Source organism: Glycine soja, chromosome 1 (assembly GCF_004193775.1).
Source record: "Glycine soja cultivar W05 chromosome 1, ASM419377v2, whole genome shotgun sequence".
Taxonomy (NCBI): domain Eukaryota; kingdom Viridiplantae; phylum Streptophyta; class Magnoliopsida; order Fabales; family Fabaceae; genus Glycine; species Glycine soja.
In genome coordinates, this window is record NC_041002.1 from 53,605,862 (window position 1) to 53,666,809 (window position 60,948).

General features: G+C 34.2%; 7 protein-coding genes across 7 annotated transcripts; 1 reads left to right on the plus strand and 6 right to left on the minus strand.

The window, feature by feature from the left end:
• Positions 1–13,825: 13,825 nt before the first annotated feature.
• LOC114422650 (probable xyloglucan endotransglucosylase/hydrolase protein 6) lies at positions 13,826–15,935 on the minus strand. The gene is made up of 4 exons (XM_028389124.1): positions 15,523–15,935; positions 15,306–15,406; positions 14,971–15,167; positions 13,826–14,711 (listed from the first exon to the last, which is right to left on the minus strand). Exons 1-4 carry the CDS (start codon positions 15,722–15,724, stop codon positions 14,321–14,323), a joined length of 891 nt encoding a protein of 296 aa, XP_028244925.1. The 5' UTR covers positions 15,725–15,935; the 3' UTR covers positions 13,826–14,320.
• Positions 15,936–25,177: 9,242 nt separating this feature from the next.
• Positions 25,178–26,350, plus strand: LOC114405820 (EPIDERMAL PATTERNING FACTOR-like protein 2). Its single transcript, XM_028368324.1, has 3 exons — positions 25,178–25,693; positions 25,780–25,814; positions 25,916–26,350. Exons 1-3 carry the CDS (start codon positions 25,582–25,584, stop codon positions 26,159–26,161), a joined length of 393 nt encoding a protein of 130 aa, XP_028224125.1. The 5' UTR covers positions 25,178–25,581; the 3' UTR covers positions 26,162–26,350.
• An 8,620-nt stretch (positions 26,351–34,970) lies between these two features.
• Positions 34,971–37,066, minus strand: LOC114422658 (cysteine desulfurase, mitochondrial-like). The gene is made up of 2 exons (XM_028389138.1): positions 35,396–37,066; positions 34,971–35,290 (listed from the first exon to the last, which is right to left on the minus strand). The coding sequence occupies exon 1, from the start codon at positions 36,848–36,850 to the stop codon at positions 35,480–35,482; it is 1,371 nt and encodes a 456-aa protein (XP_028244939.1). The 5' UTR covers positions 36,851–37,066; the 3' UTR covers positions 34,971–35,290; positions 35,396–35,479.
• A 5,975-nt stretch (positions 37,067–43,041) lies between these two features.
• On the minus strand, positions 43,042–43,947 carry LOC114396586. The gene has a single exon (XM_028358689.1). The coding sequence runs from the start codon at positions 43,945–43,947 to the stop codon at positions 43,042–43,044; it is 906 nt and encodes a 301-aa protein (XP_028214490.1).
• A 2,573-nt stretch (positions 43,948–46,520) lies between these two features.
• LOC114422666 lies at positions 46,521–49,866 on the minus strand. The gene is made up of 3 exons (XM_028389145.1): positions 48,678–49,866; positions 47,841–48,046; positions 46,521–47,747 (listed from the first exon to the last, which is right to left on the minus strand). The coding sequence occupies exons 1-3, from the start codon at positions 48,913–48,915 to the stop codon at positions 46,824–46,826; spliced, it is 1,368 nt and encodes a 455-aa protein (XP_028244946.1). The 5' UTR covers positions 48,916–49,866; the 3' UTR covers positions 46,521–46,823.
• Positions 49,867–50,982: 1,116 nt separating this feature from the next.
• Positions 50,983–53,503, minus strand: LOC114422676 (tubulin alpha-2 chain-like). The gene is made up of 4 exons (XM_028389156.1): positions 53,341–53,503; positions 52,694–52,928; positions 52,214–52,584; positions 50,983–51,879 (listed from the first exon to the last, which is right to left on the minus strand). Exons 1-4 carry the CDS (start codon positions 53,431–53,433, stop codon positions 51,223–51,225), a joined length of 1,356 nt encoding a protein of 451 aa, XP_028244957.1. The 5' UTR covers positions 53,434–53,503; the 3' UTR covers positions 50,983–51,222.
• Positions 53,504–56,276: 2,773 nt separating this feature from the next.
• LOC114422684 (LRR receptor-like serine/threonine-protein kinase HSL2) lies at positions 56,277–60,574 on the minus strand. The gene is made up of 2 exons (XM_028389168.1): positions 57,330–60,574; positions 56,277–56,952 (listed from the first exon to the last, which is right to left on the minus strand). Exons 1-2 carry the CDS (start codon positions 59,899–59,901, stop codon positions 56,588–56,590), a joined length of 2,937 nt encoding a protein of 978 aa, XP_028244969.1. The 5' UTR covers positions 59,902–60,574; the 3' UTR covers positions 56,277–56,587.
• Positions 60,575–60,948: the final 374 nt, after the last annotated feature.

The window sequence follows — 60,948 nt, forward strand, 5'->3', positions numbered from 1 at the left end:
GATCGGTGCCTTTTGTCCTAGATTTATTATTCTATATGAAATCAAAGTTAGATAAAAAAAAAAAAACATGTGGTGCAGCCGTTGTCTCCGAATGTATGTAAGATTTTCTGAAAAAAATGAGTTCTCCTAGGTGAACTTGGGCATATTACAATCCATCAAGAGTTATTGTTTGTCTTGGTTGTTACCACTGATGCTAAGGACAAATAGAATCAAATTCAATTTGAGGCAATTTTAGTCCAAGAAATATATCAAATATGCCAATGTTTCTGATTCTGAGGATATTATGACTCTGGTCTGCCACGAAAAATCGGATAGGATAATATTTTTTGGTGAAAGGTTTTTCTTAAGATGCTTGCTCGTTATTTAGTCCTTAAGATTCTTTCTAATCTTAATTAGGAAAATTATCTTTGAGGACTGATCAAGTGAACTATTTATATTCAAGGATTAATAATTTAACTTTAATACAGATATTTTTCCAATAAACAAAATTTTAAAATAAAAAGCCAATCCTTTATCATTTCATTTTCTGTTCTAAACAGTAAGTTTCATCCTCCATTAATAGCAGTAGTTTTTTTCCTTTGCATAATTTCATCGAGCAATGGAGAAGAATTAAGTGACATGGATTAGACGTGAAGAAAAGAAGGACGGAAAGGTACGTGCCAACCTCCTACTTCAAAACAAGAACTGAAGAAAACAGCCTCGTCAAGAGCTATTACGTCTAGAGAGTTCACATCATGTTAATGCATAGCAGACCTAAATTCATTTTGGTGATTGCAACTAGTTTGAGTTTCGTGGTTCCGGAAGAGCATGTTCTTGCTCTTCTCATCACGTCACAAATCACAAGTGTTTCAGTATAGTCCTCTCTTGGCGACCAGAGTGTCGCCACTAAATTGACAAAAAAATAGAAACTAAGGTGACCTTTGTTAGAAAAGTTGGAATTTAATTTCTATTTGTTAATTTGAATAATTTGATTTTTTTGTTTTGAAAAAGTCAAGTTCTATTTATTTAGGACTTGTTATTGTAGGCCACCTCTTTAATAGTGCATTTGTTGCTGTCGGCTATTTCTTTTAAGAGTCCTAGAACTTAAAGTTATTTAGTGGATAGGTTAGTTACTGTTTTATCTTCTTGTTTAGGTGTATTTGTAACTGAAATCATAAGCATCTCTTTTATGTATACACTGTGCACATGTCCGGTATATTGTTCTTCGTGGATAGGTTATTTCGTGGATAGGTTATTTTGTGGATATGGTTTTTGTAAACTTAATCGGGTGTATATACTTTGCACAAGCCATATATTCAAGAGTTAACACCTTTACTGGTATATTTGTGTATATTTAGTAAAGTTTCTTCTTAAAAATATGAGAAAACCCATTTATATTTCACTCTTGTTTGTAGGCTTACTTGGAGACTAATTGGGAATGAATTGAAGAGATTTTTACTGGGTTTAATTTGGAGCATGAGTGTTAGAGTTTGTGGTTTTAGTTTCTTTGTCCCACATCGCTTGGTCTGTAAAACTTGTGTGGGCTTAGTCCCACATCGCTTGGTTTGTAAAAACTTGTGTCTCACTAGTGTTATATATAGAGACACCTTGTAAGCTTTTATGTGCAAGTAATAAAAAGTTCTCCTAGTGTAGCCGTGGACGTAGGCACATACATTGTGTGCTGAACCACGTTAAACTGTGTGTCTTTTTCTTTCTTTCCTTTATTTCTTTATCTTCTTTTATTGCTCTATACTAACAACTGGTATCAAGAGCTTTTGGTTACTCCACGGGATTTCCTTAGTTTAAAGGAATTAGTGGGAGTCTTCTCAGTTTAGAGGAGGCAGTGGGAGCAATGACATTAGAAGAGGGGAAGGTGAAGATCGAGAAGTTCGATGGCAGAGATTTCAGCTTTTGGAAGATGCAGATAGAGGATTATCTATATCAGAAGAAGCTGTATCAGCCCTTATCAGGGGTTAAGCCAGAAGACATGAAGCAAGAAGAATGGAACTTGCTAGATCGACAGGCTCTTGGCGTGATCAGATTGACATTAGCCAAGAACGTCGCGTTCAACATCGTGAACGAGAAGACTACTGCAGGCTTAATGAAGGCATTATCAGATATGTACGAGAAGCCGTCAGCAACCAACAAAGTATACTTGATGCGCCGATTGTTCAACCTCAAGATGGGAGAAGGTATCTCTGTAACTGATCATATTAATGAGTTTAATACTATTCTTGCCCAATTGGAATCTGTGCAGATTAAATTTGAGGATGAGGTGAAGGCATTGATTCTATTGTCATCACTACCGGATAGTTGGGCTGCAACTGTTACTGCAGTTAGTAGTTCTACAAGGGAGAACACATTAAAGCTTAGTGACATCCGTGACTTGATCTTGAGCGAAGATGTTCGCAAGAGAGATTCAGGAGAATCTTCCAGTCATGTTTCCAATTCAGCATTGAATACTGAAGGCAGGGGAAGGACTACCCAGAAGGGTCAGAATGGTCAAGGCAGATCAAAGTCAAGAGGGAAAGGTCAGAGAAAATTTCAAAGTGACGTTACTTGTTGGAATTGTGACAAGAGAGGTCACTTTAGCAATCAGTGCAAGGCACCAAAGAAGAACAAGTCGCACAAAAACAAGAAGCGCGATGATGATGAATCCGCAAATGCAGCAACTGATGAACTTGATGATGCATTAATTTGCAGTTTGGATAGTCCTGTTGATTCATGGATCATGGACTCAGGTGCGTCGTTCCACACTACTCCCTCTAAAGATTTATTGTCTAACTATGTTTCTGGAAGATTTGGAAAAGTTTACCTTGCAGATGGAAAATCTATTGACATTGTCGGAAGAGGTGATATCAACATCAAGACCTCCAGTGGATCCCTATGGACATTGCACAATGTCAGACATATTCCTGCCTTAAAGAGAAATTTAATATCTATAGGGCAGTTGGATGATGAGGGACATCACACCACTTTTGGAGATGGAGCTTGGAAGGTAACAAAAGGCAATCTCATTGTGGCTCGTGGAAAGAAGCGAGGATCTCTTTACATGATTGCAGATGAGGATATGGTAGCAGTTACTGAGGCTGTCAATAATTCAACCATGTGGCATCAAAGACTTGGACATATGAGTGAAAAAGGAATGAAGCTTATGGCGGCAAAGGGTAAGCTATCAAGCCTCAAGCATGTTGATGTTGGTGCTTGTGAACATTGTATCCTTGGAAAGCAGAAAAAGGTCAGTTTCTCAAGGGCAGGGAAGACTCTGAAAGCTGAAAAGCTAGAATTGGTGCACACAGATGTTTGGGGGCCAGCCCCAGTGAAATCTGTTGGAAACTCACGCTATTATGTCACCTTTATCGACGACTCTACCAGAAAGGTATGGTATTATTTTCTTAAAAATAAATCTGATGTGTTTTTTGTGTTTAAAAGGTGGAAAACAGAAGTTGAAAATCAAACAGGTCTAAAGGTTAAAAGTCTGAAATCTGACAATGGTGAGGAGTATGATAGTCAGGAGTTTAAAGACTTCTGTTCAGAACATGGGATCAGAATGATCAAGACAATACCAGGAACACCTGAGCAAAACGGTGTTGCAGAAAGGATGAATAGAACCTTGAATGAGAGAGCAAGGTGTATGCGGATCCAATCTGGCTTGCCTAAAGCATTCTGGGCAGAAGCAATAAACACAGCAGCATATCTCATCAATAGAGGACCATCAGTTCCTTTGAATTATCAGTTGCTTGAAGAAGTATGGTCTGGAAAGGAGGTAAAACTTTCACATTTGAGAATTTTTTGTTGTGTTTCATATATACTGACAGACTCTAATAGTAGAGATAAATTGGATCCGAAGGCAAGGAAGTGTTATTTTATTGGTTATGGATCTGACATGTATGGCTACAGGTTTTGGGATGACCAAACCAAGAAAGTTATCAGAAGCAGAAATGTTACTTTTAATGAGAACTTATTTTATAAGGACAAATTTTCTGCAGAATCTACATGTGCAGGTAAACTGTCAGAAATTTCTGAGAAAGCAACACTTGAAGAAATCTCAGAAAGTGATGTAGCCAACAGAAACCAGAGTACAGGCGTAGAGGTTGAGTCAGAACCAGAACCATCAACTCCTCCAAGAAAATCTAGCAGAATTTCAGTACCACCAGATAGGTATTCCCCTTCATTGCATTATTTGTTGTTAACTGATGCTGGTGAGCCAGAATGTTTCAATGAGGCTACACAGGGGAATGACACTATTGAGTGGGAGCTAGCGATGAAAGATGAGATGACATCCCTTCAGAAGAATAAGACGTGGTCTTTAACTAAATTGCCAGAAGGAAAGAAGGCATTACAGAATAGGTGGGTCTATAGGCTAAAGGAAGAATCTGACGGTAGAAGAAGATACAAGGCGAGACTTGTGGTGAAAGGGTTTTAGCAGAAACAAGGAATTGATTTCACAGAGATCTTCTCTCCAGTTGTAAAGATGACTACCATCAGAGTTATTCTGAGCATAGTAGCTGCAAAGAATCTTCACTTGGAGCAGTTAGATGTTAAAACTGCATTCTTGCATGGGGATTTAGAGGAAAACATCTATATGACCCAACCAGAAGGTTTTGAAGTGCCAGGCAAGGAGAATCTTGTATGCAAGCTTCACAAAAGTTTGTATGGCTTGAAACAAGCACCGAGGCAGTGGTACAAGAAGTTTAATGAGTTTATGAGCAACTCAGGATTCAAAAGATGTGACATGGACCATTGCTGCTATGTTAAAAAATATACTAATAGTTATGTTATCCTTGTTGTGTATGTTGATGACATGTTGATTGCAGGATCTAGTATGGCAGAAATTAACAGGTTGAAGCAGCAGTTGGCAGAAAACTTTGAAATGAAGGATCTTGGTCCAGCTAAACAAATCCTTGGTATGAGAATTCTTAGAAACAGATCAGAAGGAATTTTGAAGCTGTCTCAGGAGAAATATATACACAAGTTGCTTGACAGGTTTTACCTTGGAGATTCTAAGACCAGGAATACCCCTTTGGGATCTCATTTGAAGTTTTCAAAGAAGCAATCTTTGCAGACAGATGAAGAAAAATGTTACATGTCAAGAGTACCATATGCATCAGCAGTTGGGAGTTTGATGTATGCTATGGTGTGTACCAGACCTGACATAGCACATGCAGTGGGAGTTGTCAGTAGGTTCCTATCAAATCCAGCAAAGGAGCATTGGGAAGGAGTAAAGTGGATACTCAGATATTTGAAGGGTACTTCAGAGATGTGTTTGTGCTTCAGAAAAGACAATCTCACCTTACAGGGATTTTCAGATGCAGACTTGGGAGGAGATTTTGATACCAAGAAGAGCACCACAGGCTACATTTTTACCTTGGGAGGTACTGCTGTGAGTTGGAAGTCTAAACTTCAAGATAGAGTTGCTCTCTCAACCACGGAAGCCGAGTACATAGCTATCTCAGAAGCAGCTAAGGAGATGATTTGGCTAAAGAATTTTCTCAATGAATTGGGGAAAGAACAAGATGATGCTCCAATGTTTAGTGACAGTCAAAGTGCTATAAGTCTTGCTAAGAATCCAGTCTTCCATTCTAGATGCAAGCATATTCAATTAAGATACCATTTTATCAGGGAGTTGATAAATGATGGAAACTTATCTTTATTGAAGATCTTAGGATCAGAGAATCCAGCAGATATGTTGACTAAAGCTGTTACAACTGACAAACTGAGGCTTTGCATTGCCTCAGTTGGCCTTCAAGGATAATTGAAGATGAAGGCGCTACACTAGGTAAAGAGTCGATGAACTCGTTGCTTACAAGGAGCTGCTAGAGTTTGGAACTTAGACCCCAAGTGGGAGAATTGTTAGAGTTTGTGGTCTTAGTTCCTTTGTCCCACATCGCTTGGTCTGTAAAACTTGTGTGGGCTTAGTCCCACATCGCTTGGTTTGTAAAAACTTGTGTCTCACTAGTGTTATATATAGAGACACATTGTAAGTTTTTATGTGCAAGTAATAAAAAGTTCTCCTAGTGTAGCCGTGGACGTAGGCACATACATTGTGTGCTGAACCACGTTAAACTGTGTGTCTTTTTCTTTCTTCCCTTTATTTCTTTCTCTTCTTTTATTGCTCTATACTAACACATGAGTGCACAAGGTTTAGAAACCATTTATGATAAAAAGGAAGACGGTTGAAGATAGGCTTACTGACAATTGCATGTTTAAACATTTTGTAGTATGTTTAAACATTGAAGCTACGGTGATAAGATGTAGCCATTGACTTGTGCACTTTTAAATGCTCAATAGTGCATTTAAACATACTCAATTCAATTGAATTAATATAAATAGCTTTTCTTAAGTTAGTTACGAGACTTTTAAGGCAGATGGGAAACACTTCGTAATAATATACAAAACTCTCCTTCTCTCTTATGTAGTTGGAGATCAAACTTAGAGGGTGTTAACGGTTTGGCAAGTACACCAAATGTTTAAGTAGTAAAATTTGAGAATTCGAATGTCGAATTTCACAAGAATTTTATGTTGTACTTTTATTGTATAGTTTTCAATTTATAAGAGAATAAATAATTAAAGAGAGGTGTTGAAGAAAGAACAATAAACAATAACAAGAAATTATAAATAGTAGAGAGCAAATGAATTAATTAGAGAATTCGATAGAATGCGAATATTAGGACCTAACATGTCTTGTTTGCTTAGGATGTATGATTTTTGGATTTTTTTTATCAATTTAGGTCAATTTATCCTACCCACATCTATTTAATTACTTATTCCTGATACCTCACGATGGCAAGCCTATTTTACCTACCTATCTCCTAAATGTCTTTGAAAAGATTCAATAGATAAAATGCATGAAGCCTTGATTCTAGATATGTGCTTGAATGCATGGGCATAAAGTTATCATCCTATGTCAAGCAATGATTTCCTTATGATATCTTTTCTTTTTGTTTTATTAGAAGTTATCCTCTGCGAGCGTCTAACCCCTAAAACTGATACATGCATATCTTCTTTATATTTTTATTAAGAGTTACCCTCTGTCGAGCACCTAACCCCTAAAATAATGTAAAGATGAATAATGCATGGAATATCAATAGAAAATACAATAGGATAGAAAATACCTGTTGCATTGATAAATAGGGAGTACATCATTCATCACTTTGGTTTTTTAGGCTTGCCAGACTTTAACTAGGGATTTAGCCTCTCATGGCTATTGAGGGCCTTACACTAAAATAAGGGTATAAGAATTGGTGGAAGAGGAGGGACGGAAGAAGGGAATAGAGAAAATGGTGAAAGAGAGAAGAGAATTCCTTGAGGAAGAGTTCTCAGACTTTGGGTATCAATGGGAATGCTCTGAGACTCGGTGTGTCATTTTTCCTTGGTTTGACTCTCTTTTTATAGCTGCTGAAGTGGACTTGGGCCTTCGTACGCGCGCTTAGTGCACTCTTCTTGCTCAGTGCAGGTGCTCGTTCTCACGCTTAGCGCGTGCTGCGCACTTAGCGCTGAGCGAGCCTTTAGGCTGGGCCTGATGCTGAGTTCTCCATTTTTTCTCGTAATGCCTGTAACTTTTTGCTTTTAGTCCCTCCAGTTTTTATATTTGTAGCCAAGATTTGAAAACACATCAATTCTTAACAATTAGGCACAAATAACTGCTAAATAATTATTTTTAAAGACAATTTTGTTTTATTTTTCATTATCAACAACACAATTATTTAGCAGTTGCCAGAGGGCTTAATTGATCTATGATTTATGTTTTTGTTTTTTGTTTCCTTTTCATTTGTTTCAAGAGATATATTCATCAATTTGGAGAAAAAGGATTACTCTCATCAATTTGTTGAAGGATATCATTTCTTTCTATACTCTCTTTGTTTTTTATTCTTTTTAGAGTAAATAGTCATTTATGTCTCTATGGTTTATACTCTGTGATAATTTCATCTTTGAACTATGAAAATAATTAATTTAGTCCACAAAAATATAAATGTACTGATAATTTAATCTAGCCGTTAAGTCATCTCGGTCTTTGTTAATGTTTTAGGTGACCGTTAACTGATTGGTAAGTATACCAAGTGTCTAAGCAATAAAGAATCGGAAGTACGAGTATCGATTTCCACAAAGACTTTGTTTTTTACTTATGTTGGATAATTTTCAATTTATAAGAGAAAAAGATAAGATGAGGTATAAAAGATAAATTTAAAAGAACAAAGTATAAAATAATAACTATTAATAGAAAACAAAAGAAATAATAGGGAATTCAATGGGATGAGAATGTTAGGACCTACTATGCCTTATTTGTCTAAGATGTATTATTTGTGATTTTTCTCTATCAATCAGGTGAATTTATCCTACCCACATCTGTTAGAATACTTGTCCCTGATGTCTCACGATGACAAGCCTATTTAACCTATCTATCTCTCAAATGTCTTTGCAAAGAGTCAATAAATAAAATGCATAAAGTTTTAATTCTAGATGTTTGTTTTGATGCATGGGCATAATGCAATCACTCTATGTCTAGCAATGATTTTATTAAGATACTCCTTCCTTTTAGTTATATTAAAAATTATCCTTTGTCGAGCGATTAATTTCTAAAACAGATGCATGCAAAACCTTCCTTGTTTTTCTATTAAGGATTACCCTCTCTCGAGCACCTAACCCCCAAAGATGATGCAAGGATGAATAATGCATAAAATTAAAAGTAAGAAAGGATAATAGGAAAGAAAACACCTGTTTGCATTGATAAATATGAAGTGTACAATACATCTTTTGGCTTTTTAGGCCTGTCAGACCCTAATTAAGGGTTTAGCCTTTCATAGTCATAAGGGGCCTTACAAAAAAAAGAGGGTATAAGAACTAATGGAGAAGAAGGAATCGGAAAAGGGAATAGAAAATGATGAAAGAGAAGAAAGAATTTCCTAAGGAAGAGTTCTCATGCTTTAGGTGTGTATTAGAGAGTGCTCTGAGATTCAGTGTGTCTTTTTTCCTTGGCTTGACTCTCTTTTTATAGCTGTTGGAGTGGACTTGGGCTTCACTCCCTTTTTATAGTTATTAGAGTGGACTTGAGCCTGATGCTAAAAAATCTTTCTTATTTATATTTTTGATATCTTCTGGATTTTTGTTGTTTTTAATCTCTCAATTTCATATCTGCAAGCCATAAATAAGAAAAATATCAATTCCTATCATTTAAGCAAAAAATAACTGCTAAATAAATATTTTTAAAGATATTTTCAATATATTTTTATCATAAAAATAACTCATATTTAGCAGTTATCATTGACGTGGCATGTGAACATTGATGTGGCACATCCATGTGTGCGAAAGTGAAAAGCATGTGCTAGGCTAAGCAATTAGGGACCAATTTGTCAATTTACTTTTTTTTGTTTTTGTTTTTACATCTAAAAGTCACCACACAACCACACAAAGTTACCATTCAGGTTTTTCTTCATTTTACCATTGCGAGAAAGAGAAGAACCAAAACCTAAACATTCTTGACTGTTCTCCTTCTCATTATTTGCATTATCGGTGGCCAATGACGACGATGCAACGTCAAACGATGGTGCTTCATTTGTGGCCGCTATTTGAACACGATATCTCCCTGTGCGTTTAAGACGAAAGCTCATCTTGTAAGGTAAGGTCACATTTCATTACTCCTTTGCACCACAAATGCGTGAATGAGGATGCTTTGTTTGAACCCTTTATTTCCCAACCACAATTTGAACGAATGTATGTTTGTCTTGATGCATGTAAGAAGGGATTCAAAGTTGGTTGCAGACCATTTATTGGTCTTGATGGATTTTTTAAGGCATATTATGGGGTCAATTACTGTGTGTTGTTGGACAATATGCTAACAATGGAATTTTTTACTTTGTTGCATCCAAATCTAGGTGATAAAAAATAATTTGGTTGGAACTTTATGTTTGACATTCAAAAGGTAACTGACTCATTTATTTTTTGCATTCATTCATGAATAAATGTCATTTGTGCATGATTCGTGAGCTAATCTGTCAATATATACTATAGTATAAGGACCACTTTGACATTAAGTGTCATAAATTAGGGACCAACTTGTCAGAATGTTTCAATTATAATTTATTTATTCTGACTATTACTTATGTTTATATGCAATCACGTAGGGTTTGGTCCCAATAATGATAGATTTTTCCTAATGCTCCTCATAGGTTATGTCTTATGCATTTGTGGATGAATTTTTCCAAAAAATGGAAAGATAAGGAGCTTAGGGGATAGTTTAGCAATGTGCAAGGGCATTATTGATAACTACTAATTATGAGTATACTGGGGTTAAATTATAGATAAATTTGTAATTTTTCTCTTCTAATTTTTCTTTTTTGAGCAAATAATTGTTAAATTAACATCGTTTAAATTTTTGTGCAGAGAATATTAAAAGTGATGAATTTATGAAGCTTAGTAAGTAAAATAAAGCCCATAAAAATAAGAACAATTAAGGAAAACAAGTTAATTAAGAAAATAAGACTAATTGAGAAAAGAAGGACTAATTAAGGAAAGAAGACTAATTGAGGAAAACAAGGCTAATTAAGGAAAACAAAATAATTAAGGAAAAAGGCTAATTAAGAAAAGAATGACTAATTGAGGAGATCAGACTAATTCACAAGCCCGCTAATTTGTACCTATAAAAGAAGAAGATAGAAGAAAGAGAAGACACACAAAAATTTCAACAAAATACAATTCAATTTCTTATAGAAGGCAAAAACTAAAAGAAGGAGAAGCAAGCAATGAGAGTCATTCCTTCCCTCCATTTCCTTTCTTATCTTTTCCTCCTTTACTAAATATTCCCTTCTTGCAATTGCAAAGTCTCCATGACAATGAGAGACTAAACCCTCTTTATTGGGAACTTGGTAGCCAACTACTCTCGATGTAATTTTTCTTCCTATCTATTTATAATATTACATTTGCATTATCTTTTCTTGTGCTTAATATTATTGTTTGTGGCTTGATCACCCATTTGCATGGTAAGTTTTAAGGGTAATGTTGGGAAACGTTATTTTCTAATAGAACTGGAAAAGTATATCTAAATAAAGTCATCACTAGGGATATGTTGATATTTATTTAGTCTACTATATATCTTTATTCTTAATGTAATTTATCATTTTAGCTCTGTAAATGGATTTGAGAGAGAAAATAGATAAATTAGGTTCTTTCATGCGGAGGACCAAAGTTAGAATATATTAGTAGATGCAGGTGTAAATTGGAATAATTATAAATAGAAAAAAAAACATTAACAGTACATCAAGGAGTAACTATGGTAGGCTAATTTTCCAACATTTTCATCTTCTGAATCTCCTTTTGTAATATTATTGGATTTTTTCATCTTTTTTGTCTTTAATTAATTAATTTAAATTCATGTTTAATTCTTTTTCTTGTTTGATTTAATTTTCAGCAATTTAATTTATTGTTTTCTACAACCTTTCCAAATATTTTTGTTAATTAAATATTCATCTACCTAAGTACAAACCAAGTCCATGTGAATTCGACACTCAGACTTCCATTTTAACTTTACTATTTGGGACGAATTGATGCACTTGTCAATCCATCAACAATCATCAACTGTATTAGAATTTGACAAATGCATGAAAGTTGTGAAAAGGAATAATGATTAGGTTGTGATAAATAAATTGCAACTTCCTCTATTATGTTATTTTAAAGAATATATTACTTTCTTAAATTTTTCTTTTTTGAAATTTCTGCTGTGACAATATTAGGTTCTATGTGCGGGTAGAATCATGGATTTGGTGTCTTTTTTTGTTTGTTTTGGGTACTATCATGCTACAAATTTTACTACTATTTTGGCTATGTTATGAACAAAATTTTAAGTTTAATGACAATATATTTAGAATTTGGTCTGCAACCAGTTATGAATTCCTTCTTAACCACTTTAAAATTTGGTCTGGAACATCTTCCTCATCTCAAGTTGGCTATGCTATGAATAAAGTTTTTAGTATAATGATGCATACACGTTTAAATTCACATAAGTGTCATTAACCATTTTGTCATTAAGTTATATTTGTTGGGAACCAAAATGTCATTGAGTAACAACGTGTTACCATGAAATTGGACAGAATAAGCTCATTCTCAAAATAGCCCTTAGGTTCGTAAAATAAAAATTAATATCTTTGCAGTTTTTTATCAGCTGTCATTGAGTAACAACGTGTTACCATGTAATTTCTTTACTTTACTGTTGTTTTTAATGAAATAATAAAAAAATTAATATCTTTGCAGTTTTTTATCAGCTGAATTTAAAAGAAGAAGATTTCAAGTGCTTTTGAAAATTGATACAAAAATTTGAAGAAAAAGTTAAAAATTAGGACAGCTTATTTAGCGCGCAAGACAGGCCCACGCGTCTCCTCGCTTAGTGGCCAACTCATGCTTAACGCGAAGAAGGCCTACGAAGAAGCCCAAAGGCACGCTTAACGCGAAAGCCCGCACTAAGCGCGAAGTCAACATGAAATGTAAGTTATCTTAGTCCTATAAAAGGAGTAGGAAGCAGAAGGAAAAGACACAACCTACACATCGGGACAACACTACCCCAGAGACTCAGAGCTCTCTAATGAATACATTATAAGCCTGAGTATCTCTAATAGGGGAAATCTTCTTTCTATGTCCATTATCCCCTTTTCCTCCTCTATCCATCTCTCTTCTTCTATCCACATCAACCCCTAAAGTGTAAAGTCTCTCATGACAATGAGAGGCTAAACTCTCATTGTTGGGAACCTAGCAGCCAAATGTCCTTGTAATGTAATCTTTCCTTATTATCTATTTAATGCAATGACAATTTTTATTGTTTCTTTCATGTACTTTATTGTTATTGTATGGCCTGATCATCCATGCATCTGTTTTTAGGGATACACTAGGAAATGGTAATGTCTAAAGAACTGGAAAATGACATCTCAACATTGCATTACTAAGGATAAAGTGACTTTGTTATGTCTCTGCATATATCTTCATACTTAATGTTGTTTATGATTCAATCTTTACAAAGGGATTTGAGATAGAGAATACATAAATTAAGCTCTTCATAATAAGGGATCAGAGTTGAGCATATTAGTAGACGTTGGTGAAAATTGGGAAAACAGTTAATAGAGAAAAATATTAATATTGCATCAAGGGTAGTAAGACATGCTAAACTCCAACATAATTGCATTTTGAAATCATCTTTTATTCTCTTCTTGTTTATTTTATTATTTTTGCCTTTTTTAAATTCAATTTCTTTCTTTATTCTTCTTTCTATTCTACTCCTTCTTCTATTGCTTACAAATTGAATATTTATCAATGCAAGTACAAATAAAGTTCACGTAGACTCGACACTCGATCTTCCGTTTAAATCTTTACTACTTGTGATAAAATTGGTACACTTGTCAATCTATTAACATAAGTGTTAAAGAATTCTTCCATAATTATTGAGATCTCACATAAAAGACTTAATAAATAAGAGGTACGATAGAAGTCTCATGTTTAAGGCTTGTTTTGGTTAGGAACACTCAAGGAATTAGGATTTATGGCTAAAACAAAAGTGTTAACATTAAGGAATTGAGTTTATCCTAAATTAATGAATCTAGTCTTCAATTGACTGATAAATGATAACTAATTAAGTAGAGACCTTAACAGAATGGCTTCAAACAATAACAGAGAAAAATCTAACTTTAAGCACGGTTAATTTATATTGTTACTGTAATTGTAATGATTGTAACTTGTATAGTGTTATGTATTTTTGTTTTTATGACGGTTGACAGGTCATGTTAATGTTCTTGACCAATCATATGTTTTCCTTAGCTTGTACAGAAATAGATGTAGTCATTGCACAAATAATGAGATTTACTACATCACAAGCCCAAAAATATCCTTCATGAATCATCACAATAATGCGCAAGCTTTATTACACCACAAACAATGCGCACTTAAATACATAGGCACAGTAAACCCAGAGATAGCTTTTGACTTATTCTCTTCTGGTCGAACATAGCCCTCGCCCCACATACACCAGAATCATTTGCCCTCTCCCCCAAAACAAAACAAGTGTTAATTTCAATTTATCCATGTGGTATGGTATGGGGACATAATAATTTACCCCTAGTTTTATTGATGTACATTTTATTTCACGTGTTTATATGAAAGACTTGAAATAATTGAAGAGACGTACCACATGGGATAAATTGAAATTAACTCAGCAGAAGCAAATAGATTACTCTAGTATATATAGTATGATGTTTTTTTTTCCCGATAAAATATAGTATGATATGTTTTTGAACAGTGGACAATGTAAATTATATATAGGGGTATTCCTGTACTTGAATAATTGAAGTGACATGAAATTTAGGGTTTAAATGCCGGCAAGGCACTCTGGTGGGATCACTGGAAACCTTGACTTATCTTGGCAGTAATCATAGATGATATGGTTGAGCCGAACCCACCTGTACCTTCGGGCTTCAATGGCATTAAGAGCTTGGTATGCAGCCCCTTCCCACCAATTACTTTGGTTAGAGGCACAGTTGGCAGGTCCTGGCACTGGGCACCCTTCAATGTCAAAGTCCTTGTAATATGCATAAAAAGGTGCTTTACTCCAATCAATTTTCTCCAACCCCCCTCTTGTTGCCCAATTATCAGCTTCCCACAATGTCGAATACACTCCCATTGGTTGCATTGTTGGGTATGGGATTCCCTTTCCCTCACTGTTCTTGTACACTCTAATGGGAAAATCATCAACGTAGAATCTGCATTGCACGCACATAAATACCACCATACATTATTAACTAGCAATTTGGCAATTGGGCAACACCTTGATACATTTTTTTAAAATTAGAGTTACACCTAAGTAAATATCAACATAAAATACTTAAAACTTACAATTTTAATTGGGAAACATCACCAACCATACAAATTTTAATTCAATTCTAATTGGTAAGTAAATGATTCTAAATTCATTATTATTAATGGTAACACTAATATATAGTAGTATTTGTACTATCTTACACAATATGATGATGATTCCACATAATAGTATAAGTGTGAAAATCCGCAGAAGGGTCAAACCAGAGGTTGACCCTTTGTTCTCTATCTCCTTTTCCGTGAGCATAGATGTTTGTCTGAACTGTGTAAGGCTGACCACTACGGTTCCCCAAGAACTCAAAATCCAGCTCATCACGTACAGTGTCGGTGTCAGAGTTCATCTACCATAATCCACAAACCACAAACCAAGTGTGTTTATAAAATTGATTCTAATTATTCATGTCTAGATGCTTTTATTCAAAAAAACAAGTAAACAGTAATGAAACTAGTAAATAGATGTGATAGAGATTTAGACTCACATAAAATGCAGTGACAGTGCCAGCAGAGTCTCCGGGTATGAGCTTGATCTTCATGCTAACACGGCCAAACATGTACTTACTCTTGGAAGCAAAGCCACAACCTGTAGTAAATGATGCAGAGAGTGTGTGTGGTAAATGGTAATTAATTGGTTCTTGTTTCTTTGGCAAAGGGAATAATAAAGAGAAGAGTTAGGGACAAGTTAATATTATGGCTTACCAGAGTTTTGATCTAGAATGAGTTGGATGGCTCTGCCTTGATCAATTTGCCTGATATGAGTCTTTGACCACGTGATTTCAAAGTCTTGCAGAAAAGTGGCGGGTCGTCCCCAAACACACACAGCAGATACGAGAAACCATGATGATAATAATAGAATATAGACATCAACGTTTCCAAAAGTGTTAATGATGGCCATGGACATGTTTTAACTAAAATATTATTGGTTAATTTGGGATGCAAGTGGAGGGGAGGGAAGTGTGTTATTTATATAAGGAGTTTTGAGAATTGGAACAACAATGCACTCAAAGATTGAAATTGAAAGCGTCACAACAGCATTGCTTTCCATACAGCTTTTGGCGAACAATCACTAGGGCCTACGCTATTCATGCTTGGCACCCCTTTTGTCCTCTGCGGCTGATTTTTCTGAGCGTGTGCACTGTATGTTTTGTAACCCCATATAAATGAATAATATGTGGACATCACAAAGGTCTATTTGACACCTAATAAAAGAAACAAATAAAAGAGATCGAGAGCAGCGTAAATATGATAAATGCTTCTTCGGAACAGCTACGTTCAGCTAAATTTGTGTTTATTCTCAAGTTCAAAGTAAAGCAACACATAGTCATTTGTATTTTCTTCATCATCAATTTATAATAGAAAAACTAATGATAAATATATACTATTGAGGTGTTTAGAGTGAATTAGTGTTAATGCATCATTACCTTTCTTTTTTCTGTTGCATTCAAGTGTCCGAGAATCTTTTCATGGCTACAAGAAATTAAAATTTTGATCCAAAAGGCCTAGGTTGTGCAAAATTACATAATGCTAAATGCAAAAAAAAAAAAAAGGCCAATAAAAGTTACTAGTATATTATTTAAACTCTTTTTAAAAAAGGATAACATCGTCTCATTCTTTCTAAATAAGAAGGATAAGAAAAAAAGGAAAATTAAATAAATACATACGTTTTATTTTAAACATCTCAAATAATAGAATAAAATATCACTATTTTATTTTACTCTATTGTATTATTTTTTCATCAGTTCGGATTTATAGCTTAAGGATAGAGGTGTTTTAGACTTTAGTCCTTGTTTAGACTGTTGATAAGAAATAGAAAAAGAAAAGTGAATGCTTTAGCTAGAGAAAAATAGAGAATAAATTTGAATAGCAATGAATGTGAAATTATTTGAGATTTAAATAAACATAGCATATTTGTTGGTATAGCATTTAGGAAAATACTAATAAGTATCTAAGGTCATTAATTAAAGAATTTAAAGTAAACATATTTTTATTAGAATACAAAAAATTATAATGTTGATGATTTTTTTAACGTTCTTTTTATGATTTACACAATAAATAATGTTATTTTTTAGTTTTTTAATCAATGTTTTAAAGATATTGGTTAGCAAGATTTTATTTATTGCAAAGAAAACTTTTGAAGAAAGGAAGTTAATATTTTTTTTAATAAAGATTAAATAGGAAACATACACTCTCAAATCATGGTGAGAAAATCATGTGTAGTGGATTTTTTTTTGTTATTTATCGGTATAAAATATCAATTAATTTTAATAATTAATTTTCATTAGAAATCATTTTAGTGGAGTTTTTTTTTTTTTACTTTTAATCACAGCTTTTTAATCCACAAGATTTAAATCTAAAACCTTACTTAATTTGGAAATATCAAGTTGAGTATCACTCACATCAATAACTAACTTTTTAGTAACCATGTGTAATAGATAAGTTAAAAAAAAGATGCGATAAAGTTAGAAATAAATAAATTAGATGTGTTCTAAACTACTTCATTCCTTCACTTTCCCACCTTTTCATATTCGGATATAAGGAATGGAAAGGTATATTGTCATTAACCTTGAGAATTAGTAAATTGGAGGACAAATTCGAAGAGTACATGTGCATTTTTCCTTTAGTTAAATAAATAAAATAATATAATCAAATTGTTCAGTGTAAATTTTTTAGTAGTATCACAAGTCCACTGGTAGGAGTGAACTCTCCCAACTCCATTTTTTAAAATCTGTTGGTATTTATACTAGCCATATAATATCTAATCATATTAGATGAATTTATGATTAGTCATGGTAATGGATAATACTTTTGTAATGCCCGAAAACAACACAAATAAATGGTTATTGCAGTTAATACTTCCTCAAATCCATTAGATTGATTCTTGTGCATATAGTAGTATATCATAGAGAGAAACAGCCATGCAATGAGTGTTTGTATCACTAGGTTGCTTATTGAAAACCACTTCTGATCGATCAAGGGAGGTTTGGTGATATATATTGTGATAATAGGCAGTGCAAAAAGTCCATTAAACTCTAACTACACCTTAACCTAACTAATCCACTTCACTGTAAAGTCCATTCTAGCAAAACCGGTTCATCAACCCAACCATTATCAATATTTAATCATATCAGTTTGGTTTTGGAAAACTATTTGGTAGGAGGTGGCATGTGAGTGCCCTGTACGTACCACACCTTCTATTCTATTGCATGAGAAGAAAAACGTGGCATAGCCAAAGATAAGATTTTTCTGGTGGGATGATGCATTGCTGATGGAAGCTAGCCCCTCCCCCTTATATTTACTTAGGGTTAAAAGTGAATTGAAAATTTAGAACCTATTTTCTTCTCTTTTCAAAAACATTTTTCAGTTTTTTTAATTAAAAAACTAAAAAAAAGTGTTTGGTTGGTGAAATTTGTTTTAACTCTGAAATAACACCCACAGTAAAATACCTTTTTTGCAGTAGAGTAAGTCTTATTTTTTAGCTTTTAAAATTAAGTTTGGAAATATTGTTGAACATTTTATGAGAAAACAATCATGTAACTAGCTAATACATGTATAAGTTAATTATTGAATCATATAAAATTATTTTACATCATATCACATCACCAAAATTTATTAAACATTTAATAGAAGATTGGCGGAAAAATTAAAATAATACAAGTGTAATACTCAAATGTTCTCAATTTTCACAATTGTAATGAGGAGATCAAAATCACACAATTATAATATATGATGGACTAAAAGTGTAAATAAATCATAATAATAAAAAACTAAATGTTGAATATGTAGAATATTATGATAAGATACATGATTCAATAAGGGTGGCAGAATTATTAAAAATGCTCTCATCTAGATCTCGAAAATGATTTTATTTAAGAATAACTCCTAAATTCAGATTTATAAAATAAGAATAAATTTTCTGACATGTTTTTGTTTTTTTTTAAAAAAAAAAGCTAAAAATATTTCCACTAAACAAAAATATATTTATCCTTTTCAAGTAGATAGTAATTTTTTTTTTTTGAAAGGCAATAATTTTTTGAAAAAAATTAAACGACAGGCTGCCGGTTTCCACTTTCCTTAATTTTGCACAATGCACCTATAGCCACCTATGTTGCAACTTTAATTATTTTCTATCATGTGATTTAGTGAATAACAAAATATTTCGCTCGGCACTTAAATCTTAATCTATTTAAAAAAAGATTTTTTTTTTAATTTCTACCCTTAATTTTAAAGAAATCATACGAACACCAGAAGGGAAATGATTGGGACATTAATTATTGTAGAGAAATGCTGGTGTATAGAAATAGCACGTGTGCAACTATGTTTCTTTTTCCTTCTCCTTTTGTGTGTATGGGATAAGCAATCATGCATGCATTTAGCAGCACAGCAAGTCCACGCGAGACCGAAGCTCGCGATATTGACTGCTTTAATGGCACAACAATATAGAAAGGACGCAACACCAACATATATAGTTTTACTTGAATATTTTTAAATCTTCTTATAATTATTATTTAGAAATTGGTCATAGTAACAAGGAAAAGACAATAATTACAAGTTTAATTATATATTACTGTTCTAAATTCACATATATGTATGATTCAATGATGATATTTAACTTCTCCAACGTGATATGACCATTCTAGTAATGAAAATTGTAACACCGTAGTATTACTCATTACTCAACAATTGGGAGAATATTTAAAATTATAATCCTTTAAACATGTTAATTTCCTGCTTATGTTAAAGTTCAATAAATTATTGGGTCTACTTGCATAACAATGGAAGAGATAATTGTCTAGACCGTGCATCGCAAGGAAGCTGAGTGCGACTCTGTCCAATAGCGGACAGAACAGTACTGAATTGTCGGCAGCAGGGTGCAACAGTGAACAGCATGCCATATACTAATATTATGTTTGGATAACGTAGGGATACAATGGGGCTGGCAAGCAAGCTTAGCAATCTTCTCATGTTCATATTATACGAGTATCTATCTATATTTACATATTTTAATAAAGTGAGTGCAAGAAAGATAGGTTAAAGAAAATGTGGTTAATTAGCATTCTTTTTTAGGGTATCCACTAGTATTAGTTGATATTTGTTTAAGTATAACATCTTTTTAAAAGTAAAAAGTAAAATAAAACTAAAACTCAATAAGTTTAATATATATATACTAAAAAACAAAATAGAACAATTTATTTATATATACTTAAAAATATTTAAATAATTCTATGAGTGTCATGGAATAACTTTTTTCTTTCCTATTTTTCTCTCCTTCATATTTCATTTCTCCCAATACATAACAAATTAATTCGGTTACTTTTCTCGATTAAATAAAAAATATTTTTATACATTTTTATCATTTTAACAATTTAACAAATAATTTGACTAAACACTACTCATAATTCGGTTACTTTTCTCTATCAAATATAGCTTTTGTGAGACAATGACTTATCAAACTTGAAAATGAAATCACGACTTAGCAGGGAAAAAGTGAAGAAAACAGTATGACCAAGCAGTATGTTAGCCATTACTCATTCCAGCTGTTCACAGATAATTAAATCTCTTTGAAAAAATGAGACAGGTGATAGACTGAAAAAACTATATATTTAGAAAAAAAATATTAGCTATATAGTGGGAGTGACTTGATTTGATTTTTAACGGTATAATATAGAAGTGTATTTGAAAGTGACGAATGTACGCACATATTGTATTATTATTTGAGATTTTCTTAATTTTTACTTTCATTTTATATATAGTTGGAGTGACTTGATAATTGAGTTAGCTATATAGTGATTCGTTCACTCATATTATCCAAACCGGGTCAATTATATATGGGTCTGGATATTAAAACTACGAATGCATTTTTCCGAGATAAAATATGGTCAGCATTTATGTGTATTGTTGTAGTTGTTGGAATCCGCTGGACTTCACTTGCTAACAATTTTTTTGTTTGTCCATTCTAGTAGACTTCCACACAACCACAAGTATCGCATCAGATTTTTCGAAATGCTTAACTTATGGGAAAATGATCAATCATTGACAACACATATCCCACGAAATGCAATTCATGCCCATTATTATAATTATATATAATATATAATACAAGTAAAGCCGAAGTTTGGATATTGGTTCTTAATCACTAGCTCCAATCATTTTTAAATAGCAATCTTAACCTTTTTGGAATTATTCTCGTCCTTTCAAATTGATTTTCATATTAATATTAACCTTTTTTGTTTCAGACTTCATTAATTATTTCATTTTATTGTGAAGTGATGTTACCAACTAAGCACCATTTAATAGTTTTCTACCCCTTTAGGAAGAGAATAAAGAACTACGCCATTGATTTGGAGCCGGTGGTTGTTTCTTTTTAACACAGTGAGCTAGCTGTTTCACCGTTACTCTCAATCGAGCTAGTTCCCAATCAATTAGCAGGCCAACCTGAACTTTTTTTTATGGCTGTAAATTTTACCTTGCTTTCTCATATATGGGAAGTAAATTCACTCTGTCATGGGTTAAATCTACTGATTTATCAAGCAAAAGTAGCGTATGCATGTGGTCATTAATTTGTTGAATTGTGGCACTTCAAATTCAAGTTTTTGTAGAACAGTATAATACATTACTAAATTTGCGCATACAGAAAAGAGCAGTTCAGGAATTGGTGCTGTGTCAATATCAGTCAGATAGAATAGCATGAATATGATGCATAGAGTGTGGTTGGAAATTTTGTGTAGGCAGCTTGAAATGCACAGATCACTTTCAGTACAGAGGCTGTGCCAGTCAGCATTGATGGAATTTGAAACAGATTCGGATTCCCTCCTCTCCCTTTCTCTTCATGCACCGAACTAACACACAGACCCCACTTGATCGAATTAATAATTAACTTGGTTGGCTCTTCAAGCGACACTAATATATTACTAGAACAAAAAATAATTGACGGTCCTAAATTAGTTACAGCTCTTATTAATTTCTTGTGACTGGTGAATATTTTTTTTATTAACAAATGTTAATCATTAGAATGTTAGTTTTATTAGAAGAAAAAAAACCCCTATGATATTTCTTGTTTTTATTCTCCATTAATCATCCAATTTATCTTATATCAACTTGATGAACACTTTCTATTAGTATCTAGACTTGCAGACATGAAATTGTCACACATATATATTAATTACTGTTTAGATGTTATCATGAAGTGGCTGGATAATAAAAAAGTTTTTTGATAGTAATTCACTATATATACAGAAAATAGATGCAGCATAGAATAACGAAATATGGTTGAGTGCTCTCTTAATTAGACGTGCTTCCATTTCTTGTTATGGGACAAACTACACTATTCGGACAGATTTATGTTACATCCAAAGGATGATTATATCTCTCTGCATTGTACCGACTACTTAATCTCTGAATTTCCAGAAACTATGGTCCATAAACCGACCGGCTAATTAAGATAAGGGTTCTTGCTAAGGAGTCAAGAGTTCCATACTTGTTCTTGTTTATGATACTCGGAGCATTTTTATTGGCGGAACGGTTACTCCTATCCCTCCTTTGAAAAAATTATTACAAGATCTTAGATAATGTGATTATGACAAATTTCATGTAATATTTAATGACATTTTTTTTAGGTAGTAATCACATTTTTGAAGAATAATAATATATCAACAATGTATATATATATTTTTTTGGTAAGACACTCTATATCATTAATACTTATTTGACATTTTTTTTATTTGTTTTTTCTTATCAAATTATATTACCTATTATTTCTATATTTCTCTCTCCTCTTTTTTCTCTATCAAAATGTCAAATAATATTAGATATCCATGAATCTTTATCCCATTTTCAATTTGAAAAAAAAAAAGTTAATAACGTGTCATGTAAACATTAGTCAGTTGGAATTACATAAATTCTAAATTATATAATAATTTAGAATACTTCATACCTTAAAAAATGAAATAAAATATAAAGTAAGATCCATTTTTTGTAAAGTGAGCAATATTTGTAGAAAACAATTGTTGAATATATACAGACTCAACTTTTTTCATGGAGGTGTCAAAATAGCTTACCCACGTCACTTAGTCCTTATCCACGTAATCAAAGGCCAAAAATTCCACAAATTTTTTTTTTAAAAAAAAACATGCAGCAGGGCTAAAAAGCCCATAAGTGCATGCGTATTAATTTTGTAAGAAATTATTGTTATTGGAAGTGATTTAATAGAGTGAAAAATTATAAAACGAAGGACAATTCCGGACACAAATGCTAAATCTTGAGTGTGTTTTTTTTAATAAATTGAGAAAAGACAAAAAAAATAGACTACAAAATCAAAGGGAAGGATTATATTGAACATCAGCTAGCATTCAGTAGATGAATAGCCGCAGCAGGGGACCTCCCAAACAATGAAGCTTTGTCTGCTTAATTTCTGTCTGCAAATTTAGCTAATTATATGATTAACATTTGAAACAGGTGGGATTCCCACTCTCTTTTGAGTGCATAATTCCTCCATGCAATTTGTGATAGGTATGAATTTCCAGTTGACAGTAAACGAGAGATTTCCATTCCATGCATGCCATTTGTTTCACAAACTACCCTTTGCGTCCTGTATTAATTCCATGCATGCAATAGTCCATCTCATAACCTAAACTAACGTTTTTGATCAATTTTTTTTTACCTTTTCGTGATAATTGAAAAATTATTATGCGAGTTTCATTGATCACGCCCCAAAACATTGTTTGTGCACGTCCAAGACCCCCTGTACGCCTGTAGTATTGATTTTTTTAGAAAAGAAGGAAACAGTTTTAAAATGCTTTTTTATTCTTACAGTTGTTTTATATTTTTGTGAACTTTATATTTTTGTCAGTTATTTCTTGCAGTTTTCATGTTGTACTTATTGTTTTATATTTTTGTCAACTTTTTTTCCCAATCATAATGAAGTGGTTGCTTCGTATCTTTGCTCAGAAAATGGGTTGGTTCAGCCTTAAACATCTGATTGAACTACACATACATTATGAACAGATAATCCTTTGTAGTACAAATTGGGCCGTGTCATCTTTTCACAAATGACAAAAAAAAAATAGTTTAAAACTTTACAAGGCCCAAATTGTCAATCATGAATTGCACAAGAGCCTTCCGTTCCATTAATGCAGAGTGAAATAAAGAATTTTAATTGTTTGATATGAAAATAAAAATAATAAATTTATCATGTACTATGTACATGTGTTAATATTAATTGTTGATTTTTTTAATAATTATTGAAAATTCTTAGTTTTTCATCTAAATAAGATGTGACTTTAAATAACCAAACCTAACATAGTAAATTAACAGCTTAGTTTATACAATTATTTTTCCCTAACAAGCTATTAAGTTCATGTTTGGGTAGTTTGAAACGCATATTCACATTCTCTTCCTATGTCCAAAGACTAAAAAATGTGAAAGCTACTTAAGGTTACTTCTAGTTCTAGTGGATATGATTTTTAGAATGAGTTTCTAAACACAAATCTATCCTCAGTTTTAAACTAATCTGCTTGTGAAAATAATTTATTCAATAAATTACTAAGTGCAGTGTGAAGGCCAATGAGTTTAGAATAGATAAATTAATTTAGCATGGTTAAAACTAGCCTATGAGCAGAATCCAAGTTACCTCTTATTCCAAGGTTTTTACTATTCTCTTTGTTCTGCCACAGTTATAGACTGCAAATGTGATTAAACGTACACAAAGTTCAGTTTATGGCGTCTTAAACGAGATTTAAAGTGGTTTGGAGTTTCAATTATTGCACAAAAAATGGACAACACAACAAGAGGAGCGAGCGTGGGCAAGATGTTGTTATGTAAGCATTCATTGGTATGCGGCAGAGGCTCGTTATTTAGTCGCTAGCTTAGCAGTGTGACTATGATACACACAGCAGAAGGAATGCATGTTCATGTTCTGAAGTCTGAACCATTCCATCATATTTACCAAAACCCAACCAGAAAAAAAAAAGAAGAATGATTGCCAGGATCTCATGTGATTGCATAATCATAGAGTGAAAAGATAATACCATAATGTTGAAGCGAGAGATTATGTTCTTTCTCTTTCCCACACTCAGACTGAAAGAGAAGGATAGAGGGGAATGTAGCGTACTAGCGTTGTTATATGGTGGGACTACTCTGCTGACATTTTTTACTGCAAAAATAAGACTACACCTCATTACAAGGCTCCCACTATATTAAAACCAAAGCCAAAATAATAAAAGTAAGGAACGAAAGTGTGTAAAATGAATGGAAAAACCAAAAATCTACAGCTGTAAATGCATGTCCTTTAGTGGGAGATTTCCCCTCATATCTGGTGAAATTGGTGGCTTTTTGCTGTTTCAATATTCTACTTGTCTTATTTATCATCTATTTGTGGTTCTAACTTCTCAGGTTGTAAATTGTAATGCCTATGCTTCTCCCTTGCATTGCAGCAAGCAATTATTATATAATCTTTGGTTTCTTGTTTTTTGACAGAGGCTCGTCGACCGAAGGAGAGGTGTTTCCCTTTTCGGGGCTCCTCCTTTTCTTGCCCCTCTGCATTTTTCTCATTTGTCCTTCTATGTTCCATCACTTCAACATGAAAAGGTCTTTTTAGCATATATATATTCAATTCCTTCCTTCTAACTTTATGCTCTTTGCTTCATCCTATTATATTATCCGTCCTTTCAGCTCTCAAATTCTCTTTCTTGATCACCTCTCTTAACTACTCCATCTACTTTCACTTTTCCTCCTTCCTTACGGTAGTGTTAAATTCTCTCTGAAATGGGGCGTGATCATCACCTTGTTGTTTGTGGCCAAAGACTCAGTTTTCTTAGCATTTCTCTTTGCTTTCTGATAATTTCAAGTTGGACCCAGATGGGACTTGTTACTGAAGGTACATACATTAGAGATTTTCAAAGCTTCCAAATAGACACCAATATCATCTCCATCTAACATTGTCTTCTCTTTTGTTCTTAACAGGTAGAAAGACTCCCAAACAGAATGGTTTCTATCAGGTACAATTAAGCTTACCTTATTAAATGTTCTCTAGTCTCTGCTGATTAGCATGAATGATAAACCACTTAAACTTGATTTGGCATTGTGGTGATTTGTGTAGGCAGTACATGATGATAAGGCAATGGTGAGGGCACAAATAGGGTCAAGGCCACCAAAATGTGAGAGAAGGTGCCGGTCTTGTGGACACTGTGAGGCCATTCAGGTACCTACAAATCCTCAAGCGCAGAACGGGAAGATCAACTCTTCAACTGTGTCTACTATTGCTTTTACAATGGGAGAAGGTGGCTCTAACTACAAGCCTATGAGTTGGAAGTGCAAATGTGGGAACCGGATTTTCAACCCCTAATTCCAATTGTACCATAACTTAGTTGTTAGATATTCAAGGATAGCAACTAATTTACCAATTTTGTATATGAATATACATTTCTAAGTAATGTAATTCTTTTGTTTTTGTCTCTTTGGTTCTTACCTCTCAATGTCCTGTGTCTGAGGAAAAGCGTTTATTATGCTATAATTACATTGTTCCTCCATTTCTTTCCTGGCAATGTTTATTTGTACCATTTGCGGCTGCTAATCATTGTCCAAGACATAACTTGCAGTGTGCTAGTTGATTTAGTGCTTCTGCTTCTCTTAAGTAGATTCTGCCAGTTTAAAACTTAAAATGAAAACTAGCTTTTTTGTCATTAAAATCTCTACTTTCATAAAGCAGCATGGCTGCTTTCTTATGTTCACATATTTAATATCTTGGGGTGCTAGTAAAAATAAAATGGACGTGGAGATTGGAGTGACAATTCCTCTGTTTTTATTTCTATATTAGCATGGCCAACATATTGAAAAATTTCCCAACTAAGAAGAGATGAGAAGACACTATTAGAAATATACAAATGAGAAAGGTGATTTTACAAGAGTATAATGGAGTTTATAAAGACAGTGAGAGTAACTAACTTCCTAATTGATGTAATTGATTTGTATCCAATGTAATAGACGAAAAAGGAAAATTTGCTCACAATTTAAAAGGGATTTCACCAAACATGATCCCCATTGTTTTCCTCGAGGATAATCCACTAATGAGGTTAAAGAATACAATCAAACTTTTAATTTTTGAAAATCCCATACATTGATACAATGCAGTTAGAGCTGATTTCTACTTTTTCTTGTTTTTATTGAGACGTCCTGTAGTAATCTCAAGCCGGAGCTAAACCCTGCTATCTACATGAAATCAGAGAAAGCAACAAAAATAAATTGACAAGTAAACCTCTATAGTTTCATTGTACTCTTAAATTTTCTTTTTATTTTATTTTATAATATACGTCTAAAAAATAAACAGAGATTGATTGCGGACTATTTGTCCTAAGCGAGTATTAAGTTGCTTTCAAGTAGATTTTGCATATGATTTGTCCTGTTTCCCGTGCCCCTATATTGGAGTGATCAATCTACTCTACAAAATTTTTGGAACAAAACCTTACAAATGAAATCAAGCAGTTTCTGATATAATGGTTGAGTTTTATTCACTTGAATGAACTAAAACAAAAACAAACAAATAAAAAAATAAATAAATACGAAAACCCCACTTAGTCTGTCATCTTACCATATCTGAGTTGATTTTGTAGACGCTAGACATTGGAGTCTAAATAGTAGTAAATACCCGTCAGAAAAATCTAATTTTGCTGAATATATCTATAACTACTGAAAAAACCCGTGATGTAACATGTTTAGAGTCGCACTTTGGTTACCAATTTGATATATTATGAATGCAACGCCACTGTTTGACTCTACAGTGAGTTGTACAAAACGAGAATCATTATTATATATTGTGTGGTCAAATGACAATAGGCACTGATAACTAGCCACCGAAAGGAAGCAGTGGGATGCATGATATCTACGGCCAAAAATTCTAAAGTATCAATAAGAAATTGGCAGCAGTTTTTCCAATAACGTGCTTGGGAACTGCTGTGTCCGTGAATGGAGGGAGATCGTTAGTTGGAAAGAAACCCATGTTTGTGATTTCTATTCAAAATGACAATACAATAACGAGTCACATGATGTAACACCTTTCCCATCATGAACCTGTTGATTGGTATATCAATAGTAAGAAGGCAGGAGATCAGATGCTGTTTTGAGTAAGCAAACTTAGTGGAGTGTTTCACAGGATTTCCACTTCTCATTTTAGGAATTGAATAGATGGAAGAGAACAGGCTTCTTTAGTGTAAAGAATGCCGAAGTTAAAAAGAATATTTACAAAGATTTTTTTTACAGATCAATGGTATTTCTGCAGGAGATAATCTTACTCAAACTAACCAGAATTACTGTAAATAGTATAGTTCTCTTTGAATATTTAACGTAGTAGTATACTGAAAACCTGAATTTGATACAACTGTTGGAACAAATTGTTACTTTTGTTTCTGTTCTTTCGAAAATGTCATTGAAATAGTTCTATTATTTAAACGTCAAATGACTAATAGCGTATTATATATACTTGTTTCTATCTATTGGGTGTTTTGTATCCTTTTCATATGTCTCTAAAATATTCTTCTAAAATCCAGGAAAACAACAAGAATCATCTCCCTTTAGTTATACAATAAACAGTTTCCTTTTCTGCATTGAAGATTAAATTGAAGTTTTAAAATTAACCTACTAAATTGACAAAAAAGTATCATACACCAAGATTTAAATATTTGATCCAAACTGCGGCAAACTTGAATTTTTTTCTTCACAGCAAAAAAGAACTTGCATGTGATCTGTTACGTTCCACGGTTGGACAATTCATCTTATTTTACGAATATCCACTACGATAATGGTTTCCATACTGTGGATTGATTTCATGATTGATGGATTTGCGTGACAGCCTTTGCATAAAAATAAGCTGCAACAGTAGTACCCTTTGGAAACCCATTTGTCGTGAAGCAAATTAGAACCTCAATGAGCATAGTTTCTATTCCATGAGCATACCTTGTTGAAAACGAGAACAAGCTTTTTGACCTGCTGTAAATTTAAATGGTTACGCAATTTTCCAAAGTTATGCGGAGTATAACCATAAATGGGTCTGTGTTAGAAACACACAACATGAAAGAAGCTATTTTATTAACGGAAATTATTTTTAGTACGAATTTCATCCGTACCAATAGTAAGAAGTGAAATGTTATTAACTTCTATAGTTTTATTTAGCTTCCTGTGTATTTCTAGCCATCACGTGTACCATCTCTCATTCAGTGGTTGATTGCCAAACTTCGGTACCAAAAAGATAATTAATTAAGAGAAAAATAAAGATACTCGTATAGATATGTTAATTTTTTTTTTATGTTTAAATACTTGAACCGTTGCATGTAACCAAAAGAGGCGTTATAAAATGCTGTGAGACGGAGGAAAATGACTAGAGAAAGAACATAAGATTTACGTTAAAAGTGAATGCAGATCGAAAGAACCTTTTCTGTTATTTTTTACATGGACACTTGGAAGGGATTACCATAATAATATAGATGAAGCTAATTAAAGGGCAAGAGAAGAAGAAAATATGATAGGAGTACAGAGGGTGGCAGCAGTCACGTGAGGGAGAAGTAGAATTAAGAAAGGAGCTCCACCATGAACATGAACACATGGTATGAAAAACTCGAAAAGATAAAAGAGAATGTTGGTGCAAAGGTCAAGACGGAGACAAGTGAAAAACTAGCTTCGGGACCACCGGGAGAAAAGGAATTGTGATTTCATACACAGCTTTTTCCTCTCAAGTTTTTTGTGCTGTAAATATCAGCAACACGGTTTTGAAGTTGCCCCATCCCTGTGGCGTGGACAAAATGTACTACGCTGAACTACATACCATTCAGTCATACTTTAGTTCCCATCTGATGCTGATGGACCAGTAAGTCATATTATTCTATTCTATAACGCCTTTGCCAGCATATTTTCACCACTATCGTTTTTGGCATTAACCTAAATGCATTCTCAAGAATGACATGACTTGGCTCTAATTATTTTCGCCACCTTACAAAAACACCGGGTGGGGGGCTAGTTTGATTACCGTGTAGGTAAACTACTGTCTCCAGAGATTTTACATTTAAGGGCTTTAGTCCATTGTTGTTTATTAAGGTTTGGTATCAAAGTCACCTCATCTAACTCAACCCTAAAAGCTAGTTCATAGAGTAAGGGTTGTCCTCACCTTATATGCTCTATCTTGATACTATCTCTAGTCAATGTGAAACTTGAGTTTTTTTTCTAATTCTATTAACATGATTAATTGCACATAACAAATATCACATACAATACACAATTATAGATTATATAAATAAATATTTATTTTTCTGAAGAAACACATGGCAGTCACCAAAATTTTTTCTTAAAGTAGCAACCTATAGTATGTAATTAAACCAAATACATAAAAAAAAGTCTCTCTTCAATAACAAATTACATAAAAAAAACACTTCCTAAGCAAAGTTTTCTAACTTGATAATTAGCAAACATATTCACTGCTAATGTATCTTGAAATCTAGTCCACTCTTCAATAGTTGAATAGTTGTGACATCATTTGTCACATTATTTTGAACTCTTTTTGTTGGTCGAGTTAACTCTTGATCAACAACAGAAAAAGCTCTCAATCTCGAGCCTCTGAAAGTTGAATAGTTTGTTGCTCATCTCTTATAAAATTGTATAACAAAAAAAAAACATTTATAATTTTTATTTATATCTTTATATCAAAAAATGAAGGAGTTCTTAATATAATTCATCTTTTTTTTTTCAATATCCCGAACGACCTTTCTACTGCATTTCGTGCACTTGTATGATGAAGATTAAATAATTCATTATAATTTTGAGGGGTGTTTCCAATTCACTCATTGAGATGATGTCTAATCCCTCAATATGGCACTAAAAATTCAGGACCATTAGTATATCTTGCATCCACAAGAAAGAACTTACTTACAATTGTTTAAAAAAATCATAGGCTTGAACTACATAAGTTACATAAAAATTTATTTACAAGAGATATTACCGGTTGAAATTTCAAGTTTATTTTGACGACGTAAAACATCTCATAATACTCGAGAATCTCCGGTAGACCCTTCCCACCCAGGCAACACATAACTAAACCTTAAATTTGGACCACAAGTTGCAAACACATTTACAGAGACATTAGCTTTTCTGTTATGATATCTAGGCCTATCTGTAGGGGAAATTAACATCGAAATATGTGTCTCATCAAGTGTTTCAACACAATCCTACAAACAACACAACTTTATTAATATATTTAGTTTCTGAAAAATGTTTATAGTTAGTTAATCTAGCCTAAATATTGATAAACTTACCTTAAACCAACTTCATTTAATTGACTCTGAACCTTATAGGTTATATATATAAAACTTCAAATAGTATTTGCTCAGTTTCATTACATCTCTTAAGACATTATTGAATTGTCTACTAATTATTTCTTTAGATCTGCAATAATCTAAATGTGCAACCCTATACTTAAGGTTGTGAGCAAGGATATGTAAAAACATCGTCATCGCTTCAGTTATTGAAACATTTCTTATTCTTACTAATCCATTGCCTTCTTGTAAAATTCTACAAAGCTTGAAAAATGCATTCTTATTAACCCTTAATGAGACGATTAAGGTGACTGTGACATTCCAATTCCCAATTGCGGGTTGGTTCCTTAACAAAATGATTGTTATGATATCATGCTACTACACCCATAATCATATAAACGGCACAAGCAGAAACAATTTTAATTATCTTCTTAACTTCCTCTCTTTTACATTTTCTTGAAGTAATTACGATGTCAACTATGTTAGCATTCATTTCTTCCCACTCCAAACTCCTATAAAATTGTCAAATATGTAGTTTCTAAAAGATTAGTAATTACAAGCCAAGGATCATTTCCTAATTAAAAGAATGCAATCCAAAGTCCAAACTAGCAGGATCCAAAGAAAATCAAACTTCATAACACAGAACAATAAAAAATCCTTCAATATTAAACCATTCCTCAAGCCTAATGAAGCAAACCCAAACAAAGTTATACTAAATAAGATTAAAAATAAAGTTATATTAAAGAAGATTAAAAATAATAATAAGTTATACGAAACAGAATATAAAATTACTATAAAGATATAGTTTTTAAAAGAATATAAAATTTATTGGTGTTAACACATAATTTATTATGTGTCAGGTTATTGGTGGAATTGTCATAGTCATAATGTTACCTCTGGTAGCAATAGCTACAAAATCTGCTTCATTTGTATTCACACACTCAGAATTAGCCCCTAAATCAGCAGGAGTATCAAGCAAACCAAATGCAGTCATTCTAACATTTCTTGGCAGCCAGTATTCTCTCTATGGCTATGATGTTGCAGTACATTTAACTGAAGAAACCAAAGGTGCAGACAAGAACGGACCTATTGTCATTAGAATAGGAAAATTCAACTTCTTTGAATACTAAATTATGTGATTGAATTCTATGCAGTTTTTTGTCATTAGAATAGGAATTTCCTCTACCTCAGTCATTTCGCACTCCTCCCTCATAACTAAAAAAAAAAAAAAAAGAAGCCTGGCAAAACAGAGCAAATGTCTATTGCCATTACACTCTTATTTAATTAAATTTTATATACATTTTTTAAATTACTAGTTTCATTAACAAAGGGGAGTGACAATGGACACAAGGGAATGGCAACACTCATTCCCATTAACAGAATATCAACCACAACATATATTTTATCTTTTACCCCTAATCAACAACAGGCTTTGTACTCTATGTTCGATTGTTTCAAATAATAATAATGAATACCAGAGCACGTTTGTAGCCTTTGCAAAATGAAATTGAACCAAACTGGAAAACGGTTCTCCCTTAATTTAACTAAACTAGAATTTGCAAAAACTGAACAGAATCGTTTCTTTCATTCAGTACACTGTTAAAAATGGTCCAGTTTTTAAACTCCCAATTCAGTTTAGTTCATAATTTGATCAGCTTATTGAATTCCAACTCCTGCCCCAAGCAGAAACCAGATTAATTACTTGACTAATTTGTTTAATAATTAGTACCAAAAGGGTAGGAAATTTCTATACACAAGTGGACTGTTGAGAACAGATTTTCAACTTTCAATGTTTAGAGTCAGAAAACTTTCCCATGAAAAGGTTTTTGCTAGAAAAAGAAAAAAAAAATGTAAAGTTAATACAAAGAACCTGGAAATTGCACAAAAAAAAAATTAATTTTCAGGGGAAAGGACATTTGGAGTTTTGACAAAGATTAATCTTATAGACAAGGGTACTGACGCAGCTGAGGTAAGCATTCACTTGCTGCAAGGTTTTCCTTTTCCTTGGGAAAAGTCTTTCCTTCATGTTGTCCTTTGACCAAGAACTTAGCACGGGAAAAGTTATTTTGTAGTTTCAGAAAATTAAGCAATGCAGACATCTTGCTTCCAGAATGGGCTTTGTGCATCTAGGAAAGGTGCTATCTAAGGTATGCAGAATTGTGGTCCTAGTAGAAGGTGTTACTTGAAAATTGAAATTCAATGGATGCATTGACTCTTGGGATGCAACCGATTGTTTCCAAATTGCTGAGTTGATTATCGTCCTTATTTTTTTTATTTTTTTTTTTTTGTTAAATATATGTTTAAATTTTCAACATTTGGAATCTGACATCAAGGCTCGGATCCCAGGCCTACAATCACTCATTAACAATACTATCATTGACTGGAGATAGAATTAAACCGTATTGGAAACCCTATTGCTACTGATACTGGTGTAAGCCACATCATTTACCCCACCCCTAACAACTGATATAATTTTTTTAAATTGTAACCTTCTCATAAGTACTACTCTTCATGATTAGGTTATCAACTAGTGGTGCTTTTGTAGATCAAAAGTTAGCAATCATCCGAGACAAGTGCACAAATGCAGAGATATACAGAGATGAAAAGAAAGAGACAAACAAATCATCAAAAGCCAAACCCTAGATAAAAAAACAAAATCAACAAAATTAAATAACAAAACACATTAACAAAAATCAGAGACACAATACGAACATATGAACTCACCATGAGAGTGAAAGCATAAACCACCATGAGAGAGTGAGAGCGTGAACCACTGTGCGAGAGAAAGTGAGAACACACTTTGAACCACCACGCAAGAGTGTGAACCACCATGAGAGAGTGAGAGGGGTGAATTGTTGCACGAGAGAGTGAGAACACAATTTGAATCACCACACAAGAGTAGAGCGAGTTCCAAGCATGGAGTTGAGAGACGATGAGAGTGAAAGAGTGAGTTGAGCGTGGAGTCACGAGGCGATGAGAGTGAGTTAGGGGCGTGGAATTTCAAATTTTCTATTTTTTGGTAGTATTTTAAATTCCATTGATTTAGTACAATTAATTGCCCCATAAAAATACCAGCATTTTAATTTCCTTTTAAATAATTTTTACAAACAAGTCATTTCAACCAAGAGAATTTTAATTGTCCAATTAAAATGAATCACCCGGTTGAATTGACATATCCAAAAGCATGGTAAGGGTTCAGAGAATACTTTCGGGAAAGCAAAAATAATATCTATGGACAAGAACTTAGGTAGAATGCCACCACAAAAACTAGTATTTTTTTTAACACACAAAAGTTACTGTACTTGGAACTTGGAAGTCTAAGACCTTATAGATCTCACAGTAGAATCTCGTCCTTTCAATATGAAATATGAAACTCAAGTCACGCCCACACGGGTTGGCTATATGCACAATCCCGATGACTAGTCCCAAGCAAACATTGGAATGTAGATGTCACCACCCACACTGCTCATTCGTAGCTAAGAAATATGGTAAAATACTCTAATACCAATTAATAAGAATCTTGAAATAACCACTCCACAAAAGTTCATTGTTGTAATTAGAAGCCCAAAGTCTGATAACTCCCATACTAGAATCTTATAATGTTGGACGTGTCCTTACCTTGCAATGGGATCCTAACACTATTCCATCAACATAGTAATTATGTTGCTTTCCATGTATTCCTTGGAATGATAATAACGAAATCACACCTTACCTAGCGCGCACAGTACAGAAAATTGAATGAAAATATTTTATATGATTGATAGAATTGAATATAAAATTGCAACACAATAATATTAAAAGTAAAATTCTAATCTCTTTCACAGAGAAAACAGGGAAAGGAAAGAAATAATGCAAAAAAAGTTTAGAGAATAATACTAGTAGACATTTTTTTTTACTGCAGACATAAGTTACAGAGAATTGGGTTTATATCTTTTTATTATGTTTAGTATAACAAGTAGCAATTTCCAGAGCAAAGCTAGAAATGGCGAAAGAGGCCTGTGCCTCAATGCTGGACGAGTTCAATACCATAGTACAAACGACCAAAAATGCAAAACAAAACCAAGGTACCTGCACCAGCTCCCCCTCTCCCCGATCCAAGAACAGAGATAGAGCAAAACTTGAAATCGCTATTCCTTAAGCCGAGGAAGGGGAAACTAGGAAGAAGTGTGGGAGAGGTTCATCTGAAACCATAATAACACCAACATTGGTTAGCCCATAAAGTACCAAAGCATGTCTTTCCTCAGACAAAAGTAAAACTACCAATCATTTAAATAAAAGGTGTATACCTAATAAATAACTCTACCAGGGTAAATTCTTAATTGTAATGTAACATCAAGGATACAATATAACTAAATAATAAAGCTTGATAATCAGTGTTGTGCCCATTGAATATCCTTGATGTTGATCCCTTCCTTGACCATTTCATAAAGCGGACTCATTTCCCTCAACTTCTCCACCTGCTGAACGGTAAGCTCAACCGCCCTATCAATCTCGGCCTCTGTAGTGAACCTCCCAATTCCAAACCTAATAGAAGTGTGAGCCATGTCCTCCTCAACTCCCAACGCCCTCAACACATACGAAGGCTCCAAACTAGCACTAGTGCAGGCACTGCCACTGGACACAGCCACCTCCTTCAAACCCATGAGCAAGCTCTCCCCTTCAACATAAGCAAATGACAAATTCAAATTCCCCACATAGCGCCTCTCCAAGCTCCCATTCACCACCACCCCATCAAGCTTCTCTCTAATCCCATTAAGCAGCCTCTGCTGCAAAGCAGAAATCCTCTTCTCATCATACTCCATCTCGTTCTTCGCCACCTCACACGCGGAACCCATCCCCACAACCAAAGGAGTGGGAACAGTCCCACTCCTAATTCCCCTCTCTTGCCCACCCCCATTCATCTGAGGCTCAACCCTAATCCTGGGCCTCCTACGCATATACAAAGCCCCAACCCCCTTAGGGCCATAAATCTTATGCCCACTCAATGACATCAAACTCACATTCCACTTCTCCACATCAATGGGAATCTTCCCCAAAGCCTGAGCTGCATCAGTGTGGAAAGGCACATTAAACTCCTTGCAAATCCTCCCAATTCTCTCCATCGGTTGAACCACTCCAATTTCATTGTTCACCGCCATAACCGAAACGAGACCGGTATCAGGCCTAATCGCAGCCCTAAGCTTATCCAAATCAATCAACCCGTCAGATTCAACGGGAAGATAGGTAACATCGAAACCCTCCTGCTGAAGGTGGCGGCAGGAGTCGAGGACGCACTTGTGCTCCGTTTGCGTGGTTATGACGTGGCGCTTCTTGTCCTTGTAGAAGTGCATGACGCCCTTGACGGAGATGTTGTTGGACTCGGTGGCGCCGGAGGTGAAGACTATCTCCTTGGGGGAAGCGCCGATGAGGGAAGCGACCTGAGCGCGCGCGTGCTCCACGGCCTCGTCGGATTCCCAGCCGTAGAAGTGGGTGCGAGAGTGAGGGTTTCCGTAGCGAGAGATGTAGAAAGGGAGCATCGCGTCAAGTACGCGCGGGTCCACCGGAGATGTTGCCTGCACGTCCAGGTAAAGGGGTCTTCCGGAGATTCGAACGCCCTTCATCGTCATTACCAAAGAGTTGGAGTTGTTCCCATCGTGTTCCGGCACTGCCGCCGCCGCCGTGGATAGGAGCTGGCGGCGGAGGTTTTGGGCTGATTTTGTGATTTGGTGACGGAGATTGGAAGCAATTAGCTTAGAGGTCATTGAATCGGTGAGGTTTGTGCGATGGATTAGTCTCACTAGCTATTTCCTGCTTATCGGTTTGGTGAAGAATAAGAAAATGAAAGACGAAGAGAAAAACCTAATTATTATTCGGATTTGATTTGGGGCTTTTGAAGATAAAGACGAACAGAGGGAATCTGACGGTGGAGAATTAGTTGAGTGTAACCGACTTAACTTATCTATTATATGATCGCGGATGGGGTTTGACAGTGGACCTAACTCTTCCATTGGACGACGTCGTTTTGCCTTTTTTCCAATCTATAAATATGACTTTCTCACTCAGATGCCATTGCCATTTGCAGTTTTGGCATAAAAAGTTATTTTCCTCTAACTTCTGGTTGCTTGCTTCTTGGTAGGAAGTGAGGACGCCATCACATCCAAAATCGTTCAAGTCCCAGAACCCAGTTTCTTCCTGGTATGTGCTTTGTTAGTATTATTACTCGTAATATTCACCAATTTTTTATTTATTTCACTTTTGATATAAAGTTGTAATATAATTTATCTTTGACGTATATGTGTAAAGTACTATTAAATGTAAAAATTAACATAATATTTTCTTAAGAAATGAAATGCCTTTAGTTAAAAATTATAATGTTTTTAAAGTTTTTTTTTAAAAAATTCTTATATGATTTAACAGTCCATGCATTGGCTATCGGTGTAAAAAGTTCTATCATAAACTATTAAATATAATAAATTTATTAATTTTTATAATAATTATCTTAAAATTATAATAATAATTTCTAATTTTTTGACAATATAAAATTTTCTAAACAGTCAATACATAAAAATAAAACTATTTGATAAAAATGGTTTGTTTAAAACTTTTCAAATTTTTTTTTTCTATTTTTGTAGACTGAAAAAAAAGAAGCAAAATAAATTAATTCCAAAAACTTATGAATATAGTAATATAGAAACAAAAATAGATGAAAGGTATATACACTAAAGTTTAAAAAAAAAACAAAAAGTTGTGCTAAAAAATAAAGAGTTATCAAGTGAGGAGATGATTCGGGTAAAAATAATCTGAAAATTAAACACATTGCAATTAGTTTAATTCAATTTTAGAGCAAATAAAGTAATTAATTGAATTAGTCTCACCTAAACTTTTTTTTGTACCAAAAAAAAACAATTGATTTGGATTATATATTTAAATTTCAATTTAATATTTCAGTTTGGTTAAAGAACGCCTTTTTTTATTTTTCAATGTAATTGCACTTTTGTTATCTTTTTTTTTATTTTTCAATGTAAATGCACTCTCAGCAATTATTTATTCTTGGTCATACATGCTTGTAATGTTATTCTCTCCAACTGTTTTGGCTTCAGAATACGAATACGTTTTTGCTCTTTCCATTGTTGCCTGCTGATAATTTGAATTAGAAATTTATAACATTGATAGATATAGCCAAATTTCATGATGAGTACACTTAACAGTTGTGGTCTAGATTTTTGTAAACTATGATCCGTGGACCGTGTGGATTACACAGTACTGTTAAAAATATTTGTTCTCGTAAGTGCTTTTCTTAGAGTGGGTCTGAGTAATATATTTGAATCTTGAATTAGCAGTTGTTTGACGAAATTTGCCGGAGAATTTTTTTTAACTCTTTTTCTGTGTCCAAGAGCATCTTTAATGATGTTTATATAAGCAATCTAATTATGTCACCTCAATCTTAAACAACTTAATTAAATTTCTTTACATTGGGTATGTTTATTAATAAGCTACTTACAAATATTATATTTTCTCTATTATATTTAATATAAAGTTAAACATCAATAATGATTTTTTATATAAACAATTTTTTCTAATTTTAAACAATGACATACAATAAGTTATAATTTTTTTTGTTAAACAAGTCTCATTGTAGATGCTCTAATAACTATCAACGTTTTGGGCAGGTATATAGGAAAAATGGCAAAATTTTGAGGCTCAACTGAGGAATTCGACATGCAAAGACTTCAAGGTGAATCTCTTCAAATATGTGTTCTACTTGGCGTTTGTATCTGGATGGTTTAACTAGTTCAACATTCTCGTGAGAAAAAAAGATCCTATGGTGAAGCGACAACAGCTGACAATGAGGTTGTGAAGTTAGGGAGGAAAGACCCCCATCCTAACGTGGAGCAATCATCTATCTTAGATGCAACAAGGGACAAGGAGGAAACGGATGAAGAACAAAACGAGCATGAAAAGCAAAAGAAGACCGATAATGTTACTGGTATGGAAAATGAGATCCTAAAGCAAAAGAATGAGCAGAATAACAACGAAGAAAAATCTGAGCATAGAAAGGATCCAGTAGATCAAGACACTGAAGAGAATTCAGTGACCAACAAGGAGGAAAGTCAGACAATGAGCATAAGGCAATCAAGGAGAGTGATAGTGTAACAAAGGAGAATGAAGACGACAAAAATAAGGTGGAAGAGGACAATCAAAGTAAAGAGATTAGTGAGGATAAAAACGAGACAGGAAAAGAAGAGACGAGAGAAACAAAGACAGATAATGAGGAGGATGAAGAGATCAATCAAAACAAAATAGAAGCAAAGGAACATATGGAGGAATCACAAGCAAGAAGATAAAGAGGAGAGTATTACAACACAAAATGATCAGATTCGGGAAGTGGATTCATTCGAAGATCGAGTTCAGGATAAAAACAGTGAAAGGAACAATGAGGAGGCTGAGGAGGAAAATTATGCCTCCAATGAAGGTTTGAACAAGACAAAAAAATCTGACAGAAGAGAAAACAATGAATTTGAGTTGGAGTCTCAAACAAATGGTACCGAACTAGTTCATGTTCATCTAAAGGAGAGGGTCTGAAATGCAACACAACCAAAAACTACACAAATGACTAATTCTGTTGTCACAATAACCAACCAAGGAAATGGTAGCTAGTGAGAATCAAGCTGAGAAAAAGAATGATTCACAAAAAAGTTCCATTACTGACTCAGATAAGCGGGAGCAAGAGCCTAATAAGCCTCCGAGTGATCATGTAGAAGCTCTTCACTTGCATAATGGTACTAACACAACATCAAATAGAACTGAAAAACAGCTTGAAACATCTGAAAATTCCAAGGTAAAGGACTCAATTTTCCACAATAAAACGTTGTCAGATGCTGCAGTGGAACAAGTTGATTCCATCTTAACAAATTCATCAGGAGCTCATGAGAGAAATGTGACTAATGGAGAATATAGTGGCAAAGCAAATGCTAATTAATGACAATGGTCATGATGAACCAGGCAGTGCTTCTGATTCTTCTATTGTTGAAGGAAAAGATGCGTCTTCGAGGAATAATCATGACGTCGGGCAGGTTGAGAATGAGAACATTGATTCAGGTAAAAATGAATATAGAGCTCATAATGAACCAGTTGAATCACAGAAAGAGAAAGAAGAATTAACACATTGATCAGAGATGATCATAACAATCCAAAATGGAATTATCAAGGCAGTTTTTAATTCTACAAATGATTAGGATGAGGTCATGTGAAATAGTATGTTGATCTTCGTCAGGAACAAATACAACAAACATTCACAATGATATTGTTCCCACGAAGTGATACTGATAATTCAAATAAATCAATTGTATCATGCTTCTTCTTCTTTAAATCTTACTCTCTCTTTTTTTTTGTTTTGGTTAAGAGATGTATTGTTATTTGGCCAACATGAAGAACAATACATCTTCATGTGGCCAATACGTATCAAATTTATAGTAGAATAGTGTAATGCTACATATTGACCATATTCTATTATGAATTTCACCTATTATTTTATAAATATATTTAATATCTAGGAAATTAAAAAAAAAACATTTTCAATACTTACTATATAGAGAAAATAAGACGTTGTAAGATTTAAATTATTCATACTACTTTCTTTCTATGATTATTGATTTTTAGCCTTTTTTTCTCCAAAACAATTGATGTCTAGAAATTCAAAACTTAATTAATTTGTTCCTCAACTTCTATTTTAACCATCGTAAAAAAAATTATATTTTGGCATATACATACACAAAATTAATATTTATTTTATACATTAAAATTTATAATAAATAAATATTTTTAATACCTAAATTATAATTTAAATATAAATAAATTTAACATAGAAATAATGTTATATTTGTGATAAATAATTTATGTTGGGATATATTTTTAATTGTTGATAACTTAAAAAAAAGATCAAGTTAGAACTAAGGATTTTGATATTGATTGATTGAAATAAACATGTTAAATTGTTCGATTGACATTAAAAACACTAGAAAATATATCTTATACATATTAGGAGTTTATTTGAATTTTAGAGATAAAATATGTATTTGAAATTTACTTTTGATATATATCTTATTAAATCATTTAGTTGATATTAAAAGTATAAAAAGTATAAGAAGATATTAGATGCTGTTCAGTTAGAAGAATAAAGTCAACAACCTTATGAGACGAGAAAATTCAAATCAAGATACATGTGATAGACACAGTCAACAATAACCGTTAATACTCCCTCCTCACAAATTGATTGATGTTATTTAAGATTTCTTCTCACGTATTAAGAAAAAAAATATCTCAAGAAAATTGTGTTTACTAAATTATTCTTATTCTTTTTCAATAAATATATTATTATCTCTTTTAAGATAATAATATTTATTAGAAGAATAAATAGAATAAATATTTGAGTATTTAATTGAAAAGTGAAAATATCAGTGAATTTAATTTTTTTAAAGACGAAAACTAAAATTATTTTGGGAGAAAAAGAATAATTATTATAATAATTATTTTTAAATAATAATAAAAGGATAAATTAAATAGTAGTGTATTTTTTATAAGAACGGGAATACACAATCTAAAGATTAATTACATCTCCTTTTTAAAAAAATAATTACACCTAATAACTTTAAAGATCACATCAAGTATGATATCTTTTGGAAATCACACTATTAAATAATGACATATAAGTTGAATCTTTTTTTTTGCCTCATTATAATTATTATTTTAGATTATTTTATATTGACCTAGAAAAATCGATCAATCAATATTATATAAAACACAAATTTAACTTAAGGATGTCCTTTTTTTTCATTCCAAATTTAACTCACATTAATTATGTAATTAAATTTTTTAATATATAATATATTTTTTTTCATGAATATTGAAAGTTTAAAATGAAAATAATTACTGTCAATTACAAAAATAATTGATTCGTTGCCTTTATATAAAAATACCTGAATAATTGCTGATAATTGTTAAACTACCTGAAATTTTAAAAAGTTAAAACTGTTACTCAAGTGCTATCATCTTGTCATTAAACGAAAATCGAAAGCGACAAACAAGAAAACTGAGCAAAATATGTATAGTTTATTGAGCAATGCTGAAGTTGTTCTAACTTGTAATTAAGGATTCAAATTCTGTAGACTATAGTAACTCCAAAAGGGTGGGTTGTCATTTGCATCAAAACACGGATTATTTTTCTTTGGCCGGTCGTAATGCTCTGCTTGGCGTCACTGCAATCACCCAAGTCATTTCTAGAAACAACTAGAGACGGGACTTTTCCCCGAATGTGCCCAATTGTCCTAAATACACGGCTACACCCGTGACAATTTTATAGTATATATTCTTCATTTTATGAAACATAAAAATAAAAATAAAAATATCATGACCACCTAAGTAAAGGAATAAAAATTAAACCACCAGAATTGAGAAATGCGTAACGTTTTTGCCTTCACAGGAAAAAAAATAAAAATACTGGATATTATGCAAGGCCTGATTGTGGTCCAGGAATGAAGCTTGAAACAGAAGCACATCTACCGTATAGGGCGAATCAATTCAATTGTCATGTTCCATGCAAATTCGCGTGATTCGGTTCCTTTCTGATGGCGGAAAACGAGGGATTAGTTAGTTCCTTCAATAATAAATCAACTTATTTTTAGGTGGAAACTGAGAAATTAAACTATGTTTAATCGCCCTTAAAATTTTGTTTACAAAAAATAGTACTATTATTTATCTTGTCCTGTATGTATTCTATATTTCTAAATTATTGTATTCTTAATCATAATTTTAAATTACGATCTATGATCATTAGGGCAAATTAATAAGATGGTAATCGCAATTTAAAATGATGATCCTAACGGAGTGGTGAAATGAATGCAATAGTAGAGGATGGGAAAAGGTAGAAAGAAAAAAGAGATGAGAAGTGACAAGGTTAGAAGGCGTTGAGTTGATCTTGATGAGCAACGACACCCAGGGAATAGACCACATCCTCCCTGTTCCATCCCCCACGCAGCAAAACCAAGGACAACACTCTGACGTGCCACGCCATTGCCTCTTTGTCATTGAATTTCAACTTGTTCTCTTCTTCCACCGTCATCATCTCCCCTATCTCCTCTTCCGTCCACCCTCCCTCGCGTAATTTCCACACCAATCTCTCCAGACACCCTCCCAGCTCCCCCTTCTCGCCGCCCCACCACCACCACCCCCCGCACCGCCCGTTCGCCACCTCCGACCAGAACCTCACCCTCCTCGCCTCCGTTGCCGCCCACACCGGCTCCTCCGGCCCCCGCGCCAGAAACTCCCGGAAAAACCCCGCCACATCAAAGCTCAGCAAGCGAACATCACCTTCGTTGTCGACGTAAAAAACAGGGTTCCCGGCCGCGTCGGGGGAGGAGGGAATGTAACAATGGCGGTAAATCGGAACGAGCGGCGGTGCATCATGCAACAATCGGGCAATGAGTCGGGTCGGGTCGGGCGGTGCTGGACCCCACGAAGGTGGCCAGAAGGGCCCGTTGGAGACGCGACGCAGAATCGATGAGGCGGGGAGGTTGAGGAGAATTTGGAGTTGCTGTGTCGATGAGGAACGCCAATTGGGGAAGCCTTGGGAAACGGGAAGGCCTTGTTGGAGGATCGCGCGTAGGTCCGGTGGGAAGGAGAATTTCAATTTGGATTCGATGTTTGAGAATTCTGCGTCGGAGAGTCCTTCGTCGATTACCACCTTCGAGGCTTTGAGGCAATTAAGGAGGTCGCTGGCGTACGCTGCGAATGAAAAACATATTCGCTTCTTCGGCCTTGGAGGTTTCGATTTCGCTTTGTGGTCAAGGGTGCCCGTGGCCATGGCCATTCTCTCTCAATTGTATCTAGAGGAAGAGAGTTGCATCAGAAATACCCCCCTGTTATTTGTCTTTTAGGTAAGAGTGCTAATAGAGAAAGGATTACAAACCATACCATATAATATAATATAATGCCCATTCGTGGCATTTTAATATTAAATTATAAATGATTCTCCTCCCTCTTCCTCTTATATAGATCGAGAACCCTCTGATAGGAGAGAGAAAGATCCATACCGGAGGGCTTTAGTGACTAAAGAAGATTTTTACCCTTTTATATAGAATGGCCTTACTATAAATCAATTGTATTCTATAGTTGGATTAATTGGAAGATTCGGATGTACTTGTGTATCCTTGCTAAAATGGATGGTATTGAATATGTAATTTCCATGTTGGCTTAATTAATTTGATTATGACCCGGGATCCCCACTCTCTACTCACTGCTTCATAAAGTCAAACTATAAAAGTCATGAATTTCAATTCAATACTTCCCATATTCCACCAAAAAGTCCGGATCACAAATTTTATGCACTAAATGTACACAATTTTTTTTATTAAACTAAGCCTTTAAATATGCTTCTGAAAATGACATTAATTACAAAACTATTCAATTAATATAATAATATAATCTAAGATGTTCATATACGTCTTAAATCAACATCTAGTTTCTTCTTCTTTTGAGAGTCTATTTTAAAAACTTTTAGAATGTGAAATTATTTTTGATTTTTTTTTTTCATTTGAACCCCGCGTCAAAAAAAAAAAAAAATAGGATAAATTTAAAGAATATTTAATTAATATTAAAAAGATTAAGTTTTAATGAGAGTTAATCTTCTATCGATGATCATAATTTTGTTCCATAATTAATAAAGGTATTTAGTGAAATGTTAACATAAGATATCAATGTCTTGCTAAAACTATCAATCGTATTTGGTTTATCATTTAAAAGTTAACATTCCAAAAAATATCGTTAATGTTTTTTGGGAATTTTTTATCCAATTTTCAAAAAATATCCCATTACTATCAGTATATCATTTATTCTGACTTTAAAAAAAATCATTTATTGTGATAAATAACTAAAGCTTATCGAAATATTTTATTAAAAAAATGAAAATATTTGATTTTTAAGATATATGAGTTATCGTTTATGGAGTTATGTTTGAATTGTGTAATTTTTTAGTATCCCTCTTAACAATGAAAATATATTTTCTTTTTGTTAAATATAAGTTACCTTTTAAACTGCAATAGAATTAATTTTGGTATAATTAATTTTTTATTTCAATTTGAATTAATGATGACCCAAGTTATCATATTTAATTCGAATCAAATTAATCATGATATAAATTAGTATCATAATTAATTCAATTACTTTTATAAATGATAACTTCTATCTAATTAATTCAATTTTAATTAAAACAGATAATCTATATTATGATATTGACTACCTTAAAAATACTAAATTGTATGTTAATTAATTTAATATCAATTTAAATAGGATATCTATCTCACAAATAATTTAATCACTTTGAAACAAATAACTTGTATCTCGAATTAATTAAAAAATTGTAAAACAATATACAACAGAAACATGTTTTTATATAAGTGGAAATGCAAAAAAATTATACAACCAAAATATGATTTTATTGATAAAATCCATTATGAAATTTTCCTTTTGGTCAATAGAATCATGAGTATGTGAGAATGATATTTTTGGAACAAACAAAAATGTCACCCGCATGGGTGGTAAAAGTAGCAATTGTGAGAGTGAGGATCATAGGTCCCACGATGAATCAATATCACTCTTTTTTATCTTTCTCAGTGTTTTTTAACATTTTAATTAAGTTTTTTATATCTAAAACATGATTTTTTTTTAAAAAAAAAACTTAATATTCATTTTTTTCTTCCTAAGTACTTGAATTTTTTTTGCGTATATATCATTAATATGCATCCGTTAAGTGATAATGTAACATACGTCATCACACTTGGTCACTAAACATGTAGGCACATGCTTCTTTATGTCATTAATTTTTGTTTTTTTTTTATTTTAAAAAATGAAAAAAAAGAAGAGAAACAATTGTTCGTGGTGGTGCGGGAGGCAACGGTCATCACGTCTAGGACAATCTCTGGAACAAGGTATCAAAAATACAATTAATGACATGAAACGACATGTATTAAAATAAAACGTAAAAAATTTCTAAGTAGTTGGGGGAAAAAATGAATGTTAAGTAATTTTTTAAAAATAAATTATATTTTAAGTATGAAAAACTTAATTAAATCTTTTTGAAACTACATATTGGGCATATTTTTTATATTAAATTTAAAATATAATGTAATTTTTTTATTCTAAATTTATTGGATAGCGTTCTTAATTCTCTTTTAAAAACATTACAAAATACGTACAATATTCATATCGGCATCTGCGTGCGAGTGGTTCTTCCTTCCCGTAGTCCTATGTAGCTAAAACAATTTTAAATAAAAGTCATTATTTGATATTAATGGGTATTTCAGTTCTGGTGCTGTATTAATTTATTTTCAAATATACTACTTTTCAATCAATTTTTATTATAATATAACCGCTTTTTTTTTTTTTGTAATAAATAGCCTATACAAGTGACTCAAAAGGACCAACCGCATGAATTTCCTGAATGATATGACAAATATTAACAAAAATCTACATACTGCTCTATAGTCTATACCAAAAATCCTGGGCAAGTTGGTGACTGGTGACCCTTCACCTGGCTAGAAGATTATCCCAGTTGAGCAAAGTGATCCCATTATACTAAAAATCTATTGTTAGGGAACTAGATGTATGAGACATTTCTTGTAAAAATACTACCAGTTGTTAAGGGGAGACATAGCTTTGGCTTTTGGAATAGTTGCCATAGCATCATTCATGGGGCAACCAACCACCACCTAGGTCTTTTGGTACACCAATTTCTTCAGCAGCGGAGCTAGAGTCATCCCCCATTACTTCATTTTCACCTTTAGCTGATTCTTCCATAGCATCTTCCATATCTTCTGAAGCATCCTCTTCATTTGCAAAACTCAAACTCCATCCAGGAGTTATGTTTCCTCCTTGTTGGATGAAACTGCCATTATGGAAGAAACTTCGACGAGCAACATCTAGCATATCCTTTGCAGTGTCTTGAGAAGGTGCGCAAGAAGTCAACCCAACATTCCCATTACCAGTATTTCCAACAGACTTAGCTGAAACACCCATGCTACTATTTTTCAAAACTTTATCTGGTTGTGATGGTTCAGAGTAGACTACTTTCAAGTCATGATCCTTTCCAAAATTAACATTTACTCCATTTCCACATGGAACTTGGCCTTGACATGCAGACATAATTGGGTTGCTTTGATTAATTTGGGTATTGCAGCTCACATCTTTAACAGCATTTAAGATGTTTACATTGCTTTCGTGCTGCACCATTGTAGTAGTGGAACGAGTAGTTATTTCTTTATTTTCCACTTTTTTAAGGATAACTTTTTCAAAAATGGGTGATTTAACTGCTCCAAAGGGTGATTTACTCTGATACAGATAGTTACTTAGTGCAGGCTTTTTACCGCCAGCTGGGAGGTGAGACAAATATGATGGATCCACTGAAGCCAATGATCTCTTAGGCCCTCCTCTCTTTTTTGGTTGCACTGTTAATACAGGAATTGTCCCAATAACTTTGTTAGTGGGCACTTCTGCTTTCTTTTTGAACGAGGATACTTCTTCTTCAAGCTTCTTCAGCCGATCATTGTAATCAGAAACTTCAGCTTGCAATTTATTTATCACACTCCACAGCTTAACATTCTCCGCTGACTGCAAGAAATATTTGTTCATATCTGTAGTCAAGACTCAAGACAACAGAAATCATAATGATCATAATTTGAGTGTGAGCTGAGAAGTATTCACCTGAGCTTCCCAAAGTTGTTGATGCTTCTGAGAAAGTTTTGAAGGTGGTCTCATAATTCCATTTTGGGAAGAATGCTCTACAGAAGCTAAGCGATCAGGCACCTTAGGAGTTGCTGAAGAAAAGTTAGGTGCACCAGGAAAACTGAAAACATAAGGATGCTGCATTTGGTACAACTGAGCCATGTAAGAAGGTGGATCCCAAGAATCTGTAAACAAGGTATCAAACTTTATGTTATAGCCTAAATTATATGTTGACTGCACTCAACCAGTAGCTGACATTGACAACAAAGGAAGCGCATACACTTCAAAGATCAAAATATTGGTCATGTTTGGGACTCATATCCGTGTTGAACACTTTAATACTTGCACATTACAATTTTCTTACTTTTATTTGTTAATTTTTTATGCCAAAACAAATGACAATACCACAATAATTATACAAATTATAGTATTTATAATGTCTAGTTGTCTACAATGCCTCACGCTCTTCGTAATATTTTTGTTTTATGTTAATTTTATACTAATTTTGTATGTCATATTATAGCCCTGTTGTCACGTCCCTTAACTTATGTTTGTCATATATCTGCGTTCTATGTCATATTTGTGCTTGCCAGATGACAATAATATAAAACATGATGTATTAGCTAGTAAAATTCACTATGCTCAATTACAGATACATTCATTTCAAATATACTCTAGTAATAGAAAGAAACGCAGGGAAAAACACTCCTACTCCCATAGTATTCTATTTGGTAAAATAACTATCAAATTCAACTCTAAAATAACTGCAGTATAAAGTATTGTGTGCTATATGAAGAGTAAAAGTTGCATAATTACGTGGAAAGCCAGGAAATGTGTAATGGCAAGACATATTGGGAAGTAGTGTCTGTATTGTTGAGGAAGGTCCTCCTTGAAAGCCAGTATCAGTAAAGGGCTGAAAGAATGAAGGGACATTTGCTCCTGGCGGTTGCGGTTGCCAAAAGGATGATGCTGTCTGTGCAAATACCTGCTGATATTGAAACTGCTGCCATTGATTTAAGGCACCAGGTGGTGATGCTTGGGTGGGGAAGTGCATTGTCAAGAACTGTTCTGTGGCATTTTGAGGAGTACAAGGTCATTGAACAATTGGAGGTTGTTGTTGCTGATTTGAGTTGGGCATGCTGTCATGTGAAGGTGAGGGACTACTAATTTTGGCAATAGGACCAACAGTCACATTTGGCTGTGCATTCTCTTGGTTGTGCTGTTAATCATCATATTCATCTAAATAAACTCAAAAGGACTATTTAAACAACTGAAATTGGTTTTTATGATTCTTCATATTTGAGGTATTCATGCTACTCCTTTACATATGATTCCAATTAAAAAGATGAGAACCCTAAGATAGAAGAAAAGTAGTAGATATCATAATGTGTGTTTTTGAAGCCAAAGAGGGAAAAAAATGAATTTTTAAAAGTAAAAATTTATTCAATCTTTACTTTCTTTTCATTTTCTTTTTAGTTCAAATTGCATTCCTACTTTTCTTTCCACCGTTCCTAAGACTGATATTCATATCTAGCCTCTGTTATTCTGTGATTGTATTAACAAAGAACTAAGCCAGAAAAAAACAGGGAAAAAAAGAAAGGGGGAACAAAAATAAAATAGAAAAAGGCTTCACAAGAAGCTGAATTTGTAAAGCCGCAAAAGATTGATCAGAAAAACGAGAGTTCCATACCTGAGGTTCATTATTTGTCTGAGATTCTTGATTACAAACGAAACCGGATTCATGTTCCTTGTTTTTATCTTCCATAGGTTGCAATTAAAAAAAATAAAATGAAAACGATTATTTTGCCTGAAACCTTCCTTACAGTGAGGGATATAAGTCCGTGTTACTGCTAGAACCTACAATGCAAGGATACGCTAAGCGGGAAGCAGCAACTATGCTTCCGAGATTAAAACCCTGAGAATCCGCATGAGCATTCACAGCTTTTTTCTTTCTCTTTATTTCTCAGTTCCTGTGTTTCTTTCTATTTACCAAACATACACTAATTTTAAATATTTCATTAATATCTCTTATTTTTCTTTATCATACTTTTTACATCATTGTAAACAAACATTTTTCTTTACCAAACCACGTATTCAAGGCTTTCAGGCCTGCAAAAGTTCCATTTGCACTTGTAATTATATATATTGAGTATATAATATATTAGGTAATAATTCAATTCAATCAAATTAAATTGGGCCGCTTATTGTCATATGACAAATTATGCAGGTTCGGCTTTGCATTTTACACATCTCCCTAGAATTATGTACTATGCGTCTGTGCAGTTGGCAGAATAGTTTCCTCCAATATCTTGAAATTCTACATTTAAAAATTTACTACTCTAGACTAGACGCACCCTCTCCAGGGAAACCCTAGAATTTCGTAATACAGTAGTTTTTAATAGACACATGCAATATGCATGAATTCCATCAAGGCTAAATAATCAACACTATAAAAAGAACATCGACGCTTTTGGCAAAGCTAACATTTCTTCTCTTTATATACTATTTTTGATGAATAATAGTATTTCTTACTTGGTGTGCCTAAACAAATGAATCCCTTTTCTAATGCCTTCTCTACTTATGTACCGGCACGTGATGTGCAACCCATGATTTCATTAAAAATGACAAAACTTATGTAACAATTATTAGGTCATTAGAATCGGTACTATTACATTTCAATAACTTGCATAATCTTTTTTATTTATTTATTCAATATATGACAAAACTTATATAACATTTAGGTCCTTAGAACTGGAACTACGTCTCAATAACTAACATAATGTAAGCTTTTATTATACTTAAATTAAACTCCAATTCTAATTGAAAAACAACTTAAACAATACTTAATAGAATTATATTTATGTTTAGTTCTTTTTTTAAAATGCATTTTCTTAGGTATTATTTATATTATTCTTTGTGTTTAATCTAAGTAACTTAGTCCTTGAAATTTGAATACAAACTTCTATTACTCATTATTGAGATCAAACTCTAGGAGAATCCTTTCAAAAAAGAAAAATCTTTAGAAGAATAGTACAAACAATAGCTATAAAACTATAGATTTCAAATGCAATCCATGCATGATGTAAGTTTTTATAATTTTTTCAAACGCAATCACGCATAATTAAGCTCCGCAATCACAAAGACAATCAAATTACTGCGCATAAACATTCCAATTTTAACTAAAAGAGCCACAATCATATCATTGAAGTTGCTTAGTGCTGGAACAGAGCAAGCTCCACCAAATGACAAACCATTCATGCAAATAACAGCAGCATATGGCAACAACTTAGAAAATAAAGCCAAGGAAACTACATAAAAGAAACCCATCACGAAAACGTAACTAAAAATGCAAAGTCCTTAATCAATACTCATCTCCATCCTCGCCTTCATCACCTTCCGTAGCCTCTGCTCCGACCTCCTCATAATCCTTCTCAAGGGCAGCGAGATCTTCACGAGCCTCAGAAAACTCACCCTCTTCCATGCCCTCACCAACATACCAGTGCACAAACGCCCTCTTGGCATACATAAGGTCAAATTTGTGGTCAATGCGTGAGAAAACCTCAGCAACACTTGTGGAGTTGGAGATCATGCACACTGCCCTCTGCACCTTGGCAAGATCTCCCCCTGGAACAACAGTTGGAGGCTGATAATTGATACCGCACTTGAACCCTGTGGGGCACCAATCAACAAATTGGATAGTGCGCTTGGTCTTGATAATGGCTACGGCTGCATTAACATCTTTAGGGACCACATCGCCTCTGTACATCAGACAGCAAGCCATGTACTTGCCGTGGCGAGGGTCGCACTTGGCCATCATAGAGGACGGCTCAAACGCGCTGTTTGTGATCTCTGCAACTGAAAGCTGTTCATGGTATGCCTTCTCTGCTGAAATCACGGGAGCATAGGATGAAAGCATGAAGTGAATCCTCGGATATGGTACCAGGTTAGTCTGGAACTCAGTAACATCCACATTCAAGGCACCATCAAATCTCAGAGATGCAGTCAGTGATGATATCACCTGAAAAATATGATGATAAGAAAGTCAGATCACATGTCATAAAACCCGATAATGAACCATCAATTTCATCACTAAAGTTCTACTCTTTTCTCTTAAATAGTCTCCCAAGTCTTAAAAAATCCTTCAAATTGATCCCTAGATGTTAGTAAAATGTATCATATTGTCAACATAGGGACTAAATTGATAGATATTCAATACTTTGGGAACTACATAATTTCATTAATTTAAGGACTATTTGACAAAGAGGGTAATACTTGAAAGACTAAATTGATGGTTTACTCATAAAATGATATTGCAGAGTTTGTTTCAATTTATGTGTTGAAGAAACATAAACCTGAGAAACTAAGCGATTAAGGTTTGTGTAAGTGGGTCTATCAATGTCAAGGGAACGCCTGCAAATATCATATATGGCTTCATTGTCAAGTAGCACGGCAACATCAGTGTGTTCCAGAAGGGAATGGGTGGAAAGGACACTGTTGTAAGGCTCAACCACAGAGGTTGAAACTTGGGGTGAAGGATAGACGGTGAAACCCAGCTTGGATTTCTTGCCATAATCCACTGAAAGCCGTTCCAAGAGAAGGGATCCTAGACCTGAACCAGTGCCACCACCTACAGCATTGAAAACCAGAAAACCTTGGAGACCAGTGCAGTTGTCCGCAAGCTTTCTGATACGGTCCAAGCACAGATTAACTATCTCTTTCCCAACTGAATTAAGAGATCACCATAAGAAAAAAAAAATTGTTAATTTCTTATTACACAATCAAAGAAAAGGCACAATTTTTGAAATGGGTGCAAATGGGGAAAGAAACAGTACTAGTATAGTGGCCACGAGCGAAGTTGTTTGCAGCATCTTCCTTTCCGCTGATGAGCTGCTCAGGATGGAAGAGTTGGCGGTATGTGCCAGTTCTGACTTCATCAATGACAGTGGGCTCAAGATCTACGAAAACTGCACGAGGCACGTGCTTTCCTGCACCGGTCTCGCTGAAGAAGGTGTTGAAAGCATCGTCACCTCCACCAATGGTCTTATCACTTGGCATCTGCCCATCAGCCTAAAAAAACAACACAGTAACGCTCAGCATCCACTCCAACCAAAGAAACTTTTTAAATTTCCAACTAGTACGCTCAACAAATGCAACATTGGTTACAAAGAATGCACGTAGATGGTTACGAAGGTATAGCTGTAGATTGTGCATGGGAGGACGTTAGATCAAAGTGGATTAACGCTGAGTTGACCATAAACAACACAGAATTCGAATTATAAACAAATTATTTAAAAAAGAAAAAAAAAAGAACTAACGTCATATTATGTGTAGTTTGATGAGTAATATCCGAAACAGATCTAGATTTTATGGTGAAATGATGAGCAATTGTGATATATTGAATGTGAAATTCGGAGTGACAGAGAATGGTTCAAGATTTGAATATTAGTATCTAGTAAGGGCAATGTGAAAGATTTATTACCTGAATGGCATGCTCGAGGCAATAGAGCTCCCAGCAAGCATTTCCGACCTGAATTCCGGCCTGGCCAATGTGGATGGAAATGCACTCTCTCATTTTAGCGAAGGGTACAGAGGTTAGCGTTTATTAAGACGCTTCTCTGGTCGAATCTTCCGTTTCTCTGCTTGCTTTCGTTCTTTTATAGTGCGGATTAATATTGGAGACTGGGTCACTCACTCAATGATGTTTAAAATTAACCGCGGTTAACTTGCACTCTTTCTTTTTACGTCAAATGAAACTTTATTGCCGTCCAATTTTACCCAACTTTCCTCCACTTTTCTCGCGCCCAATGTGACTCTTCCACCTCCACCTGGATAGTCCTAACGTGTACCCTTCTAAATTAAGATTCGCACATACTGTTACACCTATTTATTTGGGTTTTATTATTTGAATTTCTATTACCATTTATTTTCCTATGAGTTTATTATTTACATATTTTGGTCTAAATTATTTTAAAATTAATTAATTTATCATATATTATAAATTATGATTGAATAATTAGATAATTTTTTTTACACCATGATTGAATAATTGGATAAAAAATTTATGCCTTTAATGTTTGATTATTTTTTATTTAAATTTGAATGTGTTTCAATTTTCAAAATCAAGTTAATGTTTTTTCATCTGTTTCAAATTCAAATAACTATATTTTATAATAATATGCAAAATATTAATTTTTACGTTGCTAAAACTATACCATAGATTTTTTTTCAGGTTTAACATGATCAATAGGTGCTTGAATTTTTTTAGAATATTAATGTGACCCCTAAACAAAAATTATACGGTTTAAATCTTTAATCTCCTACAATTTTTGTGATTAGATTCTTGGATCTAGTTTTAAATAGTTTGAAACTGCTAAAAAATAATAATTCATTACAATTTTACTAATATTTTGATCATTTTATTTTATTATGAAAATAAGTTGTATATACTTTCTTACATCATAAATACTTATTGAATCAGTGTTCAATTGAATTATTTATCAATGTTTTTATAAGCTAAGAAATACCCTTTTATTAAACCAACTAGTGTGTGGTTTTCTTGAAATGAAAGGGCGCCATTTGATTAATGTAATAACTAGTAAATTCATTTGATTAATGTAATAACTAGTAAATTTTATAATTATGATAAATCTATATTTGATATAAAAATATATCATTCTTTTATCAACAAAATTATGTCTTACTATTCAAGAAAGAGATATGATCTAAAAAGAAAGAAGTGTCATTTTTCTTTCAAATAAAATAGAAAGGACCCGAATCCTTTTATTAGAGACATATATCAATAATACATGCATTCTTTATGTAAAGAAGGAATTCCTTCCATCTCAAGTCAACTTTTTCTATTGATTTGCCTTTGATGTCATCATTGATTTATTGTCAAGGATATTATTTAAGTCACGAAAAAAAAAACCTGTATATCATATGGCATGACTCAAATAATATAAAATAAATAGATATTCTCTCATTACTCACAAGATTAGCAATAACATTTAAGTTCAACTTAAGAAGTGGTTTTTACTTAGATACACGAGCATTTACACCAATTGCAGGGCTTGTTAGTTAGTATTACTTAGATTCGTTTGAGCAAAACTTTATGTAGCATATATAATTATTAAAAAGCCTTAACATGATGTACGCTACCAGATTGTGAAATGAAAAGGATTTTTTTTTTAGGTGTAGGCATTATGGACAATGGATGGATTACATGGTGATTTGGGCTTGAAAGGTTTTACTTTTTCCATCTAACATTCTGCCTGAAAAATCCCAGCGTATGAAATATTCTTTTATCCATGTGTATAATGTATGTTTTGATCTTAACTGCATTTGCATTTTATGCTTGCATTTGTCTCTCTATTTTACTATTATCTCTGCTACTTTAGATTTAAACTACATTAACAGTTATTTTTGCATTCATTTTTCTATTTTAAAAATTTTATCCCTTGCTACTTGTTTGTGCTTGGCATGTTGGTTGGAATCAGATGCTCTTCTTCTGGGATGTATTCAGAGAACTAAAGGGTCATTAACTCAGCGAACACACCAGTTTGAAGTTTTCTATGAAGCTATTGACCGTGCTATTGCTTAACTTGCTATATTTGACTGACAAATGTATGATATGGTAAATATATATCTTCTCCATGGGAAGATACTTTTTGTCTTTACTCAAACCATCGGATAATACTTGGAAAAATACTAAAGGGGTATATTTTTCCTATAACTTTATTTATATTATATTTAGATGTTGATTGGTTTTGGCACTAGCTTCTTCTTACCTCTTCATTGATTCGACTTGTCTATGTTTTTGGAAAGCATAATTGAAGTTGCTGCATGATCAGGCAATTATGTTAGAGTCAAGTAGAAAAAAATTGTCCTACCTTAATGTCTACATAGAACCTGTGAGCCTGTGACAAAGGCTTCGTTTGTATCGCTTTTCTGATGGATGCCACATAATCCTTCAGAAGATGGATGGTTCATCAATCTAATACAGAACCATTTTCCATATTTTTTTCAGAACCGCATGTGAGATGGGCCTTCTCCATCAATAGTCAAGACCCACATGCCTTCACGTTTCCACAACTGCAACTTTTTTGTAGTGGAATCACCCTTGCTTGAAAACCAAGCGCTCATGAGGGAAAGATTCGGTCATACCTGAGCAATCGTATGCTCTCGTTTTTTAGGGAGGAAAAAAGGAAGACAAATTCATCCTATAAAAAGTGTCAACACTCCAACTCTCTAGTGTCTAGAGTCTAGTACCAATATGACAATGTAATACTTAGACATATGAACGTTGGAATCAATTGTGGATCAGATGAGTGATACGCTAATATAAAATAATGCAAACCATCCTTTTTTTAGAAGTTATGCTCCAAAAATAGATAAAGAAAAAGAAAAAAACAAAGATAAGCTAAAGCCTGCAGGAAGGTTTTTCTTTTTCAGTATGGTATGGATGTGACATGACTTTCCAATTCACTACTTACTTTTACTTTGATCAAAGACAGGATTCACGAGCCATCATATATACAACAAGATTTACGTACAATGAGTAACTAAATAATCACTCATATAGCTGTTCATTCCTTAATAATAAATTTGCTCGAAAGTTTGTTTTCTTGCATACACAGCCATCAATCGCTTTCATTTGGTGCCTACCGCCACGGCAATGCAAAATTTGGGTCCTTTTGTGGACAGAGCTTGGGAAGCTCAATACAGCATCATGACAGTTTATGGTCCTTGAGCAATTCAACCACCCTTCTCATTGAGGGTCTATTAATGGGAAACGCTGAGGTGCAGAGTAGGGCCACATTTAAGACCTTCTCTATCTCTTCATAATCACAAGTGGCTGGGTTCAATCTCGGGTCCACAATCTGGCTCATAATATAATCTTTTCCTCCTCCAATATCGCCACTTCCTCTTTCAGGAGATGGTGATAAAACAGTCTCAGTGATCCACTTCACTATATCCTTGTTCTCACCAAATGAAGAGTCATTAGGCCTCTTGCCTGTGATCAATTCCATCAGCACCACCCCAAAACTATACACATCGCTCTTCTCAGTCACTTTCATTGTATAAGCATACTCTGAAATTAAATCAGTTAGGTAAACATTAGCAATTAAGTTTATCAGAAGGAGTCACATTCTCTTTATATTTTTAAAGCAAATTGAGAAGTCATTATAGTTGCTTAAGCTTTGGACAACCTCTACTCACATTCACACCCATCTCAATCATCTCCATACATGTTAAGATTCTCATCGAATCATCTAAAATCATATTAAGATACTATTTAATCTGGTTTTAGCTAAATCTTTACGTGTTTAATTTCACCTTAAAGAATTGATTTTGAATTGAAACAATTTTAAGTAGTTTTTTGTCTTTTAAGTATCTCATTTATGTACAAATTCTCTAGGCAAATTCCTTCCCTAACAAAAATATGGAGAAAAACAAAAGAAAACTGACCAGGAGCAATGTAACCATATGATCCAGCAACCCTGGACATAGCACCCTGGGTGGCCTCACGTTGCAATGTCTTAGCAAGACCAAAATCTGCTACTCTTGGCACAAACTCATGGTCCAACAAAATGTTATTACTCTTGACGTCCCTGTGAACAATAGCAGGCACAGAATCATGGTGCAAATAAGCCAACCCCTGAGCCGCACCCACAGCAATTGCGAACCTCCTAGGCCAATCCATTAACTCCCCACACTTGTCCTCACCATGCAACACATCCCCTAAGCTCCCATTCTCCATGTACTCATACACCAATATCCTAAACTCATCACCACTGCAACTAAACAACAGTTTCACAATATTCGCATGCCGAATCCTTCCCAGAGTCTCAATCTCCGCCCTGAACACCATTTCCACGTCAGGCTTTTGCGCGCCACCAAACAGTTTCTTCACGGCCACCGTCTGCCCCGTCTTGAGCCTCACCTTGTAAACCCGACCCGAACTCCCTGTGGCAATCACGTTGTTACTGATTAAGTTCGGAACTATGTCTTCTTCATTGAACCCCACTCTCTGAAACGCGGTTGACATATAGGAGCTCTTGGATTTGCCACCACAACCCCGCGTCTTGCTCTTCAGGAACCACAACGTCGACCCCACAAGGAGCGAAACGCAGCAAACTAAAACGACAATAGCAAGCAGAGAAAACGGCCTGCGTTTGGAACAAGGAGGCAGGGTTTTCATAACGGGGCTACAGAGACCAGGGTTTCCCATTAGACCCGTTAAGTACACCTGGCGGTTGAAACCTAAAGGAACCACTCCGTGCAACTTGTTACCAGAGACGTTGAACTGGTTGAGTCTTAGGTTCGTCAACTCCACCGGAATCTCCCCCGTTAAAGAATTAACGGCGAGATCAAGGTATGTCAAATCCGGTAAATTTCCAAGTTCTGATGGGATTGAACCGGTGAACCGGTTAAACGACAAATCCAACTCTGTCATGTCAGTCCAGTGGGTCACGTTACTGGGAATTTCGCCGGTGAACATGTTCTCTTGCAGTCTAAGTTTCTGTAATTTTGTCAACTTAGTTACGCACGTGGGAACTTCACCGGTGAAGCGGTTCTTGCTGAAGTCAATCTCCATGAGATTATGAAGTTCACATATTTCCATTGGGAATTGGCCAGAAAAGCTGTTACCGGACAAAATGAGTTTGGTGAGTCCCCTAGAGATGGAAGCAGAGACAGAACCTTGGAACCTGTTGTTGGACATTTCCAGAAACTGAAGCCCAGCAAGGGCCCAAAACGATGGCGGCACCGGGCCCGAGAACTGGTTGTTCTGGATTCTAACATATTGAAGTGAACGACACTCGCCGTATTGGTCAGGGAGCGTTCCAGAGAAGCGATTCGCGAACGTGATGAGATGCTCCAGTTTGTTCCCCTGGCAGAGGTACTTTGGCAACTCTCCCACCAAGTCATTGGTTGAGACATCGAAATCTTCTATGTCAGAGTTTCGCCCCAGATCTCGTGGGAGTTTCCCGGTGAAGCTGTTGTTGAAGAGTTTCAGTTGCTTCAGATTCGGGTTTGAAGCTAGACTTTCGGGAATTTCTCCCCTGAGAAAGTTGTCGTTCAGGTTGAGAGATTGGAGATGCAAAGAAGCAATTGTGTCTGGTAGTTTTCCCGTTAGAGCGTTCTGAGAGAGGTCTAAGCAAATTAAACTGCTGAGGTTTCCTAAACCTTGGGGTAATTCGCCGAAAAGCTGGTTTTCAAATAGTTCAATTTGTTCAACGTTTCTCAGACCTGAAATGCTGTTTGGGATTGTACCTGACAAGGAGTTCTGAGACAAATCAAAGTTCTTGAGCGAGGTGAGGTTACCGATGGCGTGTGGAATTTCCCCTACGAGGTTTACATCGGCGAGGAACAGTGTTTCGAGATTAGAGAGGTTTCCTAGTTGGGAAGGTAAAGGTCCTGGTTTGAAGGGGTTGTAAGCTAATTCCAAACGAGTTAACTCACTGAGGTTTCCTAGGAAGGGAGGGATCGTTCCGCTGAGGAGGTTTCCGGATAAAACGAGCGTTCTCAGATGTGGAAACTGTCCAAAACTCGCCGGAATGTCGCCGGTGAAGTTGTTCTTTGAGAGGTCTAGCTCTCTTAGTTCGGTGAAGTCCGGCGGGAATTCCGGCAGGACTCCGACGAAGTAATTGTCGGAGAGGTTCAAGAGACGGAGGTGGGAACAGAGAAGCAGAGAGTTGGGGGAGATGGAGTTGGTGAGAAAATTGGAAGCCACAGAGAGGCTTTGGAGGGTGTGAATGCGACAAAAACCGAAGGGGAAGTCGCCGTAGATTCCAGTTTCGGAGAGGTCAATGGAGACAAGTGAGTGGTTTCGTGCGTCGCAGGTAATGCCGGTCCAGTTGCAGGGGTGGTGGTCTGTGTTGGGCACCCAGTTTTTGAGACTCTTGTTTTTGTCTTCGAGCTGAGTGTTCTTGACCCCAAGTAGAATCTGAGTCTCTCTCTCGAGGGACAAAACTTGAGATAAACCACTACTTGAGCACAATAAACATAAAAGTAAAAACAGAAACAATGGTTGCGGCATGTTTCTCAATTTAAAGAGAACGAAGCAAGGAAGGGTTAAATTTGCAGTGAGGAAATGAGAAATGAGAATGATTAACTTTTGAGGGGACCTTGTTTGTTGTTTAGTATGAGTACTCACACTGTCTCGTCCTCGTGAGTGAGAAAAAGGGAAGCACGGAGATAGCTCCTCTTCTTCTTCTTCATGTCATGCATGGAAATGGTGACAAGTTGGAAGCAGACATGAGTGATGTGGAACTCACGCGGTTCTCTTTGTTGAAGTAATTAAAAGGGTATCATCTTTTGAACTATGATGAGTGAGAAAAGGACGTTTGTGTTTAGAGACGTGATTCGCGTTGGCGTATTTTCAAAGGTTGAGAAAAGAAGTGGCAAAAAGGAGCTACTTTTAATGTGCATGCCAAACCAGAAGCTGAGAGCATATAGGACACTACACTGGTTCAGCACACAGGTATATATTGCTTCCAGAAATAAAGAGAGTTGTGCTGTAAGTAAAACTTTGGATTTGATTCGGACCTGTAGTTTGGTGTGAATCAATTTCAACTGGGAACCAATTCTCTTTCCTCTTCTTGCCTTTCTTCTAGAGAAAAAAAAAAGTGAGGAACGAATAATAACTACAGTTTCTGGTCTTAGATTTCAGACATTCCAAATTTACCAAATTGAATTCATTCCATCCACTCCAATACCTACTATTCTAAGAACTACTCCTACTTCGGGGAAAAACGAATGTAAGTGAAACAATAATAATAATAATAAACATCCACCTCGTTGGTGGTGAATTGGGTAGATAGAAGAAAGCGACATCAACAAAGGGGAAAATAAATCATAAAAGTTAATGTAATGGAAAAATAAATATAATAAAATATATTTTTTTACTGCTCCAACATAGAAACGTAAAAATTATAGAAGAGTGATTGTATTTTGATGACAAAAAAATTTAAATGCCTAATTATTAATTCTTTTTTTTCTATCACACTACATCATTAATTAAATCAATCACTTATTTTTTTTTTCTTTTCTCTCTCAAGATATAAACAACTAAAGATTGTCCAAC

Excerpts from the sequence above, each read along its gene's own strand:
- LOC114422650 (XM_028389124.1), bottom strand. The coding sequence starts at position 15,724 with ATGTCCATGGCCATCATTAACACTTTTGGAAACGTTGATGTCTATATT. Across the intron at positions 15,407-15,522 it reads CATTCTAGATCAAAACTCTG|GTTGTGGCTTTGCTTCCAAG; the intron begins GTAAGCCATAAT and ends CATTTACTACAG. Across the intron at positions 15,168-15,305 it reads GCACTGTCACTGCATTTTAT|ATGAACTCTGACACCGACAC; the intron begins GTGAGTCTAAAT and ends GGATTATGGTAG.
- LOC114405820 (XM_028368324.1), top strand. The coding sequence starts at position 25,582 with ATGGGGCGTGATCATCACCTTGTTGTTTGTGGCCAAAGACTCAGTTTT. Across the intron at positions 25,694-25,779 it reads GATGGGACTTGTTACTGAAG|GTAGAAAGACTCCCAAACAG; the intron begins GTACATACATTA and ends TGTTCTTAACAG. Across the intron at positions 25,815-25,915 it reads AACAGAATGGTTTCTATCAG|GCAGTACATGATGATAAGGC; the intron begins GTACAATTAAGC and ends TGATTTGTGTAG.
- LOC114422658 (XM_028389138.1), bottom strand. The coding sequence starts at position 36,850 with ATGACCTCTAAGCTAATTGCTTCCAATCTCCGTCACCAAATCACAAAA.
- LOC114396586 (XM_028358689.1), bottom strand. The coding sequence starts at position 43,947 with ATGGCCACGGGCACCCTTGACCACAAAGCGAAATCGAAACCTCCAAGG.
- LOC114422666 (XM_028389145.1), bottom strand. The coding sequence starts at position 48,915 with ATGCACTTCCCCACCCAAGCATCACCACCTGGTGCCTTAAATCAATGG. Across the intron at positions 48,047-48,677 it reads CACATTTCCTGGCTTTCCAC|ATTCTTGGGATCCACCTTCT; the intron begins GTAATTATGCAA and ends CCTTGTTTACAG. Across the intron at positions 47,748-47,840 it reads AACAACTTTGGGAAGCTCAG|TCAGCGGAGAATGTTAAGCT; the intron begins GTGAATACTTCT and ends TATTTCTTGCAG.
- LOC114422676 (XM_028389156.1), bottom strand. The coding sequence starts at position 53,433 with ATGAGAGAGTGCATTTCCATCCACATTGGCCAGGCCGGAATTCAGGTC. Across the intron at positions 52,929-53,340 it reads GCCTCGAGCATGCCATTCAG|GCTGATGGGCAGATGCCAAG; the intron begins GTAATAAATCTT and ends TTGTTTTTTTAG. Across the intron at positions 52,585-52,693 it reads CGCTCGTGGCCACTATACTA|TTGGGAAAGAGATAGTTAAT; the intron begins GTACTGTTTCTT and ends CTCTTAATTCAG.
- LOC114422684 (XM_028389168.1), bottom strand. The coding sequence starts at position 59,901 with ATGCCGCAACCATTGTTTCTGTTTTTACTTTTATGTTTATTGTGCTCA. Across the intron at positions 56,953-57,329 it reads ATATGGTTACATTGCTCCTG|AGTATGCTTATACAATGAAA; the intron begins GTCAGTTTTCTT and ends ATTTAATTTCAG.